General features: G+C 42.4%; 3 protein-coding genes and 1 non-coding gene across 8 annotated transcripts; 3 read left to right on the top strand and 1 right to left on the bottom strand.

The window, feature by feature from the left end:
* Positions 1 to 17,487: 17,487 nt before the first annotated feature.
* Positions 17,488 to 40,287, bottom strand: Btf3l4 (basic transcription factor 3 like 4). 5 transcript variants are annotated; one of them, XM_052715766.1, is made up of 7 exons: positions 39,297 to 39,396; positions 37,398 to 37,938; positions 36,213 to 36,279; positions 32,474 to 32,587; positions 21,945 to 22,146; positions 21,095 to 21,154; positions 17,488 to 19,134 (listed from the first exon to the last, which is right to left on the bottom strand). In XM_052715766.1, exons 3-7 carry the CDS (start codon positions 36,264 to 36,266, stop codon positions 19,088 to 19,090), a joined length of 477 nt encoding a protein of 158 aa, XP_052571726.1. In that variant the 5' UTR covers positions 36,267 to 36,279; positions 37,398 to 37,938; positions 39,297 to 39,396; the 3' UTR covers positions 17,488 to 19,087. The 5 variants fall into 5 exon arrangements, with proteins under 5 accessions (XP_052571726.1, XP_052571727.1, XP_052571724.1 ...); XM_052715767.1 differs by lacking the exons at positions 37,398 to 37,938; positions 39,297 to 39,396 and adding an exon at positions 39,574 to 40,287; XM_052715764.1 differs by lacking the exon at positions 37,398 to 37,938 and having other exon boundaries at positions 39,297 to 39,431.
* Positions 40,288 to 40,457: 170 nt separating this feature from the next.
* Txndc12 (thioredoxin domain containing 12) lies at positions 40,458 to 64,871 on the top strand. Its single transcript, XM_052715769.1, has 7 exons — positions 40,458 to 40,665; positions 49,894 to 49,954; positions 55,593 to 55,645; positions 59,117 to 59,190; positions 60,850 to 60,919; positions 61,813 to 61,896; positions 64,157 to 64,871. Exons 1-7 carry the CDS (start codon positions 40,575 to 40,577, stop codon positions 64,234 to 64,236), a joined length of 513 nt encoding a protein of 170 aa, XP_052571729.1. The 5' UTR covers positions 40,458 to 40,574; the 3' UTR covers positions 64,237 to 64,871.
* Positions 51,136 to 53,345, top strand: Kti12 (KTI12 chromatin associated homolog). The gene has a single exon (XM_052715762.1). It carries the CDS (start codon positions 51,839 to 51,841, stop codon positions 52,892 to 52,894), a length of 1,056 nt encoding a protein of 351 aa, XP_052571722.1. The 5' UTR covers positions 51,136 to 51,838; the 3' UTR covers positions 52,895 to 53,345.
* Positions 64,872 to 69,098: 4,227 nt separating the features above from the next.
* On the top strand, positions 69,099 to 69,205 carry LOC128097981 (U6 spliceosomal RNA). Its single transcript, XR_008214033.1, has one exon. It is a non-coding gene; the product is annotated as a U6 spliceosomal RNA (small nuclear RNA).
* Positions 69,206 to 71,196: the final 1,991 nt, after the last annotated feature.

Below are 71,196 nucleotides of genomic sequence, written 5' to 3'. Positions count from 1 at the left end.
TCTCATGTAGCCCAGGCTGGCATTGAACTCACTATGGAGCTGAAGCTGTCTGTTCTTGAAGTCCTAATCCTTCTGTCTGTGCTTCCAATGCAGGGATTCCAGGCATGCACCATTGCTTCTGGCTAAATATAGCCATTTTTAAAAGTTATAGTTTAAGAACATTAACTAAACTATATAAAGAAATATAACTGAATTATATGAAGAAAGGTAATAAATGCAGATAGTACTTGCTTTGCACAGTTCTGAAATGCATGAATTTTAGTTTCCACAGTTTACCTTAACACCAATCCTCCGCCAACATAATTCAGATTTCATTTCTCATAGTATATTAGTTAAAAGTAGCTGCAAAGGCATACACATTGCTGCTAGCTCTTTAGAATTCACCATGTAAGTCACAGAAGCACGTCGTGATTGGTTATGAGGCACCTCACTTTAGTCTGTCAGGGATCAATCACTGCACACCTGCTATTCAGTTCTTGCACAGACAGCAAAGCAGATCTTGTGTTTTCTCTTTTTCTATCAGTAGTATGCTATGCCATTTTACAAAAAGAATTGGCGAAAATTGAAAAGTGAAATGAAGCAAAGAAACAAAAAGTGATCAGGCTCCAAGTTAAACTTGAAGGTAAAAGCAGTTACAGGGCTGGAGAGATGGCTCAGAGGTTAAGAACACTGGCTGCTCTTCCAGAGGTCCTGAGTTCAAGTCCCAGCAACCACATGGTGGCTCACAACTATCTGTAATGAGATCTGGTGCCCTCTTCTGGCTTGCAGGCATACATGCAGGAACACTGTATACATAATAAACAAATAAATCTTTAAAAAGAAAATATCATTTAAAAAAAAAAAGCAATTACAGAAGAAATAGGAACTGACAGAATGGCCTATCAGGGAAAAGCCCAGAAAGCCTGATGACCTGAGGCCAATCCCTAGAACCCACATAAAGGTGAAAGGAGAGAACCAACTCTACAAAGTTGCTCTCTGACCTCCACACATGTGCTATAGCATGTGTGTGCGTGCACACACACATACACACACACATCATACACACATACAATAATAAAAATAACGCCAGGTGGTGGCACATGCCTTTAATCCCAGCATTTGGGAGACAGAGGCAGGCAGATCTCTTTGAGTTCGAGGCCAGCCTGGTCTACAGAGGGAGTTCCAGGACACACAGAGAAACTCTGCCTCAAAAATAAATAAATAAATAAATAAATAAATAAATAAATAAATAAATAAATACTTGAGTATAGGAACTTGGACATTACTTCCATTTGGGAGACTATGCATATGTAGCCAGAGGAACTTAGTGAAGACAAACTTACTTACCTAAGTGAAGAAATTGTGACCAAAAGAATGAATGTGTCCTAGAGAAAGAAACCAGAAAAAACAAAAGTTCCATCATAACAGTTCTAAGATTTACTTCATGTCATGACATTGAAAATACAAAGAACAAGATGTTGGAAATGGATCCAAGTTCAAAAACAGGCATACTCTTAGCAAGGAAGAGTTGCCCATTCGTGCTGTGTTACACAAAAACAAAGCAATCAATGCACAACTTACTGTCAATCATTTTTAAACAAAGAAAGTACTTCAGGTGTTTTGAATTGAGTATTTTCAATTACGGTGTCTGGTAAAAGTGGGAAAAGAACAGTCTTCTCAACAGTGGTTCCAGGACAACTGTGTTTCTACAGGCAAAACAGTCGGACATCCACCAAAAACAGACTCAAAATGCACCGAAGACTTCGATGTAAAAGCTGAAACTATAAAATTCCTAGAAGGAACATGCATATAAATCTTTTTTACCTTGAATTAGGCAACAGTTGTCTATGATAACGAAAGTATAGAGCAACCAAAAAAAAAAAAACTGTAAATGACTACCAAAATTTAAAACTGTGATGAAATTGGTAATAGCAGAAACTGGCTTGTTTTATTAATCGTCTAGACTTAAGATTAAGTGATAGAGTAAATGTTCATTATTTTGTGTTTACTGCTATTATATTATGAAAATCACATACAAAAAGAAGGTTCGGTGGTTAAAACACTTGTCACAAGCCTGATGGCCTGAAACCCATGTAAAGTCGGATGCAGTAGCTCAACCATCTGTGATTCCAGTGCATGCCTACAGGAAGATGAGATACGGAGATAGTCACCAGAAGCTGGTAGCCAACTAGCCCTTCCACAGCAGTGTGCAGCAGGAGAGACCTGTCTCAAGCCAAGATGCAAGGCGAGGACTGACTCCCGAGGTTGGTCTCTGACCTCTACATTCCCAAACCTTGGCCGACTTGCACCCATACTCAGCACGTACATCATACACATGCACACACTATCAAGTAAATAGTTTTACAGTATTTGGAAACAATCATTTTCAACACACCATTTGTATCGTTCATAGATCAATCAAGATTTCAATAGATGCCTTTGTTGTTTCATTTTATGTTACTTATACTAAAATATTGACCAACATTCATGTCAGAACTACACTAGGAAAGCCAGTAGTTAAGCATTTACCAGTAGCATACCACTAGCTGGAAATGGTAGTGAAGATGCCAGCATCTCTTTTCATTTTACATGTTTTATGCTTGATGCTTGCTGAGTCACAAGCAAATAAATGGGTGGTCATATCAGATCATGTGCTGTTCCTGTGTGCTTTAACACCACCTGCCTGGATAGTCAGGAAAATCTGTTTTCATGACATTCCTGAGTAAGGACAGGTAGTGAAGAGGTGTGGAGCCATTTGTTACCAGTTTAGCTAATAAAATGCTCTTCTCTCAGGGCTTCTAGTAAGTCTATATACCTGGCCTGGGAAGAAGAGCCAAGAGAACTAGGCCTAGGAAAAGACCTGCCAAGTCCTCCTCTATATGGGCAGACAGGAGAGCAGGCAAATAAGCTATGTCTTGTTTGGGGACTTTTCTCTCCTCTCTTTTACTCAACTCCCTGAGGCGTAGTGTTTAGCTGGGAATTAAACAGAGACTTGGGCCCATGAGAGTCAGGTCTGAACTTGACTTCCAGTCCAAAGCTGTCTCCTTGGCTTTAATCACTTGGAACATTACTTCAACCTTATCTTATTTATCCAGAGTCGTCTTGGGAGGTAAGCCAGGGATTAATAAAATAGTCCTTTACTTTTACATAAAGCCCTTTCCAACTTACAAGGCCTTGTCCATGCAAGATGCGTAAGCCCCCTGATGGCCTTGTATGGTGAGAAGGAAGGGAACAGTAAATCTATTTATTGATGAGGGAAATGAGGTTCAGAGACATGGAGCCTATTTCAGGGCTGGAACCCAAGATTTTGTTGTCTTCTGTGAAACAAAAGTATTATACCCTAGAACTAGAAGTACTCAGAATTATCATAGTTATTTGTAATAACAAGTGCTTCCCATACACTTTCATTGTACCTTCATATTGGGTTTTTGAAATTGATGTTAAACTATACATTAAATGAATAAGAAACCAAGCTCAGAAAATCTAAGGAAGTTGTCCTGGATCACACAGCAGGGTTTTAAGCGCAGATCTCAGTTCCCAATATCACACCCATAGCTCTTAAGATAAGTGAATAGCCCCCAACACATGAGACAATATTTCTGTTAGATACAAACTATTTCATTAGTAAAGGAAAGAGAAAGAAAAGAAAGTAACTGGTTAAGTTTCCACCATCCAGTTGTTAATAAATATTCCCTATGAGCCACATCTTCAGATTGTACTAGGTACAGAGTAAGACGATGTAAAACGAATTTGATCCCTATGCTTAAAAGTGCTTATATTTGTGTATGGGGTGGTAGTAGTGCATATAAATAATTAAGTATAAATTGTGTAAATCCTGGAATATTATGAGATCATTAGGAGAAGGAATAATGAGGACAGGGAAATCTTTGAGAGAAAATTACTCAGAAAAGTCTTTTTGAAGAAGTGGTATGTAAGTTGAGACCGGAATCCAAGTCATAATGAGGCAGAGAACAGTGTGTGCATGAGCAGAGAAAAATGGCAAGGGAGGAGGCCACAGGGAGGCAGGCAAGGGTCAGATCAGAAGGACCTGTGCCCATCCGGAGGGATTGGAGTTTTTCAGTGAGCAATCTTGAAGGGCTTTCAATCAAGGGAGAGATAGGAACTAATCTGTGTTCAAAATATCACTCTGGCTACTGAAAGGAATGAAATTGCAGAGGCAAGATTGGAAACATGGTAACAAGAAGTTGTTTTTTCAGAAGCCCAGGTGAGATGGAAGCCTAGACTAGGCCCAAAGCAATGTCAGTGAAAAGGGCAGACTGTAAGTGGTAAATTTGAAATATATACCAGGTATTATCCTGCGTATAATACAATTTCTTATTTGAACTCACAATCAAGGGATGTAGTTGTTTTATAGACGTTTATAGATGAGGAAGCTGAAACTGAGAGACTCAATGACCATATTTTATGTTTTTCCCTCCTCCAAATAATAGTGATCTCTTGGGTAGAAAAACTCATGTTCAAAACCCAGAGTAGGTGTCACAGTGATGTACAGGGAAAACCCCATGTGAAAACTGTCTACCCTCAGATGCTAGAGGTCGGTCTAACATCTGGGGTTAGAGATTAGTGTGGTAGAAAACTGTATTTGACCTAGCACACCATCAAGTTATCAGTTCCTCTGGATTCTAGGCAGGAGAAGCTTCTTATAGCTGAGCAGTCTTTAAAAAAAAAATCTAACTCGGGCCATAAAAAGATGTTGCTGTAGATTGCCTGAGCTGGAAAGATTTCTTCCAGATAACTGGACACAAATGTCTCATGTCACAGATGAGAAAACAAAATCTAAATTCCAAAGGGTCTGGGGGCTGCCAGAGTCACTTAAGTGACAGAGACAGAATGGGGGCTAACGCCAGGTCTTTTAACACCCAGCCATTGGTCCCCACAGCGCTGAGCTGTGTCATTTGATGAATCCAAACGTCCTTTTTCTGTATCAAACAAACCCTGGGTGAGGAACAAACCCTGCAGATCTCATTTCCGCTCCTGGGTGGTCTCTTGCAGAAATACAAGGTCTGCATCATTTACATAAAGAAGGTATAAATCCCCTCATGTAGCCAGCCTACTCCTGAAACGCTGGCTAGAGCTGTCTCCAGGATTTGAAGCCCCTTTTCCTGTACCTCTGTGAACTTCCTCTTCCATGTGCTCTCTGTACTTTGGGAAAAGATTTTTCTGTCCATCACTTTTACCATGGCATGAATTATAAAGAATCAAATCCTGGTAAGGCATAGACCCCAAATATTGCCATTTGCTGCTGTATGACCCCCAAGACAAATCTTTGCTCTGCCATAGGCCCGTCTCTTTATCTGTTTGATAAGGAAGTGGAATAACTTCCAAGGGGCTTACTATTTATGATTGTGTGGGATCGGAACTGTTAGTTGCACAGTTCCAGGTTCCTGGCACAGAGTGGATTCACCAGAACTCTTGGCTGCTGGGCTCTTCCAGAGTCTCAGCTGATGACCAGAGGTGCCCAGGATTCAGAATCACTTCATTCTTTGCATTCAAGGAAAGCTCCCTGGGCCCACCCTTGCTCTTCACATGCCACTGTTTGAGTATAATTTGAGAGGCACCTTCCTGTCCTAAAATGTCTTCTCCCCCCACTGGGAGGAAGGGGGGTGCTGATGAAGGAGCACGAACTCAGGGTAAACGGCTTGAGTTGGAACCTCTGCCCTGTCCAACAGTTTGTGTGTGTGTGTGTGTGTGTGTGTGTGTGTGTGTGTGTGTGTGTGTGAGAGAGAGAGAGAGAGAGAGAGAGAGAGAGAGAGAGAGAGAGAGAGGGAGGGAGAGAGGGAGAGGGAGAGAGAGAGGCTGTGTGTAATGTATGTGGGTGGGCACACATGCCATCGAGCTGGTGTGGAGGTCAGGGGACCACTGCAGGATTCCGTTTTGTCCATCCATCATGGGCTCTGGGATTGAACTCAGATCATGAGATGAGACTTGGACAGCAAACAGTTTGACCACTGAGCCATCTCACCACCCCCACAGTTTATTTTCTAAAAACCAAAATGCAATGTAAAAATCTTCCCACATACTTCATTGCAGCAGGCTTTCTTGGACTACCAGCCCCCAAAGCGTGATGCGGACACCTATTAGTAATGAATGTTTGACCTTAGCTTAGGCTTGGCCCACTAGGCCTTACAACTTTTTTTTTTTTTTTTTTTTTTTTTGGTTTTTCGAGACAGGGTTTCTCTGTGTAGCTTTGCGCCTTTTCTGGTACTCGCTTTGGAGACCAGGCTGGCCTCGAACTCACAGAGATCCACCTGCCTCTGCCTCCCGAGTGCTGGGATTAAAGGCGTGCGCCACCACCGCCCGGCTCTTATAACTTATTTTAACCAGTTTCTCTTTGTCTGTATTTCGCCTTGGGTCTTTTTACCTTTCTTTCATTCTGTATGGCCTACTTTCCTGCTTCTTTCATGTCTGTCTGTCTGGCAGCTGCCTGGCTGGCTGGACTCTGGAGTTTCCCTCTTTCTCCCTTATATCCTCTCTCCCTCCCCCCCCTCTCCCTCCCCCCTCTCTCCTCCCCCCTCTCTCCTCCCCCCTCTCTCCTCCCCCCTCTCCCCTCCCCCCTCCTAGATTCCTCTCCTACTTATTCTTTCTGTCCACCAGCCCCACCTATCCCTCTACTGCCTAGCTATTGGGCATTCAGCTTTGTATTAGACCAATCAGATGCCTTAGCCAGACAAGAAGAAACAAATGTAACACATCTTTACATAGTTAAACAAATGCAGCATAAATAAATGTAACACAGCTTTACATAGTTAAAGTAATTGTCCACAACATAAATGTAACACATCTTTACATCATTGAAGTAATATTCCACAACACTTCCTAAGTTAGTGTTCAGCACATCTTTGTTGTCGTTATAATTATACTCATTGTGAGCTGTGTGAATTAACTCAGCAGGTCTAAATTCTCTCAAAAATAAAACTCTGATTCTAAAGTCTCTCCAGCTGAAGGATCTTCCAGTGGCTTCCCAAAGTCTACACTGTATGAAACCCAAATGTAAGGCTGTAATTGAGGTTTTTTTTTTTTTTTTTTTTTTTGGTTTTTTGAAACAGGGTTTCTTTGTGTAGCTTTGGAGCCTGTCCTGGAACTCACTCTGTAGCCCAGGCTGGCCTCGAACTCACAGAGATCCGCCTCTGCCTCCCGAGTGCTGGGACTAAAGGCATGTGCCACCACTGCCTGGCATGTAATTGAGGGTTCTTAACTCTTAGGGCCCAGCGTACTTTTGCAGGCTGAAGTCTCTCGTACAGTTCTTTAAAATATGTAGAATTTAATGTCCCACTTCAGCCACTTACCTGATTTCTTCCTCTGTGACACTACAGTATTTCTACCTCACAGGTAACATAATAGCTTATGATAGCTTCTGATTATTGCAGTTACTAACTGCTGGTTAGTGTGTAAGAACTTGACACTTGAAAAACACTTGATCCTGACAAGAGCCCTGTGAAGTAGGTTTTATTTTAAGATAAAAAAAATTAAAGAGAGAAAAGTTAAATGAATGTCAAATGCAGCAGTTATCAAACACAACAGATTTAGCTCAGTCCACAGTGTTAACATTGTGCTATAAAGAGGGCAGATGTTCAAACGGACTTCGCACACACTAAAGGGCTGTAAACATTGGCTATTAATCACTGTCATCACCTCCTCTTCCTTAGATGCAAAGGTCTGATTACACAGCATCTTACCATTCTCAATGGCACTTCCATCGCTCTGCTTTGACCACATTGTTATTTTCTGTCTCTAGTGTTCTTTTTCCCCCGGTAAATGTGTATTTCTTTCTCAAGATCTGCCCAGTGAAGGTTCTGTAACACACTGCATGACCCTCACCTTCTCAAGGACAGGTGTGAGGACTTCTCTTGTCCGCTTGCTCCTCTCCACTTAGTTAATGCTTACTAGATAATGTTTGAACTCTTTTCTCCTAAATAATTTCCGTGAAACCAATCAACTGAGTCCTCTATTGTCCCAAGAGAAACTTTAACAGGATTATGTAGACACAAGACACAAATAGCAGTGTAATTCAAGTAATGTCCAGCAGGTGGCACAGCAGTCATGATTACAACAGCCCCAGAAGAGGTAGATATTAATACCTAATATTTGCACAATATTCACAAAGCCTATATATTATTCACAGGCATTCTTATCCACACTTTACAAATGAATGGAAATAGAAAAATTTTTCTTTCTTTCTTTTTTGTTTGTTTTTCAAGACAAGGTTTCTCTGGCTGCCCTGCAACTCACTTTGTAGACCAGGCTGGCCTCAAATTCACAGAGATCCACCTGCCTCTGCCTCTCAAGTGCTGAAATTCAAGGCATGTGCCACCACCACCCAGCTAATAGACTTTTTCAAGCTCCAGAATCTTTTCAGAACAGGGGAGGTAAACTGATTTCATGAGTCCAACAGAAAGGTCTTGGATTTTCCTTTAAATCAGCTCATTCCTTGCAAATGTGTGAACTGCGTCATTAGGGACTTCAATTCTTTAAAGCCTTCTAAATTTAAATATTTAGAGGGAGACATATGAAATATCTTATTTCATTTTACCTTAGTGTAAAAAGTTCCAAATGTGTTCTTTTGGAAGTGGGGGCTTTTGAAACAGTGGCTTATCATTTAGCCCAGGCTTGCCTATAACTTGCAATCCTCATTCCTCTTGCTGCTAGTTGCTGGGGTTACAGACATGGACCACTATGACAAGCCTCAGATATTTAAGACAAGGTCTTACTATGTAGCCCTGACTGGCCTGGAACTTGCTATGTAGACCAGGCTGGGCTCCAAGTCACAGAGATCTACTTGCCTGAGTGTTAAGATCAATGGTGTGTACCACCATGCCCAGTGATATATTTATTTTTGGTGTTTTCAGACAGGGTTTCATGTATCCCTATGTAGCCAAGGATGACCTTCAACTCCTGATCCTCCTCCAGTTCTCCAATGCTGAGATTACAGGTATGTGCCACTACACCCAATTCTTCATGGTGCTAGGGATGGAACCCAGGGCTCCATTCATACTAGACAAGCATTCAATAGAACTACATCTTCACCCCACTGCCAAATGTATATTCTTGAGGCCACTTGACCTTAACAGGCTTGATGGGCACAGTGAGAGTGCATGTGATCACTAGAGATCTGAAGAAGAGCCACAAAGATACCAGTGAAGAAAGGACAGAAGAACGGTAGGAGTTCCTTAGGAACAATCTGCTTCCCTGTGGCTTCAGGCCATTGCCAAGGGTCTCCATTTATCAAGAGATTGGCTATTCAAGGAATTTGAGAGTACAGTTTATGAGAGCATATAAAGCATTATGCTTGAGATATCCTCAACAAACTCCTAGCCAGGAGCTAGGAGATACAAAATTGAGAACTACATCTGTATAGGAATCCAAAAAAGGAATGAAATAATAAAATCTACAATTCCAAATTTGGTAACCAAAGTTCAGTATTAGAATCTCAGACTTTGGAGCCAGGTGTGGAGGTGCGCACCTTTAATCCCACAGAAGAGGTGGATCTCTGTGAGTTTGAGGCCAGCCTGGACTACATAGCAAGTTCTAGGATAGCCAGGGCTATGTAGAAAGACCCTGTCTCAAAATTCAATACTCAAAAAAAAGAAAAAAAAGTCTCAGACTTTAATGACAGGTTTGGTGGCACAGATCTTCAACCCCAGCACTCGAGAGGTTGAGGCAGGAGATCACCTGAGGGTGGGAGATTCAAGATCAACCTGGGAAACACAGTAAGACCCTGTCTCACAAACAAGCGCAGAATCTATATCTCAGATTAGTATGGGGGTGTTCCAAATGTAGAATCTTTGTTTACCATTATTGACATGCCTAAAGGAGAACCTCTGGTTCTGGTTGTTGAATTGACCAAGAGCTATCTTCCTAATATTAGAATTTCAAACTGCAGCTGACCTCTCATGTGAGGAAACTAACTCAGTGAGTTAAACCTGTGATCAGTGGGAGATTTTAGAGTTCACTAACAATCTCAGGCTTTGAATTTGGAACCTGGACTTCTCATCTCAATAGAATTTCAGGTTCTGAGAGCAAAACCTGGGAATCTGACAAGAGACTTTCAGTGTCACAGAAGAACCTGGAGTCGAGTTTGGAGTTACAAGACTAGACTTAGAATGTTCAAATTAGAACCCCTGCCTTTTGAGACTGGATCCTCAATTCTAAAAATACAGTATTACAGTTTGAATGCTTACCCTGAAATACAAGTACCGAATGGGATTCGGAGCACACAACTTGGAGTTCCAGAAAAGGCATTCGGGTTGTCATAGTGGATTCCTGAGACACAATATTAAATTATGCATACTAATACATAATTAGACTAATATTAAGCTTTGCCATCAGTAGCAATGATGCAAACCAGATATGGTGGTGCACACCTGTAATTCCTTCACTTGGGAGACTGAGGTTGGAGGATCAAAGTTCGAGCCCAGCTTTGGCTACATAGATAATTCAAGACAAGCTTGGGTGGTTGTGGCTCACGCCTTTAATCCCAGCACTTGGGAGGCAGAGGCAGGCAGATCTCTGAGTTCGAGGTCAACCTAGTCTACAGAGTGAGTTCTAGGACAGCCAGGGCTGCACAGAGAAACCCTGTCTCAGCAAAACAAAACGAAGCAAAATGGTAATGATGCTAGTCAGGCCTAATGGCACAGATCTGTAATCTGAGTTACTCAGGAGGATCACAAGTTCAAGGCTAGCCTGGGCAACACTGTCTCAAAAAGTAAAAAAGAGCCTTTGCAGTTTCAGGCTGCAGTACTGGGGTGGTGGGCATTAAAATACAGTAATTATGTCAAAACCTAACATTTCCTAAGTGCTTTCTCTGTGCCAGACATCATTTGAAATGCTTCACTTGCACTGTTATTACTACTACCTCAGGTGAATTCCATCATCAGCCCTATTTTATAGATGAGGACACTAAAGTACAGAGAGGTGAAGTAACTTCTCAAGAGTCATACATGTGAGAAGCAGAGGAATGGGACCCAACCATAAGCAGTCTGGTTCAGGAGCACAGGCTTTTAACCACCGTGATAAGTACTTCTTGATTCTTGGATTCCATTAGTAAATATGGACTGATCAAGTGAAAAAAATGGAATTACTATAAAACAAATGAAAACTCAGTAGCAGCATCTTTGGGTTTTGATTATGTAATTTGGATGTCCCATGAGAGAATGAGAAACTCACATAATAGGAACTGGAACCCTAAAAAAATTATTCATTTGTGAAATTAGAAAAGCTCAATTTAATCTCAATAATTACAATCCCAAGAGTCTATCACTAAGCTTCAGCCTCAACTCTGAAACTTCAGATCTAGTTCCAGTTGTGGAATTAATGTTTTCTAGAGTAGAACCTTGGGTTTTAATACTGGAATTCTGGGGAGTTTAAGGTTTTAACTGTTGAATCTGGAATCATTGACATCCTCAAGCCTCACAATTTAAAGTTAGTATTCCAATAATGAAATATGAGAACACAGTAGTAGAATGTAAACTCCAATAATAGGATCTTGGCTTCAGTGAGCACAGTGTGATGCTACAAAAGTAGAGTGGATCTGTGAGTCCAAGAACAGCACCTGGAGTGCTAACATTAGAACCATGAGCCTAATAATAGAACTGGAAGTTATTAGAAAGCTAAAATTCAGAGTGTAGGTTATCGAATCTTGTAGCACGAATCTTAAAAGGACTTATTAATAAAAACAAATCTGGAGCTGGGTATTGGGGTGAATGCTGGAAGATCAGAGAAGCAGAACAAGCCATAGCCACCTCGCCTTGCCAATTCCTCAGCTGATCCTGTTTCCTCAGCTGATCCTGTTTCCTCATACTGGAAGCCTCTGAGTCCTTATTCAAAATAAATCTCAGCTGAACTGCTTCTAAAAGCCTGAAAGCTTAACCAGCTAGTTCCTGGTTTTCACACCTTATATACCTTTCTGCTTTCTGCCATCACTTCCTGGGATTAAAGGCTGTTTCCAGTGTGGCTTTTAAACTCACAGAGATCCAGGCAGATCTCTGCCTCTGGAATGCTAGGATTAAAGACTTGTGTGCCACCATTTTCTGGCCTCTATATCTAGTGGCTGTTCTGTTCTCTGACCCCAGATAAGTTTATTGGGGTGCACAATATATCAACCACAAAATCTGGATTGGAGACAGGTGAGATGGTTAAGCAGGTAAAGAAAGGTCTTACTGCCAGGCATGATGACCTGAGTTTTATCCTTGGGTCCCACAGGGTGGAAGGAGAGCGAGCCAACTCCCAGGCACTTGTCCTCTGACCACATGAATGCTGTGGTTGAACTAGAATTTGGAATTATGGGTTGGCAAGGTAGTTCTACAGGTAGCCACCAAGCTTGACTACAAGAGTTTGATCCCTAGGTCCCACATGGTAGAAGAGGAAAACCAACTCCAAGTTGTCCTCTGACCTCCACACATGTGCACTTTGTCTGTCTGTCTGTCTTTCTCTCTCTTGTACTAATAAAATAATGTGTTTTTGTTGTTGTTGTTTTTAAAAAGAACTTGTAATAATGATGGTGGACTCTTGTTGTGGTTAGTTTTCTGTCTGTCCTGAGCTACTAGTGGATTTGTTGTGTCTCCTTATTACAAAACAAACAAAAACAAAAATAACAAAAAGAAAAAACATTCTGTTCAGTGAGGGAGGATTCTTACTCAGAGAGTAGGAGTGTACTGCCATGTTCAGAAATACGTAGAATCGAATGGAACCTTCCAATATTAGTGAAGGCTGATGAAAGAAGCCTTGCAATCCCTGAGCCCTGTGCTCAGGCCTGTTACATGCTGTGGTACTTCTCCAACAGAAGACCTGCCCTGGTCCTGAAAAGTTAGTCATGAGTAAAGCAATACAAGTTTGCCATAGTGAGGAATGTAGTCCAAGGCTAGAATGTGGTGTGTTATTCAGACAAGGAAGAAAGAGGTCTGTGTGGGCTGTATAGGGAGGATTCACAGAGGAGGAATTCTGAAGGATGGGGAGAATTTAAATAGAAAGTAGGGCATTGCTGATGGGAAAGTACTCAAATGAAAACATGGAAATAGGATCCAGCATTATGTGCACCAGCAGTTTCTTTCAGCAGAGAAACATATTGAGTGCCTACTATTCATGTGGGTCAAATGGCCCTTATAAACAAAAAACACAAATAGTAGTTTCTATCTCTGAGGAGAGACAGAAAAAAACAATTATGGGCTGAGAAAGGGAAGGCAGAGGATACAGAAGTCATAGGCTCAATGTATAAAATGCATGTGTGTGAAAATATCCTGACATAAGCACAATCTTATGTACATTTTTGTGGTTTTTTTTGTTTGAGACAGGGTTTCTTTGTGTAGTTGTCCTGGAACTGGCTGGCCTTGAACCCAGAGGTCTATCTGCCTCTGCCTTTGCCCCCCAAGTACTGGGATTAAAGGTGTGCACCACTACTGCCTAGTGAAAATCTTTATAGGTACATATTTCCAAAATTTATGATGACTTTGGAGTTATATAGATATGAGCTTGAAAAGTAGGCCCACTAAATACCCTTGTGACTAGGTAAGCTAGTCTATCTATAGGTATATCTTTGAGTTATTAGCCCCTCTTTATACACAGAGGCAAATAATACCTTCCTTAAAGAGTAATATGAGCATTCATGAGTGTGTGTGTGTGTCTGTAATAGATAATAGACTAGCATAGGAGATGGGATAATTAATCTTGATTTAAATTACATTTAGGTTATTTATTGTGTTTATGGGTGTGGAGGTCAAAGAACAACTTGTGGGAATTGTTCCCTATTCTCTACTTCCACTATACAATCCCAGGAAACACACTCAGGTCATCAGGTTTGGTGGCACACTCCTTTATCTGCTGAGTCATCTCCCTTGTCCATAATCATTAGTCTTGTCAACTTGATCTGATTGAAAAGCACCTAGGAGATTGATAAAGCACACCTCTGTGTGTCTGTGAAGGTGTTTCTGAGAGGATTAACTAAAGGGGGTGAGATTTGTCTTAAATGTGAACAGTGCCATCCAAATATGAGCTGAGGCCCCATGAGGTAAAGGGAAACAAGAGAAAGCCCAGGAGTGCAGCACCCACCCCCCTTCCTCCCCTCTGTCTGCTTCCTGGCCACCATGAGGTGAGCGGCTTTGTTCCCATCCTTCCCCCACTGTAATGGACCCATATATAACCTTGAGCCAAAACATACTTCCTTCCTGGTTTTTGCTCAGGACATTTTGCCATGACAACAAAAGCCTGACTAACACAGAGAGATAGTTTTGCTTGCATATAGCTTGTAAAAGTGTAGGGAAAGGTATTATATAAACCCATGACTAACAAGTCAGGGTTCCCTACCATGTTTCCCTCATCAAATTTTGTATATGTGTATGTTTATTTCACCTTCACTTGGCAACAAGATGTTTTAAAAGACTTAAATCAGGATTATGTGGAAAGAAAAGTAGAAAGGAAATGGCCCTAGAGAAGGTTCAAGTCCTACCTACCACAGGATGTGATTTTTGGCAGGTTAATTTGCCCCTCAGAGACTCAGTTTACAAAGCTACAGAGTGAAAATACCAACCCCTATTTTTCTTTTTTTTTTTTTTTTTTTTTTTTTCTTTTTTTTTTTTTTATTTTTTTTATTTTTTTTTTTTTCGTGTGTGTGTGTGTGTGTGTGTGTGTGTGCGCGCGTGCGTGCGTGCGTGCGTGCGTGCGTGCGTGCGTGCGTGTGTGTGTGTGTGTGTGTGTGTGTAGCTATCAAGTGCAAAGCGGACGTGTGTGTGGCAACCCCTATTTTTCAAGGGTCAAGATGAGCATGGTGATGCATGCTTTTAATCCTAGTACTCTAGAGGCAGAGGCAGGCTGATCTCAGTGAGTTGGAGGCCAGCCTGATCTACATAGTGAGTTCCAGGACAGACAGGGCTCCAAAATAAAGAGACCTTGTCTCAAGGGTTTTAGTTGAGGTTGTGGGAGTGTTAGGAAATTCACTTAAGTTATCATATTTATATCATAAATAACATAACTGTGGGACAAAGGAATATCACAGCTAAGCTTGGCTTGGCTGATCAGGAACTTCCAGACAGTGGCTTCAAGTGCCTACTAATGTAGTTTGGAAATTAAGCAGGTGGTATGGTATGCCATCCATACTTGCTCTGCCTAGTTAACAGAAATAACTTTCTGCCATGCTTTGGAAGATAATACACATTAATCATCTGCCTTCAACTTACTCAGGCAGATTCCGAGACCTCTACTTAAATCTTAAAATTCATTTTACAGAGGAAACAGAGGCTTAGAAAGTACTATGAACAGGGCATAATTCATATTGTAGTTTGAAAATGGTACCCTCTGAATACAGCAACATAAACCATGGCTCTTGGGGTTGTCCTCTACAGCAGCTCTGTGAAAGAATATCTTAAAACCTGTTACTTTCTTATTCTATCATACTATCTCTTGTTGTGTCTTTTTATGGGTATACAGCATACTTAGAGCTAAATACTGAATTGAAACAAAGCAATCAAGTATATTCTATATACAGCTTTTCTGCTAGAACCTGGTAGGCTTTTAAAAATGAATTTAATGGAATCCTGTAAGCACTCATTACTTAATAAATTAAGGTACTTGATTATTAAACCATCATGTGATAGAAAAAGATATAATAAAATAAGTATTAATGGTCCAACTATTTGAGTATCCCCCAAATAAATAAATGAGCTTAAAAATATCTATCTATACATATATATGTTTATGTACATTTATAAATATAACTAGTTCATACTTGTGCCAAGAACTACAGATTACTAAAGTTTCACCCATACTTTTACCTTTATTCTATGCCTGTCTACCCTGAAAACATAAATAGTTCCTTGTTGAACAGTTCAATTTATTTTTGTTCAGAAAAGGGAAAGTATAGAAAGAATAAATATTATTTAATTTTTTTCCAAGACAGTTTCCTGTGTAGCCCTGGCTGTCCTGGAACTCTCTTTGTAGACCAGGCTGGCCTCAAACTCACAGATCCTCCTGCTTCTGCCTCCCAAGTGCTGGGATTAAAGGCATGTGCCACTACTAAACTTTTAATTTTGAAGTGTGTGTATGTGTATACAAGTGCAGTTGCCAAGGAAGCCAGAAGAGTAAGTCAGATGTCCTGGAGCTGGAGTTGCAGGCAGTTATAAACCACCTGATGTGGGTGCTAGGAACTAAGTTCAAGTCCTCTACAAGAGCAGTACCCTTAACCACCGAGCCATCGCTCCAGCCACCAGAACAATGGTTCCTTATACAAAAGAAAGGCCATAATGGAGAGCTGCTGACACAGGATAAAAGGGGACATGGAACAGATTACTCAGAAGCAAAGGGAAATAAGTACATAAAGTTTATGAGTACTGGTAAAAAATAAAGACATCCCAGGGGCTTGAAAGATGGCTCTGGAGTTAAGAACACTGGCTGCTCTTCCAGAAGACCTGTGTTTGACTCCCAGCACCCACATGGTGGCTTACAAATGTCTCCAGTCCCAGAGTATCAGACCCTCTTCTGGCCTCTGTAGGTACCAAAAATGTGCATAGTACACAGACATACATGTGAGCAAACACTCATACACATAAAATAAAACAAATATTTTTTAAAATTAAATAAAGACACCCCTGTGGTGATATTATGTTCCCCAAAATATATCGTGCACCCTAATAAATTTATCTGGGGTCAGAGAGCAGAACAGCCACTAGACAGATATAGAGGCTAGAAAATGGTGGCACTCACACCTTTAATCCTAGCCTTCTGGAGGCAGAGATCCATCTGGATCTCTGTGAGTTTAAAGCCACACTGGAAACAGCCAGGCATGGTGACTCACGCCAGGAAGTGATGGCAGAAAGCAGAAAGGTATGTAAGGCGTGAGGACCAGAAACTAGCTGGTTAAGCTTTAAGGCTTTTGAGCAGCAGTTCAGCTGAGATTCATTCTGAATAAGGACTCAGAGGCTTCCAGTCTGAGGAAACAGGATCAGCTGAGGAACTGGCGAGGTGAGGAAGCTGTGGCTTGTTCTGCTTTTCTGATTTTCCAGCATTCACCCCAACACCTGGCTCCCGGGTTTGTTTTTATTAATAAGACCTATTAAGATTCGTGCTACACACTCCTGAACAGATGATAAAATCCCTTCTTAGAGAATTCCTAAAGTGAGATTCAGAGAACTGCAAAAGCAGAAGAAATGTTGCACTTAGAAATATCGTACTGGACTGATGATAAAATTTAGAGTAGTTTGGTGATGTGGGTGGACAAGGCCACGTCAGAATCTGGACCAGAACACAAATTTCCTCACTTCTGGATATACTCTCTTTTCACCCACTACACTGTCCAGTGTGTGTGCTCTGCTTCAGTGTGTGCCTTTGGACAGTCAGAGGAACAAAATTCTGGAGTAATTAGACCAGGTATAGACACTGACCTAACAATGGATGAGATTATTTTAAACAATAACGTGAGAAGTCATTTGAGTATGGCAAGTAGAGGAAAAATAGAAAAGAAGGAACTGTAGACAACAATTAACAGAAGCACTAGAGGAAATAGTCTCCTCTTTTGTATTGTGATTTTATTATTGTTATTTATTTTGTTAAGTCCATATATTATATAAAACATAACAGGAAAAAAATCAACAAATTTATAAAATAAATTGAAAATGTTTGGATGAAAAAACACAGGAGCATTGCCTTCGTGTCTATAGGTCTCTCAGTATGCTGTTGGTCTTGCATCTTAAGTATCAAGGAAAGATATCTAGCTTGAAACAAAAGTTGACATGCTGCAAGGTTAAGGAGCAGTTAGTTTGGTGATGGGTCAGGAAATAGTATTCTTTAAACCTTATCCTAAAATATTGGCTATAATAAATGCTGATATGCAAAACACAAGCTTTTATCAGACAGCAAGAGGAAAACCTGAGTGAATGAATATAACTTACCTCCAAGTCCTCTGAAAGGAGGTAAGTAAATAAATACTGTGTCTTACCACTGTTCCCCCCAAAGCATTATTCTAAACATGCAGGAGGGTGTTATGAGCAGCTACAATCAATCAGATCTACCCAGAGGTAAGCTCAAGGCCAAGAATAGGAGAGTGGCTGAAGAAATTCTCCTGGGGCCAGTACCATTTCAGAGAATGCCCATCTATGCTAGAAGATAAATCTACAGCCTATGTTCTTTTCATTCAAAAGGACAGTCCCAGTTTCAGCCTTGCTGAAAAGAGGCACTCTTGACCTGCTACTGACAACAGCTGGGAACAGGGTAAGCCTGGCATAACGTTACCTAGCAAGCACATGCTAGCTGTTCGGTTTGAAATCTACCAAACTGTAAATGTGAAGGGAAAGAAAGCATTGAAGACGGAGCAGTTCCTCAAGGTAAGGAACAAAAAGAGGGATTAGGCACTCTCTCAACTCTATATGGAGAACTTCTGTCTCAAGCTAGGCAGGAGATAAGAGTATTATCAAAGGCTGACCAGTCCATTTGATGACTAAAATAGGGGGGTGGGGGCAACAGGAAGAAAGTCAATAAAAGGAGTATTTCTAGGTCTGATTAGGAAGCGAGTCTAAGGCAGCCACACCAAAAGTACCCGACTTGTGACTCAGGCAGCAATCTGGTGGCAAAATATTTCAAGATATTTTCAATCCAGAGAAGTGTATAAAAAAATATTGTTAACTGAGCAAATTAAAACCAAACTTCCAACAGTAGGAAATCTCTTCAGATCTGAAATCAAAGACACTCACTTTTCATCAATTTTGTGCAGCATTAGGAAAAAAAAAGTAACAAATGTAAAGATTTGTTTTATTTCTACTAGGGGAAGGAAGAGGATAGATATAAGTTTTATCCAATTTGCTGTTCGCTGTGTACACACATACCCACACACATACATATACATACACACCAAAAGTTCCCCCCCAAAACCAAAAAACCACCCTCAAACTATACCAATACTTCATTTTGACCAAAAGAATAGATCCTGGGAAGAAGTGCAAAATGCAAAATCAAATGACCGAGAAATGCTGAACAAACAGCATTATTAATATACAAAATATTTATATTACTGAACTAGTAACAGGTGATGTTCTCCGTGTCTGTAAAACTTTGGAACAACAGAGCTGATTGTTAAATCTAGTCCATGCCAGCTTCCAGAACCCAGAGGATTTTAGTTAGCTTCATTTTTCGATGCTTCATCAAAATTTTCTACAAGATCTGGTAAAAAGAAGGAAGGAAAAAATAAATACAATGCAAATGAGTCAAAATAGTTGCAACTAGAGTTAGGCAAAAAAGGAAAGGCAGAAACGAACTAATGGCATTTTAGTAGTAATGACTTTAAAAACAGTAATCTTAAGGAAATGCCCTTCAAAAATGTATGGAAAACTCCTAGGGGCTGGAGAGATGGTTAAAAGACTGGGTGTTCTTTCCAGAGGTCCTGAGTTCCATTCCCAGCAACCACATGGTGGCTCACAACCATCTATAATGAGATCTGGCACCCTCTTCTGGTCTGCAGGTGTACATGCATACAGAATGCTGTATACATAATAAATAAATCTTTGCCAGGTGGTGGTGGCGGCGGTGCATGCCTTTAATCTCAGCACTCGGGAGGCAGAGGCAGGAGGATCCCTGTGAGTTCGAGGCCAGCCTGGTCTACAGAGTGAGAACAGGCACCAAAACTACACAGGTTTCTGTCTCAAAAAAACAAAACAAACAAACAAACAAAAAAAACCCAAAAAACTTCTAAGGTGTAGATTTTTTATGTCAGTTTAATGCCAACAATTTTTAAAAATTATTTTATTATTTTATGTGTATGGGTGTTTGCCTGAATGTATGTTTGTGTACCATGTGAGTGCAGTACCCAAGGAAGCCAAAAGAGGGTGTTGGATCCCCTGGAACTAGGGTAAGGCTGTGATTCACCATGTGAGTGCTGGGAATTGAACCCAGGTCCTCAGGAAGAGAGGCCAGTGCTCTTATTCGCTGAGCCATTTCTCCAGTCCTCCAACAAAAAAATTTCAACAATAACAATGTATACTGATAATAAGAGTGATTTCAATTTAATACATGCAGGCAATAGAGCTTTGTGGAATATTTTCTGATGCTAAGTTCTGAATGAGGGAACTTCTGTGTTCTTATTTACTCTATCCTATTGTTGGGGTATCAGTCTGGACTCTGGTCTTTGTGATCTCTGTCAAAGAAACAGCATAAAAGATAGGTAAATGCATTTATAATAAAGTAGAGTACACACTCAAGGGGTTAAGTGTGGACAAGGCTTAAGAGACCATTGACCCAGACTATATCTTAGGCAGGCGGTATATTATTCCTGAAGTCTCCAGAACAAACAGCTTTGGGGGTGGGGTGTGGGGGGGGTGTTAGTGGTTTTTTTTGTTTGTTTTTTGTTTTTCAAGACAGGGTTTCTTTCTGTAACAGCTCTGGCTGTCCTGGAATTCACTATGTAGACCAGGCTGGTCTCAAACTCATAAGAGATCCACCTGCCTCTGTTTCCTGAGTGCTGGGATTTAAAGTCATGTGCCACCACTGACCAGCTACAAACAGCTTTTCTTGAGGGACTTTGTTCTCTTTAGGTAAGTGACAGACCTGTTTGGTTGGACACTGATAGAAGGCAATAGTGTGTCTTTGTTCTTTATCAGATAGCCTTCTACTATACAGTAATCTTTTACCAAGTTTAGCCTTCTGGATAGTATTATATAATGGCAGTTCAGGATAACATGTCTCATCCCATGGCCAGAGATAGGGCTTAGGGGACATTTTTCTGACCTGAAGTTCCAGTTCTTGGTTTTACAGGCTGATGATATGAGGGAGGGGCCGCTCTCCAATGTCTTCCAAGCCAACTAATATCTAACTACAAACCTAACACTATCCATATCACTATAAATCAAATGAAATCCAGTCAAAAAATTCTCTAAGTCATCTATGCAATAAGTGAGAAGAGATAAATTAATTTTTTTGGTTTAAAAAATGACACTATTAATTTATGTGTGTGTATATGTGTGTGTGCATGCATAGGTCAGAGGACAACTTGTACAAGTTAGTCCTCTCCTTCCACCACGTGGGTCCCAGGGATGAAATTCAAGTTGTCAGGCTTGACATCAATCATCTTTCTAGAAGAGTCTTACTGGTCTGAGACAAATTTTAACACTAACAAAATGTCTTTTACCTGGAACATCATCATCCTCTTCATCAATGTCTTCTGGTTTTGGTGCTTTACTATCCAATACTACAAAAAGTTTATGTGAATATTAGTCACTGAGAACAAAGAGCTTCACAGAACACCTCTAATACTTATCTTCTCTCTGTCTAAATATCCTATGGCTATTAAATACAGTCAATCTAAAATTCACTTCTTTTTTTTTGCTTAAGTAACACAAAAAACTGATATTTTAAATTAAATACATATTAACCACACAGTAATTGCACTGTGCAGTAAAGGTGAAAGATACATGCTATGTACGCAGTGTGAGCACATGACCCCTGAAACAGGAGGCTTTCTGATGGTTAGAGACAAGATCTGCATGAAATCAAGACCAACTTGGAAATTCATAATTTATGATTACCATACTTTAAATGGTCATCATAGTACCTACCAATGGACAATATTGTATCTAAGTTGTCTATAATACACATTTCAGTAATTAAAAAAGCAAACTATAAGTTTTATGAAGCACACAAGTGGCGATATACAAAGTATAAGAATTATCTACTGAGGCAAACCCTCTCAGTTTAAGTAACACACTTTGCTTTTGAGACAGGGTCTCTGGCACAGGCTGGCCTCAGTTTCCCTAAATTGCTGAGGATAACCCTGAACTTCTGTTCCTTCTGTGGGAACTGCAAGCATGTGCCATCACACCCAGTTTTTTTACTGCTAGGGATCAAACCAAAACTTAAGCATAGTATGCTAGGACTCTGTCAGCTGAGCTCCACCCTCAGTTTCAGATGGGATGGTTTTAAAATCATTAGGTTTTTTAAAGCAGGGAAGAGGGAAAAAAATACTAAACTGAGATGCATACCTTGTCGTGGGAACTGTTCAGCTAACTTTCTAAGGCTTGTTAAGCTGTCAGCACCAAGCTGACTTAATATTCCAGGAAGCATTTCTGTGATTGGTTTGGCTTCTGCATGGCCAGTAATTGCAAAGGTGTTAGCGGAGAGGGAAGCTTGGACTTTGGGGTTGTTGAAATGAATAACTGTTCCATCATCTTTAATCATGTTCACCTGTATGGGCACAGAAAACAATGTATTTCACATGCAAGATTCAACTAAAAATATCTTTTAAAGAAGCAGTTTTATCATTATGGCAGTTGACACAGTAGCAATCTCATAGCAGTAATTAGCTCAGCCGTGAATATGGCAGACAAAGATCCTTGCAATGGAGTACAATGGCGGTGGATAGCAGAGATTAATAGAATTGTTAAGAAATAGTCACCCGGGCCTCAAGGTGGAGGCACTTCATGTCCACTTTTTTTTTTTGGTTTGGTTTTTTGAGACAGGGTTCTTTGTTGTAGCCCTGGCTGTCCTGTAACTCAAGAGATTTGCCTGCCTCTGCTGCTCAAGTGCTGGGATTAAAGGCGTGTGCCAACCACCACCTAGCTTCTTTTTTAAATTTTTAGTTATTATTTGTATTATTGTATAAGGGTATGATGGAGGGCAGGATGGCATGTGGAGGTCAGAGGCAATATTGTAGAGTCACTTCTCTCTCCTTCTACCTCTGTGTGGGTTCTTAGGATCTAACGCAGGTCATCAGGCTTCTGAAGAGCATCTTGACTACCCCTGATTATTTGTTTTTAAATCAGACACAAAGGTCTTGTGATGTTGTCCTCAAATGGCTGGGGCTACAGGTGTATTGCTAGTTTGTTTTGCATTCTCTGGGGTACTCTGGGGTATTCCAGGTGCTAAGCTAAGTCCATCCCCAGCTCTTTACTTTTTATTTTGTGATAGATTCTTACGAAGTTTCCAGGCTGACCTTGAATTTGTGATCCTCCTGCCTCAGCCTTCTAAGTACCTAGGACTACAGATCTGCACCTACAGGCCTGACAATTTTCTCTAATTTCTTAAATATACCTTCTCAACCACCTTCACTAATTTCTGTAAACAAAGCTCTCCCACTCACTCACTCACCCTCCAGGACGTGCTTTGTTAATAAGCAGGAGTCCTTTAACACCATCCTGCCATTATTTCTTTAGCTTTTACCAATTTGATCTGACTATTTCAGATTAATTTATTTCACTGTCTTGGGATTTACAGAAACATAAGAGTGAATACATGCTATTTAAGTTATTTCTCTCTCATGTATTTCCTTTCTACATTTTTTTGTTGTTGTTTTGGTTTGGTATGATCTCATTCCACCATGTGGTTAATTCCACTATAAAGGTCACCTTGGTAATAAGCGCTTATTATATGAAGGTCAGAAGAGTCACACTCACTACTTTAGAGGCACCAAAGGGTGCTTGTCATCACACAGGCGCCAAGTGCCCTCGTGTCAGTGGGAAGTGGGTTCCCTTCTTCAGAGGACAGTCACCACTGACAGCAAACGGAGGTGGAGATGAGAGAAAGGGGTTTTTTAAGCTTTTCCAGACAAGGTTTCTCTGTATAGCCTTGGCTGTCCTGGATCTCACTCTGTAGACCAGGCTGACCTCAAACTCACAGAGATCCACCTGCCTCTGCCTCCCAAGTGCTGGGATTAAAGACGTGCACTACCATGCCTCCTGGCTCAGACAATACTTTAAACAGAGTATATACAGATATATCCTTGGAAATTACAAAATAACCCTATAAATCATTTCTAATTTTTTTTTTTCAGAGACAGGGTTTTTCTGTAGCTTTGGAGCCTATCCTAGAACTCACTCTGTAGACCAGGCTGCCTCAAACTCACAGAGATCTGCCTGTCTCTGCCTCCGGAGTGCTGGGATTAAAGGTGTGTGCCAACACTGCCTGGCACTCATTTCTAATTTTGTGTGTGTGACAAAAATCACTATTTAGCTGGGTGGTGGCACACGCCTTTTATCCCAGCACTCAGAGCCAGAGGCAGGAGGATCTCTGTGAGTTCGAGGCTAGCCTTGGCCTACAGAGCTACAGAGTTCCAGGACAGCCAGGGCTACACAGAGATGCCCTATCTCTAAAAACAAACAAACAAAACAAAAACCACCGTTTGATTTTATGCCGTCCTTTTCTCAGCACTGCACTGGACTGTATTTAAGGACCTTTGTATGTTGTTCTGTTTGTTTTTAGACAGTTTCACTATGCAGCTCCGCCTGGCCCTGACTTACAGAGATCTACCAGTCTCTGCCTCCCAAGTGATGAGATGAAAATCATGTATCACAGCCGGGCGGTGGTGGCGCACGCCTTTAATCCCAGCACTCGGGAGGCAGAGCCAGGCGGATCTCTGTGAGTTCAAGGCCAGCCTGGTCTACAGAGTGAGTTCCAGGAAAGGCGCAAAGCTACACAGAGAAACCCTGTCTCGAAGAAAAAAAAAAAAAGAAAAAAGAAAAAAAAAATCATGTATCACCACGCCCAGTTTATTTTAGTTTTTTTTTAGTTTATCATATGCATGCAGCAAGCATTCGATACTGCTGCTTTAAACAAATGGCATCATAACTCAATTTATAGCAACTTTAGAAGATAAATTATATTTATTCTGAAGAAGACTGCAGCTTTGGTAGAAAAGTTAAATGTGAAAGTGGCGAAAAGCCTGGGAGACCTGGGAGGTAACAGTGGATGTGAAGGGAGCTGCCCTGAGTCTACTCTAGAGTCTATGATTTACTAAGAGACAAGAATAAAGGAAGAATGGTACAACAGTCTTTTTCAAATCACATGGTTCAATAAAGGATTTCTACAAACACTTCTGAACTGGAAAAATGGCAGTATTGGAATCTGAGACATTCTTGACTTGCAGACATTAAAGTCATAATTGATTTGAAATTCATATTGTTCTTTATGCTAAAGAAGTAAATACAGAGGACAGTGCTCTTGGTTAAACACTATACTCCAGGACAAACAGCTGGTTAAGTACGAACTAAGTACTTGAAATGAACTAGAGTTTCTCAACTTACTATTTGGTTTCCTTCCTACTAAGTCATCCTCATGCTTAAAACATCTGTTTATGCCGGGCGGTGGTGGCGCACGCCTTTAATCCCAGCACTCGGGAGGCAGAGCCAGGCGGATCTCTGTGAGTTCGAGGCCAGCCTGGGCTACCAAGTGAGTTCCAGGAGAGGCGCAAAGCTACACAGAGAAACCCTGTCTCGAAAAACCAAAAAAAAAAAAAAAACATCTGTTTATAAAACTCCAATTCTATGCAAGCTTGTCAAATATTTGTCTCAGAATATAGGTCAAATGGAAAAGAAAAACATTACAGATATGTGGAGAATATATATACACACATACATATACACACTGGATACAAAGAGGCTAACAGGATCAAAAACAACTCATTTATGGATTTTCTTTCTGTTCGGGCTTCTCTTCCAGAGGCTGGAGGTTGAGTCATACTGTACACCCTAATACACGTCTTTTCAGTGTAAAATGCTGTTTGTCTCACTTGAGTGTGACAAGTAAGATGAACGCCATTTCAGACTGTGGGTAAATTTATTCACGATTGTTTTAAATGGGTGGTGTAAAGGATGCAGCTGCATGAATAGGAAGGTGCAGAAGAGTGGAAAGTTAATCTTAGAATATAGAGAATGCAATAGTAGGAATTAAAAAGGCTAGAGTACTTCATTTCTGTTGCAATTTCCCTCCATCTTACTAAGCAAATGGCAGTTACGTAAGGCTCCTGGGCACAAGCTGTGAGAAGCAACCAAGGGATGAATTACAGGGCTAAGCAAGCTCAGTTCTCCAGCTTTTTTAGGCAGGAGAATTCACAAAGCAAGCTGTACACATTTCATATGTGTGTAAGTCATGAAATGTATATATAGACAAAGGACAGCCATCTCGCTGGCCTCAAACTTGTAATTAATGAATTTCCCTTATTCTAAGACATATCTAGACGATCCCATCAGTGTTTCTGAAAATCATTATATAACTTGTTTTGTTCAAGTCAAGGTGTCACTATGTAGATTGGCTAGCCTGGAACTTACTATGTATACCAGGCTGGCCTCAAACTCACAAAGACCCACCTACCTCTGCCTCGCACATGCCCAGATTAAAGGCAAGGGCCACCACGACTGGCCATTACATGTTTTCATGCATGCATGTAATGCCATAGAGCTTCTTTTTCCCCCCCTCACAAGAAGCTGTAATTAACCCAAAAGTACATGAATAAGTCATGATATATATAGTATGCTACATGATCCTAAACAAAAATATTTTAAATCTGCAAAAGTTATGTAAGTAAATGTTTTGCTACTGAAAAAAAATCAACCTAGAGAAAAAAAGTAAAACTTTTTCATCTTATTGATTCAAATAACTGAAAACTTTGGAGTTGCTACTTTGTAACATTAATTACTTGTAAACGTATATTTTCCTATATATATAGTCTTTGAAGACTGGAAAATAATATGCTGGAAATGGATAGGAAGTGGTAAGAGCATGCATGTGCCTATTATAACAGGCATCACTAATTCTCTGTGTAGTTCTAGGGGCTGTGACTCCTCAAAAAATTAGGACTAAGTGGGAGTGGTGGTGTATGGTTTTAATCTCAATTTAACACTCGGGAAGCTAGGCAGGACGATTATGAATTTGAGGACAACCTGGTCTACATAGCATGACCTTGTATTTTAAAAAAAAGTTAAAGTGACAGTATCAACAAAAGGAATTAACAACACAGTTTAATAGATGTTATAATAAAAAGTATGTAAGAGCTAAGAGTTACTCAGTGATAGAATACTTAACTGGCATACACAAAGTACTGAGTTTGATTCCTAGCAATACACATGCATGCACACGCATGTGCGCACACACTCACACAGGGGAGGGGGAAGGAGGGAGGCAGAAAGAGAGAGAATATCTAACTTTTCTTTCTATAAATGTTTGATTGCTACCAGAAGGCTTCTTTGAAGCAATCACTTCTACATAAAGATTTGAAAGAATAAGAAATGGCAGGTCTGGAGAGTTGGCTCAGCGGTTAAGAGCATTGGCTGCTCTTCCAGAGGACCCGGGTTCGATTCTCAGCACCTACATGGCAGCTCACAACTGTCTGTAACTCCAGAATCCAACACCCTCACACAGACACACATGCAGGCAAAGGACCAATGCACATAAAATAAAAAAAAAAAAAAAAAAGCCGGGCGGTGGTGGCGCACGCCTTTAATCCCAGCACTCGGGAGGCAGAGGCAGGAGGATCTCTGTGAGTTCGAGGCCAGCCTGGACTACCAAGTGAGTTCCAGGAAAGGCGCAAAGCTACACAGAGAAACCCTGTCTCGAAAAACCAAAAAAAAAAAAAAAAAAAAAAAAGAAAGAAATAGCAATATCCTTGGAAATATTAATAGGGATTTATTTTATCCATAATGTCACTAATACTGAATTATGCATGGTAGGTGCTGTATCACCCAGGCCATAAGATGGGTTTTTTTGGGGGGAGGGCAAGTAACATGGAAGGGACAAAAGGACAGGAAAAGGCTGAAAATAAGAAAGTACAACTGAAAAGATCACAAGGGAGCTAACTTAGCATAGCATCAACTTTGGTTTTTAACACTTCTTAGTTCAAATCTAGAATTCCAGTCCTTATTATCTGTGACACCACAGGCTGGTGAAACTCTGCAAGCATTACCCTTTTCATTTGTAACTAATAACTCATCGGATGCTATGAAGCTGAAATGGAGTAATACATATTTATATGGCTAGCTGTCTAATAGCTTCCCACAAGATTGTAAGTTAGAAATGACAGAGGCTATGGAAAATACTTTCTGCATCACCTTTGACAAAATGGTTGGTATATAGTAGATATGCAGTTAAGTGTTGACTATCAATAAGCCCTTTAGTGTGACAATTTCAGTTACAACAGACCTATGACCTCAGCACAGTTTGATAGTCTTTTGAAGAGATACACGGTTACTAACTAGGGCTGAAGATACAGCTCAGTAATAGAGTGCTTGCCTAGCCCTGGGTTGAATTTCCAATACCTCGAAAAAAATTACTGTGTTATTTCACTATGAAGCAATTATTTTTAAAAACTGTAATTTGAAGGGCCACAGGAGCTGGAAAAGATATTTAGGTAAGTAAGACTACTTGCTATGCAAGCATAAAGACCTGAGTTCAAATCCCCAAAACCCATATAAAAAGCTGGGAGTGACTCCCCCGTGACTGTAACCCTAACACTTGGAGAAAAGAGGGAGACAGGAGGATTGCTAGGGTTTGCTGGCTGCCAGGCTAGCTCCAGGTTCATTAAGATATGCTGTCTCAAAGGAGTAAGGTGGAGAATGATACAGGAGGATGGCTTCCATGAAGCATGCCATACTGGTGGTTCTGTGTGTCACCTTGACACAAGCTAGAGTCATCAGAGAGGAAAGAGCCTCAGTTGAGGAAATGCCTTCATGAGATCCAACTGTAAGACATTTTCTCAATTAGTGATCAATGAGGGAGGGTTCAGCTCATTGTAGGTGGTGCCATCCGTGGGCTGGTGGTCCTGGGTTCTAGAAGAAAGCAGGCTGAGCAAGCCACGAGGAGCAAGCCAGTAAGCAGCACTCCTCCATGGCCTCTGCATCAGCTCCTGCTTCTAGAATCCTGCCATGAGTTCCTGTCCTGACTTTCTTCAGTGACGAACAGCAATGTGGAAGTGTAAGCTGAATAAACCCTCTCCTCCTCAACTTGTTTTTGGTCATGGTGTTTCATCACAGCAATAGAAACCCTAACTGAGACACATGCATACAAGCATGAACCTCCACATATATGTACACATACTACACACACAGCACTCTTGAACTGAGGCAAGACAAATAGCCATAAAACCTTCTAAATTTGAACAAAAACAAGCATTTATAAATACATATTCGTGGAAATACTACATAGATAAAGTCAACACCACAAAACGGGGTGTGATGGTCTACACTTATAATCCCAGCTCTCAGAAGGCTGAGGTAGGATTATTGAAAGCTTAAGGCTAGCCTGGGCTACATAATGAGCCCCTGTCTCAAAAAACAAAATACAAATTAATCTATACTACAAAGGAAATATACTTTTTAATCTCTCTATATAAATGTTTCTCAACCAAGGGTGACTTTTCTTTCTTCCAAAGGACCATCTGACAATATTTAGAAAGAATTTTTTTATTGTGGCACTGGCTGTTTTTGAGACAGGGTCTTTCTGTATTATATAGTCAAAGCTGGCCTGAACTTGTACTGGGGTGTGCTGTGGAATAATCCTTCTGTACACTGTGAAAACACTCTCATTGTTAATGAAAAGCTGATTGGCCAATAGCCAGGCAGGATTTTCAGGGCAGAGAGAATGCTGGGAAGAAGGGCTGAGTCTGAGGAGTCACCAACCACAAAGGGAACAGGATGTGTACAAAATGAGGTAACAAACCATGAGCCACAGAGCAGCACATAGATGAATAGAAATGGGTTAATTTAAGTTGTAAGAGCTAGCTGGAGATGAGCCTAAGCTATCAGCCAAGCATTTATGATTAATAATGAATCTCTGAATGGTTATTTGGGAGCAGCTGCCAAGACACAGGAGAAAACTGCCTACAGGAGTGCAAACGCCCAAGTGCTGGGAGTACAGGAGTGGACCAAGACAGCCAGCTCAGACAGTTTTGACTGTTACCAATGAGGTGGTGGTGGGGTGTTATAAGTGATTAGTGGGCAGAGGCCAGGGACGCCATTAAACATCCCAAGAAGCACAAGAGAACTGACAACAAAGAATTATCTGCTCCAAATTATCAATAGGGATGAGATTAGATGTATGAATGGGTTGGAGAAAAGTAGTAGAGCTATAAATTATGTAAACATTTTCAATTATGTTAGGTTTGGTATTATTATAGTTTGTGTCTGCTATAACTTACTACTAAGTTTTGGATCTTATGAATTTATTTTTGGTGTTGTTAGGATTAAACCCAAGGACTCAGGCATGCTGGCAAGTACTTTATCATTGAGATATATCCTCAAAGAGAAGTCTAAAGGAACTTAGCTTTGGGGGTATCTTTGTTCTCTAATATATCCATGATTGAGAATATCTGTCTGAATTTTTTTTTCTTTTTTTCTGAGACAGGGCTTCTCTGTATAGTCCTGGCTATCCTGATACTTGCTCTGTAGACCAGGTGGGCTTCCAAACTCAGGGATCTGTTTGTCTCTGCCCTCCCCAACCCCACCCAGTGCTGAGATTAAAGAAGCGTGTCACCAGACTTGGTCTGTCTGAAATTTTAGTTCAGTGCAGATATATAAAAGCTTTGGGGGCCAGTGAGATGGCTAAGCAGGTAAAGGTGCTTGCTGCTAAGCCTTATGTGATGGTCTGAGTAAGACTCCTGGGTCCCACACAGTAGATGATAACCAACTTTCAAAAATGTTCCTTTGATCTCCACACAACACCAGCCCCCACCATGAATAAATAAATATTTAAAAAGACAATATATAAAACCTTTCAACAGCTCAGAAAAAAATTGAAATTAGACATGCAAATCACAGCCTAATCTTTACCTAAGTAAGAATTCTGTCACCTCAAGCTGAAAGGAGAAAAAAAATGCATGTCTTATATTTTCTATGATTTTATCAGTACTGATTGTGAAAGTAGATTTAAAGGAGGTTAATTTTGCTCATTTGCATGTGTATGCATGGTGAAGCACTCTGCCATTTCATGTCTTTTCTCTGGGATTCTTCTTATATTATCAGTATTTATCCATTAAGAACCTCAGTGTACTGGGCAGTGGTGGCACACGCCTTTAATCCATCACCCAGAGGCAGAGACAGGTGGGTCTCTGTGAGTTCGAGGCCAACCTGGTCTGCAAAGTGAGTTCCAGGACAGGCTCCAAAGCTACAGAGAAACCCTATCTCAAAAAAACAAAACAACAAAACAAAAAAACAGAAAGAAAAGAAAAGAGAGAGAAAGAATGGACCTCAGTGACTCAGTGATAGCCAGGTGGAGTGGCACATGCCTTTAATTCCAGCACTTGGGAGGCAGAGACAGAGAAATCTCTGAGTTCAAAACCAGCCTGGCCTACATAGTGAGTTCCAGGCCAGCCAGGGCTACACAGTGAAACCCTGTCTCAAAAACAAAGAAAGCAAGCAGGACAACACTTCACTTCTCTCTGTTTCCCAGCTGGATCCCAGCTCCCTCACGTTCCTGTCAGACCTTCACCATCAGGATAAACAACACGCTCAGACTGGGAGCCAAGATGCTCCCAGATCCCTCAAGATGCTTCTGTCAAGTAGTTTATCATAGCAGTGAAAAAATAATTAATATACTAGACTTTTAGAAGTTACCATTTTTGAAAGATCCCTAATAAATCCAATCAGCTGAGTATAATCAGCTAACCAGTGAGAGAATACTTTAAAAAAATAAAACTGGGCTGGAGAGATGGCTCAGAGGTTAAGAGCACTGGCTGTTCTTCCAGAGGTCCTGAGTTCAATTCCCAGCAACCACATGGTGGCTCACAACCATCTGTAATGAAATCTGGTGCCCTCTTCTGGCCTGAAGGGATATATGCAAGCAGAATACTGTATACATAATAAATAAATAAATTAAAAAAAAAAAAAGCTGTGAAAAAAAAAATAAAACTAAGGGCTGGAGAGATGACTCAGTGGTTGAGAGCACTGGCTGCTCTTCCAGAGGACCTGAGTTCAATTCCTAGCACCCACATGGCAGCTCACAACTATCTGTAATTCTAGTTCCAGGGGATCCAACATCCTTACACAGATGCACCAATGCAAATAAATAAATCATTAAATAAATAAAAATAAGCCAGGTATAGCAGCACACACCCTTAATCCCAGCACTTGGGAGGCAGAAGCAGAATTTCTGAGTTCAAGGCCAGTCTGGTCTAGTAGTGAGTCCCAGGACAGCCAGGACTACACAGATAAAGCCTGTATGGAATATACCAAAATAAGTAAATAATAAAAGTAAAAATGAAGAAAGAAAGGGAGGGAATCAAATCCGTATAAAGCTACTGCTAGTAGAAGTTTCTGGATGATGTAATAGAGACTTTGTAGTACAGAAAAGTGAATTTAGGGCACAAGCAAAAGTCTCATTTGAAAAAATATTGGGTTTTACTTCTACATCATTAGAAAAAAATAACTTGCTTGGCATCGGGGCACATACTTTTAAACGCCAATAAAGGAGGCAAGATCACAAGTTAGAGGCCAGTCCCAGGATGCAGTGACCCACAGAAAAAAAATAAAACAAAACAGAAAAAGAAACCTTTTTTTACATTAAAGTTCAAGAGCAGTTTCATAATTGTCATACATGCAAATACCTTAAGTCTGAAAAGTCTGAAGAAAATCCCTAACTGCCTACTGAAATCATTTTATCCCCAAAGCAAATTTAACAACTACGTTTTTTCAAAGATATGTGCATGAAATATTAAAGATTCTTCTAAGCTAGCATTTTAATTTGAAAGGTCAAAAGAACTGTGCATGTGCCATTTTATTTCCTATAATTTGGGCTTTCGAAGCATTCATACCTCTTCAATACCAGCTATATTGTTCACAGCCAGTTTCTTTAGAGAACTCTGAAGCTTTTTGTCATCAGCAGTAGCTGTCCTATGTACCACCTTCTTCTTTCTGCGAGCTGTACCCTGGAAAATAATCAGACAGAGGTGTCAATATACATAGCAACTGGCAACAGAATCACATCCTCCTGGTCACAATCTAAAATCCACATTGGAAAAACTAACCGAACAGTAGTGATAAACGAGACCATGGAGCTGTGATATTTCCGCCAACACCTGAAGGGCACTTGTAGTCAGCTGTTATTTCATCATTTCAATACATTATGTTTCTAAATATTACTTGTTAGTAGAACACAATTTATAACTCTGAAGACCATCCAGTGTGCTTTATAAACATTTTATGCTTTCACAGAATTCCTGTCAGCCCCTGCCAATAAAGTCTAAATATGATCCCAAATCTTAGGAACTATTATATATTGAGAATTAAATCCCTACCATGTGAGTACTCCAGAGTCAGAGAATCCAGGAATGGGGGAGGGGGACGACAAGATTTTACTTAAATTCTTATATTGCAATAAAAGGGAAGTGTCAGTAAGTACTTAAACCAATTAGATCACTTCCAACAGGGTAAGGGTATAACAAAACAAAACTAGAATGGTTAAAGAGCAAAGCACAATTGTACTAGAAATGAGACCCATGACCAGGCAGGAGTGATCCAAGCAGAATGAAACAAGACTGAACTTGTCTTCTAGACAGAGAGGGAGCCAGTGTGGCTGGAGCAGAGTGAACAAGGAAGAAGGAAGAGGTAAATGAGTCAGACAGACACACAAGGGCCACACCATGTCGATTAGAATCTCATGGGCAGGTGCTCGACTTTATTCTAATTGCAATAGGAAGCTATTACCAGAGACCTCATCTGACCTGTTTATTCTCATTTAAGGTTGCTACAGGAAACTGGACCTAGAAGCTATGAGACCAGTCAGGGGGCTGGTGCACAAGTGTGGTGAGAGATGAGAGATGGCCACAGGTCAGACTGTCACAAGAGACAAAGTGACTTCTGATGGTTTAGATGTGGGATATGATGATAAGTCTTAGAAAAGGTTTATTTCTCTATTGATAATTAGAAATACAGGGGTGGAGATATGGCTTGGTGGTTAAGTGCACTTGTTACTCTTCTAGAGGATGGTAGTTCAAATCCTAGCACCCATGTCAGGCAACTCATAACTGCCTGTAACTCTAGCTTCAGGAGATCCAATTCCCTCTCCTGGCTCCTGATGACATCGGCAGACACAGAGACACATATACACAAATAAAATTTAAAAAAGAATAAATATATTTTTTCCATTAAAAACTATTTAAATAATAGGTTAAATTTCTGGGCCAATTTTTAAAAAAATGTAACCAATATCAGAGCTGAAACACTACCAAAAGCATAAGTTCTGAGGTAAGCTCTTTCTGAAATAAGGAGTGATAGACAAATGGGATGTTTAGTCTCTTAGTAGCCCCTGCAGTAGTCCTCAGGAACTCAGCCTTACAGAAGAAAGGCTGTGGTTTGTTTCACAATCCCAGTGGGAAAAAAAAGCTCTGGTTGCAAAGGTTATGATGACATCCAGTTGCTAACAGAACCCTTTACATAGATGGTCATTTATCTTCGAAGTATTCCTAATTCAGGAATAGTTTAGTTGCTTGCTCTGTATTTTTGTTTTGAGACAGGGTCTTGCTATCTAGTGAGGCAATCCTGCTTCAGCCTCCCCTGTGCTGTGATTACAGTGTGCCATTAGTCAGAGCTACTCTACTGAAAGGTCTTCAGGTACTTCGACTAAGCTACTATGTAAGTAGTTTGTACACACCTATAATCCCAGCATTCAAAAAGAGAGACAGGAGGATTGCTTAAAAGTTTAAGGCCAGTCTAATCAACATACGAAATTCCTGGGCAACCTGGACTTCAGAGTGAGACTCTGTCTCAAAAAACAAAAACAAAAAATGCAACATGTCTACAGACTTATCAGTCCACTAATGTTCCTTCATCTCCTAGATTTTATAGCTGGTAAAAACCACAGACCCACATTCTAAAATCAAAGCCTGGGGAACACCCTCAATTCTTCTCTCTGCCCTTTATCTCCCCACATCCCATCTGTCATTAAATCATGTCAACCCAACCTCTAAATTTGTGTCCCATGTTGTACAATAGCTCCAGACTGTTCTCCATTTGATCCCATTTTCCACACTGCCACCAGTTCTAAAACAGCTATCATTTCCTCCTTTTTTGTTGTGTTTTGTTTTTTCAAGACAGGGTTTCTCTGCATAGCCCTGGCTGTCCTGGAACTGGCTCTGTAGACCAGGTTGGCCTTGAACTCACAGAGATTTGCCTCCCTCTGCCTCCCAAGGGCTGGGATTAAAGGCATGCGCTGGGCCGCTGCCACCGCCACCACCACCACCACCCTACCTTTTTGTTGTACTTTCAAGACAGGATCTCACTATATGGTTCTGGCTATGTAGACCAGGCTGGTCTTGAACTCACAGAGATCCATCAGGCTTTGCCTCCCAGGTGCTGGAATTAAAAGCCTGGGCCATCACACCTGGCCATTGCCTTCTTAAAAGCCTTTAATAGTTGTCCACTGTGGATGGATAAAATCCTAAGCTCCTTAGAATAGTATATAAAAAGTATGATGGAGCCCAAACTACTTGGTCATCCCATCCCTACCATTTTCTATCCATTGTATACTCTAAACTAGCTGTCCCAAACTAAAGCCAGCCATTATTAAGGTCCATATTTTCTCAGCACCCTGTGGGGCTTTGCACATATGCAAATAGCAATCCCCATTTTAGCCTACCCCCCACTAACCCTTCCACCTGCTGGTCTAGTGATAAATTCTTATTTATCTTTTAAATCCCAGCATGACTCTCCTAGGTAAAATACTTTGTTCTTCATTACAATACTTGTTCTTCATTGAAATTGTGAGCATGACTTTCTTCCATGCTGAGCTATGTCAATGTCAAAAGCAAGAAATCTTGTTTATTTACTATGCCTGTTACAAATTAAGTTAACAGTAGATAAATTAATGCATGTACCAGCCACTACATTAAAAATACATAATTATGGGGCTGGGGATATGACTCAGTTGGTCAAGTGCTTGTGTCAAATATAAGGAACTGAGTATGGACAACCAAAATAAAAACTGGGGATGGCCAGTGTAACTCCTGGAAGGTAGAAACAGGGAGATTCTGGAGGCTCACTGGCCAGCCAGTCTAGCTGAATCAGCAAGCTTCAGGTTTAGTGAGAAACCATTATCTCAAAAAATACAGTGGGGCTGGTAGGATGGCTCAGTAGCTTAAAGTGTTTATGACCAAACCTAATAACCTTAGTCAATCTCCAGAACCCACGTGGTAGGAGGGAACTGACTCCTGCAAGTTGTCCTCGGATTTCCATGTGTGTGGTACACATTTGCAGGCATGCATGTATGCACATGCACATATGTGTATGAAGAGGCCTAACTTAACATTAGTTCAGCCATGACAGGCTGCAAACAATACTAGAACTAGGCCTCACCTACAAAGGTGTCTATTTTCATTGCCATCAGAGAGAAAGTCTTCTAATTACCTGTTTTAGATCTAGACAAATTATTATCAAATAGGAATGTGGTCTGATTTTAATCATTGAAGAGATTTTGGACTCAACGACCACAAATACAAAGTAGTAATACTATCTTACAATCATACGTGCTCCTACCAGTTTGTCTTACACACTCACCTTGCCCCCTATCCGGACCTGAGCTTGAAGTTTGGCTAACTTTTCTTGATTCATGCTGTTGGTAAATCTAGGGGGGAAAATAGATTTGTTAAATTGACTGTTTTATCAAAGTTAAAAACTTATTTATACAAACAATACCTTTTGCTTCACTGAGCATTACCGTCAAGATCTTATCAATACTGTCTATATTCGTAATAGTGATAACCTGTTCTAGCTTCACGAATCAATTTTTTAAAAAAAATTAAATATCACATGGGAGTCAAATATACAAACAGCAAATGAATGGGATTCAAAGTTGCCTATTTAAAGATCCTTTTTTAAAACATGACTCAGTTCTCTGGCATTCAGAAAAACCTAACCAATTATGAAATCCCTGTAGGCAAGCAGGCTTTTTCTTCCAAAGACTTTCAAAGCAGAGAACAATTACCAAATGTTATTAGCAAAACCTTCAAGTAGATTGTTTTCTCTGGAATCACATTCTGTATTTCTTATAAAGGATAAATATGACACAAAGGAAAAAAGGCTAGGTAAAGAAGAAATGGAACAATAAGCTGTCAGGCTGTCAAAATACAAGCGAGTCACGTCCTCTATTCAAGGTCAGATGTGTTAATAATGGGAAACTACCAGATTTCCAAACACTCCCTGATTCAGCAGCACCCGAGTTCATTCTAGACCTTGCACTGATAGAATACGTCACACTTAACAAGATATTGCTGCATAGAGGGTAAAATGTTTCACTGCACAATTTGACAAAGATGTATCTTGGCTACATTAACATTAAGTTGGTGCGGGGGAGAAAAAAACAAGCTTTTATAGCAAATCTTGGCTTTTGAAGATTCTAAGGACATTATAAAATCATGAATTCTAGTCTGGTCAGTGACACTCTTGGTAAGGAGAACAACATTCCTCGATCTAGAAACAAATAAAAGCTAATTCCAACATTCTTGTTTGACTTGTTCTGTGGCTCACCAGATCATTACTGAGATGTGAAGGAGGAAGTAAGGGACTAGGTTATTATTAAACTTTTTTTTTCTAATTCTCTAACCTTGTAATTGCATCATTCAGATGAGAAGGATACAGTTTTTCACATTTGGGGGCGGGGGGGGGGGGGGGGGGGGGGGGAGAACCAAAGATCATGTAAATTACTAACCATTCTGAACTGGCATTGAAACTTAGGAAACTGACCTGTATATATCATTGCTGTAAGGCTGAATCCATTTCCCAAATAAAAATTAGAACCTATGGCTTCTCAATTTGTTCAACATTCTATCACGATGGTCATGCAGCTACAACTCTTGTACGGGAGGAGTTGTGTGTAGAATCCAAATCGTCTTAGATGTGTGCCAATCTTAGCTGTGCCACAGACTTAAACTTGCTGATATAAACCTCAATCTTGTATTCAGATATTCACAAAAAAAAACTAATGTTCGTTTTCCTCAAAGGATTACAGCCACGGAGGTATAGTGAAATAACAAAGCACTTAAGGAATTTCTCGCAAAAAGGAAGTCAAGAGAAAATATTAGAACTAAACACAGCACAAGCCCTTTGGGACTATTCCGCATTTTGAGTAACAATCCCAAAGAAGAGAGATGGAGGTTGGAAAGACAAGACAAAGCATCCAGACTTGTTTGAAGCAGAAGCAAAACCAAAATTCTTTCTTATGTTATAGATGAAAGAATGATTCCATTCCAGGTGGCCAGGATAACAGAATTAAGAATTCTTATTCCTAAGGAGTACCTCGGAAAAAGAAGGAAAGTTTAGGGAGCCTGGGAACTTAAAGCAGCAGGGGAGGGAGAGATGTGGGCTGTCTCTCAGCTGTTGGGCTGTGTAGGATTCAATTAGGAAAGAGATTTAGACTCAGAGACCCCAACAATCACCTGGTTTACTCTCTACTTGATATCTTCAATGTACCTGTCATTCTTGTTTTATATGTGAGGTCATCTCAGATACCTGTTAGTGCAGCAGGGCATAAATTACAAACAAAACAGCCTTCTTCCTAGTTTAACAGAAAATGAAGGCCTGGAAAGTTCCTTTCTGTGTCCCAGAGGGAGAAGTGACTTCCCAGGGCCACATGATCACTGAGTTGAGTCTCCAAGAATCCTTTTTTTGCACTTTTCTCAAGGACTTCCGAAAGAGTATGAGATGAATCAATATTTATTGAATGCTCAAGTTCTAAGCACCCAGGTACTTTCACATACATCATGTTTACACAAGATAAAAATAATTTGAACTTTCAGCCCGAACTTTTTATGTGAGGTGTCTCTAATAGTAGCAAAAGCTGTGGAATCAGAAAACCCAAGGTTTTACCACTTAGGGCTTTGGAAAGGTATTTAACTTCTTTGAACTCACTTGTTTCTCTGCATTAAGAGAAGTATACCACCACACACTTTACTGAGTTAAAGGATGAAAGCTTAGATTATCAAGTTAATGTAAGATACTTAATAGTTGGTAACTATTGTTACCACTCTTCCAGAGGACCACTGATGGTATAATGAAAGAACGTGGGAACGGAAGTTGAAACCGCCATTCACCAACTGTGTAACACTGTGCCCTGGCGATCAATCATCAATGTGATGAGGTTATAAGGATGGGCTGTCTCAAAACCAAGGTAGACTTGTAAACAAACACTGCCATTAAAAAGTGAAGAGCGCCAGCAACCTAGTTCCGGCCCAAGAGGTTGGGGTCCGGGTGCTAACCTCAGTTTCCCTATCCGTAGACTGGGAGGAGCCAATGAGATGACAACAGATAAGCTGTACAAAGCTCAAAGCGTCTGACACTGTTGTTGTGAATAATGAGTGACGGGACGTGGAGGGTTCTACCCTCCTGGGACTGGATCTGCGAGGCCAGAGCCCGGGCCCCGTTCCTCCACAGCGGGCGGTGGTGCTGGGGACCTTCCCTCAGGTGCCGACCCCCAGCTGCGCCGCCCGTAACCGACAGGCCGGGCCGGCCGCCTCCGCCCCCACTCGCCGCGCCACGGCGGAAGTGGCAGCCCGAGCGGACGGCGGGTGTCGGAAGGGGAGGGCGGGGGGAGACCGTGCGCAGCGGCCGGAGGCCGTGGGGTGGCGGGCCCGCCGGGGGTCTCACCTGCAGCGGGGAGGGTCCTCCAACACCAGCACGCGGCAAGAGCAAGATGGCTGCCTCAGCGGAGACAGAGAAAGACCGCGGCGGCGGCGGCGGGAGCGGCCCACGTGACGCACGGCCCCGCCTCGCCCGCGGGAGGCGGGGGTGGGGGGGGGCATGGCAGCCGCGCGCCTCCCAACTACAAAGCCCAGCCTGCCTCGCGAACCCCAATATTCTGATTGGCGGCGGGTGCATCCTGGAGGTGGCGGTCCCCTCGGCGTCCCATTGTGTCTGCGCTTACCTTTTGTCTTGGACCTAACAGAAGGGCGGCCTGGGATTTAGTCCGAGTTGTATACTTTGTGTGGATGTCGTTCACTGAGCCTTAAGCTCTGATAGACTCTACTAACACCAGGAGGGAAAGTCGAGAAAGGTTGACTTGTTAGGTAGTAGAAGGGAAAGACATCCTTGACCCAAGACAAACCAACAGATTTAACGGGAAAAAAGCTTTACACTTTAAGTGATTGTAGTGACTTATGTCCCGGTTCCCTCGGTCCACTTCGTCAGTTGTGCAATAAGAAGCCCCAAGCATTTTTTTTTTTTTTGGAGGTTGCGTCAGTTGATTGCATCATGCCCGAGTGAAATACGTGCGGGATGCACGGGGAAGGAAAGGTCCAGAGCTTCTCCAAAGTGCATGCCTGCAAGACACAGACTCGTGCAGAGCAAAACGGGCTTACTGGATCTCTTCGGAATGCCGAGCAGAAGTCAAACAATGAAATGCTATAGTCTAGTCTTTTTAATTTGTACAGGGGGACGGGAAATTCCAAGCCAACGGGTGACAGGTCCTCAGTCGTGAGACGCAGAATTCACAGATAATTTGCATTTTGAATAAATTCAATGCAGTGGTCCCTGGGAGGGAGGGGCTAGGCTGGAGCTCAGACGCAATTAACAACGGTTTTCCCGAACCTCTCCCCAGCCCCTACCATCTCGGCCCACCTTATCGGGCTGTGTTCCTAGGCTTGGACAAACAGGATTTAGGGAAAGCAAACTCGAGATGTACTCCCCTATCCTTCTACGTGATCTGCACCTTTAAACTTACTCCATTCCAAAGCGGACCCCGGAGGCACCGCCCACATCCGTCTAACATCACTTCCTTCAGTGTTTGGTGGGGGGGAAAGAAAAAAAAGGAAAGAAATCTGGGAACCGGAGGGGTTGGGCTGAGCGGCGATTGGAGACTGGAGCGGACCCTCTGCTAGGAAGCCTGTGTTCCCTCAGTCCGGTGGCCCTGCAGCTACCACCGTGGAGATGTCGCTTCGTTTCGGGGCCACCTGTTTGCTGTGCTTCAGTTTCCTGGTCCTCATCACTTCTTCAGACGGACGCACTGGACTTGGAAAGGGTCAGACCTCGTTCTTATCGTAATCTTTACCGACCCGGGGTCCCCTTCTTGTCCTAACACTTTTCTTCTCTCGCTGTATCTTAGGCCACACCAGATTCCTTTTTATCGTCCTCAACTGCTCCGGGGGATTTCTCGGGGTAGGGAGTACCAGGTCGGGAGAGAATTTAAGAGAGGGAAGTTGTACTTGAGGGCGCTCTTAATTCCTGTGTTTGGGAAGATATGGCTCTTAAATTGGGATGTTTTAAAGAGTCCAACTTTGTAGTGTTGAGTGTTTGGGAAGCCTTTAGGAACCATCACCTTTCCGCCCGAAGAAATAGGGTCGCTGGTGACCTGTGTTTCAGAGATAACCGCTTGGGTCTGAAGGTTCCTCACCATTTCCAAGACCCCGCTCCTGATTACCCAGGAGATGCAGAAGAAAGAGCCAAATGAAGGCTAGGTCTTCTGCTAGGTCACCAACAGTTGTCTTTGGTGTAGCTCAGCTAGTGTGTTGGAAGAAACTGATTTTTTAGATCAAGGGATCAGTGATTATGAATGAAGGTTAGGAAGTGTGAACACCGTACTCCATGTTATTACCTACATCTTTTAAACTTTTAAACCTTCTCATCAGTTCTTTTTTGAAAGCTGAAATTGACTAACTGGGTGAGTTATAAATGGATCCTAACCCTGCTTTGAGTATTTTTGTGTATTGACCTTACTGTATGGGTTCCTTCTGCTGCTGCTGCTGGGGGTGTGTGTGGGGGGGTGTATATGTCTGTATGTGTTAAGTGTGGTATCTGCCCACGTGTTTGCTGGTGCATGGCACACCTGACTAGGCCAGAAGAGGATGCTGGGTGTTTTCCTCTGCTGCTTGTACTCCACTTTATGAGACAGGGTGTCTCATTGAACCTGAGCTCACCACCATTTAAGCTGGAGGGACTGGCCAGTGAGCTCCTGGGATCCCATCCCCAATGTTGGGAGTTACATAAATGAGTTGCCATGCCAGATTTTTATATGACTAGTTAAGATTTGAACTCAGACCCACTTGTCTTCACAATTATTCTTATCTGCTGAGCCGTCTCCAGGCCCAATCATGCTGTTTTTAATTTTAAAGGATTTATTTTTTGTGTGTATGCATGTGTGTATGTGCAAATATGTGGCCCAAGTAGGTCAGAAGAGGGTGTCAGCTCCCCAGGAGCTGGAGGTACAGGCTCTTGTGAACTGCCTGACATGGGTGCTGGGAACCAAACTCTGGAAGAGCAGCGAGTTCTCTTAACTATTGAGCCATCTCTCCAGCCTGTTTATTTGTTGTTGTTGTTGTTGTTGGTTTGGTTTGGTTTTGGCTTTGGTTTTTCGAGATAGGGTTTCTCTGTGTAGCCCTGGCTGTCCTGGAACTCGCTCTGTAGACCACACTGGCCTCCAACTCAGAGACTCACCTGCTTCTGTCTCCTGAGTGCTGGGATTAAAGGAGTGTGCCACCACTGCCCAGTGGTTGTTTGTTTTTAATGTTCCTTATTTTTGCATTCCTTGCTGGGCAATTCAACTGAGTGGAAGTTTAGTGGACCTGAACGCAGTCACCTATGTTAGCATTGATTTTTGGTCACCAATCGTATTTTGGTCATTGGCTTGGGTACTAGAGACATGGCATTAAAGAGAACAGACAAAATTCTTGCTTTTATTGGATGTATATTCAAGTCAGAAAGAGGGTGAGAATAGGATAGATTCATGACAGATTAATAGGAGAATTCACCTTTTATCATATAATGCTGTATATGTAGAGTAGGAAGTAAAAAAGCTGAGGAGGACAAGGGAGCTGCCATTTACTTGAGTTAGGAAGGTGAGAAAAAGCTTTTCTAAAGTGATGTGTAGATTTCCACTATGAAGGAAGTGATAAACTGCACAGTGAGCCCTATTAGGTTACAATGTCTCAAGTACTGATAATCCTATTGTAAAACAGACTGATTTATATATTGCTTACATATAGATTCTGTGGACATAGGAGTATATGATACTCACCTCACCTCAAAAGAGAAAAAAAGTGCTACCCGAGGCAGGAATTCCCAAGATTTTGGATGAATATTCTCTCTTCCAGGATGTTTAAATAGCTCCAGCTCTTGGTAGAAGATACCTTGGCGGTTTGCAGAGAGGAAGGACTGAGTGACCTTTCCTACCCTTCCCCAGCAGTTTTCATTGTGAAGCGCAAGCCCAGCAGTTTGGGAGTGTGAACTATACTGGAATTATTAGGCCTAGATTTTAATCTTGGTCAGGCTGTTTAGCCAGTTCTGGTCTTCGAGAGGGTTGGATTAGAAATGTGTCCTGAGGGCCTTGCAGCTCTAACATCTCAGTGTCTGAAAACACTCGCTGTTCTCTATAGACTAGAAATCTAAAATACATCACCCGTGAAGAGAAGCATAGTGACTAACATTTACTTTTTGTATGCTAGCTTCCAGGCACTGATCTGTGCAGTTTTTCATACAGTGACTAATTTAATCTCATAGTAACACTATGAGATGGGTAATATTTCCCTTGTCATCCCCATTTCACAGATGAAGAATCTAAAATGAGGCATTAGGAGTTAACTAGTAAGTGGACAGCAGGAAGATGAATCCCAGAGCCCGTGTCCTTAACCAGTACACCACTCTGGCCTCCAGTGCAAGGGAAGAAATGAACCATTCCTGTGCTCATCCCGCCTGTAATAGAAATAGATGACTTCAATCTCCGGAATTAAAAGTGGGCACAGTACCACTCCATGCCCTGTTTACAGGCACAGTCACTCCATGAGACGTGTTTTTGTTAGCTGTATTTAGCACTGTGCAAACGATAGAAGAGCTGAACTCAGATTCCAGCTCAGCTTTCTGACTGCAGACATCACTTGGCCACACCGTCACTCTACCTTTCAGGTACAGTGTCCCTATCTCAGGCCTGGCTGCCGCTCTGACACTCGACCTTTCGTTCGTGGGCTGATGCTTTTCTAATGTCTTTAAAACAATTTTTCGGACCAAGAACTTGGACACTGACATAAATACTGTGTTTGGCAATGGCTTTTCCTGATTTAAACATCATCTTGGGGGAAAAAAAAGAGCTGCTGACACAGGAGCCTTTAGCTTCCTTTGCAGATGACTGGCAGAAACTGTCTTGCAGGTGACACCTTAGGAAACTGGAGTGTCTGCAGAGGTGTTGCCGTGGCCAGGAGTATGGGTGCTTAGGACTGTGCCTGTATAAGTTCTTTTTCAAGGGGAAAACAAAGGCAAGCAAACCCAACCCGCCAGCCCCCCCACCCCACCCCACCCCCACCCCGTATTCCATAGCTGAAGTTGGTGTTCCCAAGGTGCATTTCTTCCTTCCTTCCTTCTTTAACCTTAGTAAGCCAGGAAGTGTAGTGAATAGCTCTAACTAGAGATGCAACCACCTATACTCCAGTTCCAGTGCTGCCTCTCACAGGCATGGAGCCCTGGGCATGCTCTTTAACCTCGGTTTCCTTCTCTGTGAGAAGAAAGGAAGGAGTCAGCACCTCACAAGGTTATTCTGAGGAAAGATAAATTAATACCTGTAAACACATTTTAAGAACCACTGTGCTTAAAAAATACACTATCAAGATTGTTTTTGTTATCCTGAGTTCTTACATTTTTCATCTCCTTGCGTCTGTGCTGCATTCAGGAGAGCTGGTTACCTCCCCGCCTGTCTCTAGGTTGCTATTTTAACCTATCCATTGAAGTTTTTAAAAATTGAGCAAACAAAAGAGGGGCCTGAGAGAGAGTTCAGCAAAAGCACTTGCTGTACAAGTGTGTTAACTTATGTTTCATTCCTGGAACCAACTCCAAAGTGAAAGTAGAGAATTCGCTCCATAAAGTTTTCCTCTGACCTCTACACATGTGCCATGGCATGCACTCCCACGTGCACATACGCACACATACTTGCACACACATTAAAAAGGAAAAAGGAAAGATATAGCAGAAAATACAGAGTCTACATATAGGCCCTTTCTCTTTCCCACTTCCTATATTAGCACTGACACATTTGCTAATGAAGATCTCCAGTTTATATTACATTGAACTATTAGTGTGAATTTTGTGCATTTTGACAAATGTAATGACACTATTAGTTTGCTAGGGCTGCTATGAGTACTATAGATTAAGTGGGGCTCTATTTATCTCTGTTCATGTATGTGTGTGTTCATGCATGTGGAGGCCGGAGGTCAGCCTCGGGTATTGTTTTTCAGGTGTCCATCCACATTGTTTTTGAGACAGAATCACTCTTTGGGACCAGGGCTGGCTAGCTGGCTAGTGAACTCCAGGGATCCTGGAGTCTTTTCGTCCCCAGCACTGGAATTACATATGCAGACCATCAGGCCCAGCTTTTTACATGGATTCAGAACTGAAGTGGGTCTTCCTCCTTGTGTAGCAAGTGCTTTACAGACTGAGCACTAAATTCGATGGTTTAAACAACAGAAATTTATGTGTTTATGATTCTATTTATTATAAGCACCAGAGATGGTTGAGAGCCACCATGTGGTTGCTGGGAGTTGAACTCAGGACCTTCAGTGCTCTTAACCACTGAGCCATCTCTCCAGCCCCGGCGTGTTTATGATTCTAAAGGCTTGAAAGCAAGATCAAGATGTTGGCAGCATTGGTTTCTGCTTGTTCTGGCTCTTTTCTTTCTCTATTAACGTGGTTTTCCCTCTGTGTATTTAATCTCTTCTTTCAAGATGTAGGACCAACTTCATTACCTCTTTAAAGACTGTGTCCTCAAACAGTTTCATATTATAAAGTACCAAGGATCAGAACTTCAGCACCTCTTGAATGCTGGGATTGCAAATGTATGCCACCTTTTCCTGGTTTAGATTTGACAGTTTATTTTATGAGTCCATGAGTTATTTCTCTAAACACTTCATATGTAGTTTTTGTTCTGTTTTGTTTTTAATGTCTGTGGTACCTAAAGCCCTCATAGCCTAACTCTGTTGCTTCTGATGAGTTTTTGCTCTCTCTCTCTCTCTCTCTCTCTCTCTCTCTCTCTCTCTCTCTCTTTCACACACACACACACACACACACACACACACACACACACACACACACACATATATCCAATTTGTGGATCTATGGTGGTGAACTCACAATAGTTGTTCATCGTTAACTTCCTTAGAGTCCTAATGTGGAGTATGTTTCCTTCCAGAAAGGTTTGATATTTACTGAGGCTGGGGGCAGGTGGGGATGAACTGGGTTTCAGACCTGGAATCCCTCTAGTTTTTTTTTGTGGTTTAATAGGAGAGTCTCAGGCTCATCTCCAGCTTGCCATATCATAGTAGATGTTTGCTTTGGGGGTGGGTGGCCTCACCTTTGCTTGTTCTTCTGACTTTGGCTTACTCTGTGTTTGTGGAGGGATTTCCATTGTTGCAGTTGAATCCGTCCTGAAAGTCTGTTTTATCTAGGATGTCATTGTTTTGTGGGTGGGTATCCCTGCAGGCTCTTCAGTCAGGCATGTTGCCAAAGCAGGATCCAATTGTCCAGGTTTGAGGCTTGTGAGTAGAGTGATGACGAACATCTTCAGCACCTTCCAGTTCTGGGCATCTTCCCAAATTCACTCTCAGTGATTCACTCTTCACCATCAAACTTGGGGCCTTAGGCAAGTGACACTTCCCCTCCCCCTTGGCCAGCAGCCCATACTGTTGAGATGGAAAAATGATGGTGGTCAGTTTGGATATTGCTCCTGTGTGTTAACAGGAGTGAGCTTTTGTTTCCCTGTGGTAGAACGCTGATAACAATTAGACTGTAATTCATTTGGGGGAAATAAATTTCTGAAAGACGAATGTCCTCACCGAAAAGGCACAAGGCTGGATGTTAAATCTCAGGTTGGTTGTTTAGCAGTGAGATAACCTAGTATAATTTACTGGCTTCTCCGAGTCTCAGCTGTAAAGAAAAGCAAAAGCTACTCCATACTGATGTTCACACTCTGTTAACATTTTTATAATTTTGTTTGCTATTCAGAAATAACCTTATGAGAGACAATGATCATACCTATCCGAATCCGAAGAAAACTGAGATCTAGAGAGGGGAAATAGTGAATGATTGTTAAGGTAGCATGAGTTGGCTTGTATAATGTGCTGTCCACATATGAGGTGGTTAATAATAGCAGATACAGGGAACATCACAGAAGAGAGGCCAAAAGAGTAAAAGCCAGAGGATGGGAAGGAACGCTGTGAAATGCTGCCCTCCGGACAGGACATGGCTGTGGCACCACAAACTCACAGCAGCTGTGGCTGCCTGCACAGGGTCTCACAAGCCCCACTCCCCTGGGAGGAGCGATAGGCGACACGGAACACACCCACAGAGGAGATTTGCCCCAGAGGGACAAAGGGCAGGGAATAAGAGACAAAGACAGGACATAGAGGACAGAGGAGAAGAGAAAAGGGGCTAGGATGGCGTGGGGGAGGTGTTTGCCCTGGAGGGACAAAGGACTGCCTCTGGGTAGAGAGGAGACAGATGTGGCACATAGGAAAATGACAGTTTTAAGAATTTAATAATTCGGGCTGGAGAGATGGCTCAGAGGTTAAGAGCACTGGCTGCTCTTCCAGAGGTCCTGAGTTCAATTCCCAGCAACCACATGGTGGCTCACTGCCATCTATAGTGAGATCTGGTGCCCTCTCCTGGCCTGCAGAACACATGCAGGCAGAATGTTGTATACATAATAAATAAATAAATCTTTAAAAAAAAAAAGAATTTAATAATTCTCTGATAGAGCCAAAAGAGAGGTTTTGATTGCTGGACTTCAGTACTTTGAGAGTTGGACCTTGGTGGTCAGCCTCAGGAGGAGGAAATGGCCAAATAAGGGAATAGACCTTGGTGGCTTCAGGAATGTAGTCTATGGTTTGGCAAGGGGGAGAAAGGTGTTAGCCCAGATCGCAGGGACCCTCAAAAGACCACCACGGAGACTGAATCCCAAATGTAAAAGCAAAGAGCCTTTATTTCAAGCTCCGGAGCTTGGTCCCTCTGTCTGTCCAACACAGAGGTGAGAGCAGAGAGCCCTAAGCTCAGGTGGGGCAGAGTTTTTATCATAGCAGAGGCTGGGGTGAGGGGATTTCCAGGGTCCAGGACCCTGATTGGCTGACAATTGTCTAGGGGTATCTGTAAAACAAAAAATAGGTGTGTGCTAGACCCAGGGGCATCTGGCCACCTTATCTAATGGTTGGAAATTTTGGGATGTCAGGTACTTCCTCATCCCTGGGTGGATCCCTGGGTGATATCAGCTTAAGGCTTTTCCTGGATCTGGGTGTTGCCTGCCAGTAAGCCTGTCACAGAAGCTGTGTCTAGGCCCCTAAGCCTGTCATGGCTGCTGTTTAGTCAAGCTATTTTGGGGCCCCTTCACAAAAGGTGAATGACGAAACCTGTCTGAGCCGTGTTTGCCGTGGGCTTGCTAGAGCCCTTCCAGTAGGTTTGTAACCTAATGGTTGCTGGAGGAGTCGTTCCTCAACGGTGTAGCCATTAGTAAGTTGCCCTTGCTCAAGTAGGTGAGCTCCCACACAGGCTCATGAGTGCAATCCTAATTAAATGGACACACACACACAAATAGGAGGGGAACTTAGGAAGAAGGGCTTTAGTGAGAGGGAAGGATAAAAGAGGATAATATATAAAGGCAATTTTGAAAGAATAAATCAATTCAAATAAATAGCGTCTAACATGATCACTAGTGTTTTCTGGATATAACAAGATTTTTCAAGAACTCTTTTATGGAGTACTTGCAACAGTCGTGTGTAGTGCTAAGTGCTAGGGAAACAGGAAAAGATACAAGAAGTTTGGTCCCAGCATTTAGGGAATTCCCTTTGGAATAAGGGAAATGGACACACAAATGTTTAAAGATTCTGTCTGGGAAATGTAGTGGGACAAGAGTTGGGTGGTTTGTGAGTGCGTCCTATCAAAAGGAAATGCCTTAAACCTCAGTGCTGAGTTGGAGGCAAGGGTGGGGAGGAAAGGCAGAGGTAGACAGATTATGAAAAAGCCTGGAGGGGAGGGAATACACACAGTGCTGCATGTAAAGAGGCGGAAATACATACTTCCGTGTCTTGGGTTTTGAGAAGAGTGTAGAGTGAGGTTGCAAGAGTGAGTAGGGTGCTTTTACTTGCTCTTAAGACAAAGTCTTTCATGTAGCTTTAGCTGTCCTGGAACTGTATGTAAACCAGGCTGGCCTTGGAACTCAGAGATCCACCTGCCTGCTCTTCTTCCTGAGTGCTGGGACTAAGGGTGTACGCCACCACACCCAGCCAGGTGTTTTGTTTTGTTTTGTTTGGGTTTTTCAAGACAGGGTTTCTCTGTGAGCCCTGGCTGTCCTGGAACTCACTCTGTAGACCAGGCTGGCCTCAAACTCTTACAGATCCACCTGGCTCTGCCTCCCCAGTGCTGGGATTAAAGGCGTGCACCACCACTGCCTAGCCAAGTCTTATTTTCTTGTTGAAGCCTTCGTAAGCAGTCCTTCGAGAGTTGACCTTTTACTTGGAACATTAGATATCCTCCGAAATGTTTCTTACTAAGCAATGATGTCATTGAAAAAGATCATGGGGGCCAGGGAGGTGCGTCAGTGGGTAAAGGCGATTAACACAAATGTTGCCAACCTGAGCTCAGTCCCTGGGACCCACATGGTGGAAAGAGAGGGCCAACTTTTGAAGGTTGTCCTCTGACTTCCACACGAAGGCTGTGGCATGTGTATTCCCACATAAAAAAGTAAACAAATGTAGTTTTAAAAAGAAAAAAAACCATTCTGGCTGAGTTGTGGGAATAATGACAGTTAATGCACCTGACCTCATTTTTTAGTTCCTTATACCAATATTCAGAGGTAGAAATTAGTGTCTTGATTTTATAGATGGTGACATTGGGGCTTAAATGGCTTCATTCAAAACCCCACATACTTCATGTGAAGAAGAGTTACAGATCCATGTCTTCATGACTAAGCTGCACCGGGTGTCACTTCAGGGATACGATTTCTGGTTACAGTGCAGGACATTCTCATTCGCTCTTACAGTATTGTTGGCATAGGTGTGGTACTTCACATCATTATTTAATCTCCCTAGCAATTATTAATTGGATGGTATTATCTCCATTGAGAGGCATGAAAACAGTGAGCTGGGTGTTGAACGCCAGGCTCTTAGCTTTGTTTGTTCGTTTTTTTCCTTCCTGTTTGTGGCTCTCTGATAAACATCTCTCACTTCCTTCTGTGTCTATGATCTTTGTTCATTGTGTGGATGTTTATAAGGCTCTTTCCTTCCAGGTTTTGGAGATCATATCCACTGGAGGACTTTAGAAGATGGGAAGAAAGAAGCAGCGGCAAGGTATAAAGCATGGTGTCATGACATTTATAGTAACAAAACTTTCTATTACTTCATAGAATCGTTAACTTAGCATTGTTTTCAGGTGAAGGGCCATGTCAAGGCCCCATAAGAACTAAAGTTTTGTTACCGATAACAAAAACTCAGCACTTACTGGGTTAAATAATCTGAATTAACTCATTTAGTTTTCACATTTCTATGAAGTATTGTTACTTTCTTGTCTAGCAACGAGAAATTAAGGCACTCAACAGTTAATTTGCCCAAGATCCCAAGTTGGTATATAGCAGAGCTGAGCTTCCAACACCTCTTTAGGTTCTTTAACTAAAGAGCCTATGCTCTAAACCCGAAAGTTAAACTGCCTACCAGCCTAAAGCTAAAATACTGTCATATTTCAGGCTTATGTACAATAACCCAGAGCTTAAGGGCTGGGGGAGGAGGCAGAGGCCAGGAACTGCCCATTGTACATGGATTGGTTTCTTTAGTCTTCACAACCTCTGAGATTGGTATAGCTATGAAATAACTTACAGTTTATAGAAAAGAAACCGAAATACAGAAAAGTGAAATTACCTTGCAGTATTTCAACTGCTATTAAGTAGCAGAGCCAGGACTTTGATTTCTCTCCTGTACTGTATTGGAGACTCTACCCCAACATATGTGTCCTGTATGATACCACACTACTGGCACAGACATGTTCACACTTAACTTCTGCACCTACCAAACTACTACTTGCTGTTCCAGAACAGAGCCTACAGTCTCATGACACTGATGTCTCAAATTTTCTGCAGTAGAATTGCCAGATTTAATAATAGAAATAAAAGATGCCCAGCTAAATTTAAATTTTACACAAAGGAAAATAGAGTATGTCCATGCAGCTTAATGCAATTTTTAAAAATCTTAAATTCAGATTTAATTGGAAAATCTACATTGTATTTGACAACCCTATTCAAGATGAAAATTCCCATTAGTCTTTCAAGTTAAAAATTAAGTAATTTGCCGGGGCGGTGGTGGTGGTGGTGGTGGTGGTGGTGGTGGTGGTGGTGGTGGTGGTGGTGGTGGTGGTGCACGCCTTTAATCCCAGCACTTGGGAGGCAGAGCCGGGTAGATCTCTGTGAGTTCGAGGCCAGCCTGGGCCACCGAGTGAGTTCCAGGAAAGGCGCAAAGCTACACAGAGAAACCCTGTCTGGAAAACAAAAACAAATTAAATAATTCGACCCGAGGATGTAGCTCAGTGGTAGTGCCTGCATGAGGCCCTAGACCAGCACCCCTCTCCCAAACAAATAGAAACAAATTAAAATATCAATCAAGGTCCTCAATGAGTTTTCTGGGTAGTTCTCCACTTCTGTTCTTCACACTAATGTACAGCTACCCATAGCATTTTTTTACTGTGTGTGGATACTTAATTCTTCCAGTTAAGACCCTTGATTTCCTTAGGGGAACAGTTTTATGTTCATATCATACCATGGAAAGATGTTGACAATTGAAGTAGTTGTTATGAGTGTTATGAGTAAACATTTACTAAGAGCTACGCGGTGTAAGAGAAGTCCTGAATAGAGAAGCATCATTTGTAAATTGCTTTCCGTATGCTAAATCGGGTGCTAGTAATCTTGTAGAATGCCCATTAAATCCTAATTAATAAATAGGCATTATCTTTGACGGCAGGGCAATTATTCTCTTAGGCCTATAACATTTGGTGTAAATAACCGATGCCATTCTAATCTTCGCGTCTCCTTTCAGAGAATTTCGGTCCTTGAACTAGTTGGTTTAGCGTTCCCGTTTCCATAGAAACAAAAGCTCGTAGCCGTGGGGGGGGAACTGGACGTCCGGGCTTCACTTCCGGTTCATGCCGGAAGTTGACGCAACGTCCGCACATGGGTGGCCCTAGCGAATATGCCGCTCGTGGTGTTTTGCGGGCTGCCGTCGACCGGCAAGAGCCAGCGTACGGAAGAGCTACGCCGGGCACTGGTCAGCGAGGGCCACACGGTGCACGTGGTGGACGATGCTTCGGTGCTGGGCAATCAGAACGCGGCGGTGTACGGCGACTCTGCCCGGGAGAAGACGCTGCGCGCCGCGCTGCGGGCCGCGGTGGAGCGGCGCCTGAGCCGGCAGGACGTGGTCATCCTGGACTCCATGAACTACATCAAGGGCTTCCGCTACGAGCTGTACTGCCTCGCGCGGGCTGCGCGCACGCAGCTCTGCTTAGTTTACTGCATACGCCCGTTCTGGCCGAGCCGCAGCCCTCAGGTGGCTGACGCCACGGGTGACCGCGGCCCGGCTGTCAGTGTGAGCTGGAGGTCGCGCGCCGAGGAGGGTGAGAATCCTCCGGTGACCGGCGCTGCCGGGGAACAGCGCGCCGCCAGCCCGGTTGCAAATGGGGACGTCCTGCCCACTGTCCCCAGGGAACTGGATCCAGAGGAAATCCCGCCCTCAAATCTTGCAGCCGTAGTCACTCAGGAGTCGGACCAATCTGCAGAGCCTGCGTCCAGTGCCTTTCCTCCCGAACTTTTGGAGTCCTTAGCGCAGCGCTTTGAGTCTCCCGACTCTCGGAACCGCTGGGATCGACCTTTGTTCACCGTGGTGGGTTTAGAAGAGCCATTGCCGCTGGCTGAGATCCGGGCTGCTCTGTTTGAGAACCGAGCCCCCCCACCCCATCAGTCTACGCAGTCCCAGCCCCTAGCCTCTGGAAACTTTCTGTACCAGTTGGACCAGGCTACGAGCCAGGTGTTGACTGCTCTGATGGAAGCACAGAAGAGCGCTGTACCTGGAGACGTGTTAACACTTCCTGGCACCACACAGCATCTCCAGTTTACCCGGCCCTTGACCTTGGCGGAACTGAGTCGCCACCGTCGCCAGTTTATTTCATACACAAAAATGCATCCCAACAACGAGAACCTGCCTCAACTGGCCAACATGTTTCTTCAGTATCTGAGCCAAAGTTTGGACTAATAGCGGTAGTGGGAGGCGGCGATGGCTCCTGTCTTTATTCCACTGTACTTTGTCTAGGAAGAATGATCTGAAGGTCTACAGAGCGTACTGTAGTACTAGGATTGCTAAGTTTGACTGCCTCTGTGCATGTCACATCTGAGTGTATAGCATAAGCTGAGGCATAGGTGCTCCAGAAATCTCAGGTGGGCAGAGTTTTTCTTTGGTTGGGCTCTGCTTGGGGATACTAACTACATCGGGATGGAGGAGAATTATTTTAAATCAACTGTGAGTAGAAAACGAAGACGATACAGTTTTGTATGGCCCTTCTTTCATACGACAAGTATTTTTGAGTGCAGTACTTCTTGCTATCTATCCTGGAGCTTCGAACACAGGTGCATCTTTTGTTCTGGGAAACTGATATTTGTGTAAGACAACCATTAGATATTTCCTCTAATAAAATCTTTTAAAGTTGTCTGTTGGATTCTTAATTTAATGTTATCCCTGCAACCTAATACTTTATATATACATGTGTCGTGGCATGTCTTTGGCTGATAGTATTTTTATATGAGAGGCTCAGTTGTTTGGCCTATACGTTGTGATACCTCCCATAACGATTGTGTTTCATCGTGTATTTCAAGGCAAACAACATCGTCATCTTAATTTTGTTGGTAACGAACGGTAAGTACTGGATCCCTGTTATCTGTATGATTTTTTTCAGACTTGTCTTTTGCCATGAGAAATTGTTTGTGTGGAATGCACACATGCTCAATAGGATGAAGGGTAGCCATCACAGAACCTGTGGAGGATTAACTAGCTGCTGGGAGAAGGTGCTTTTGGAAGACTGTAAAAAAAGTTAGTATTTGAAATACCGCTGTAGAAAAATGGTCAGCAAACATGTATTATCTAGATGGCTCTTCTAAATGAAGGACACTATAATGAACATTGGTTTTGGAATCAGTCTTTTTGTTAGCTTATAAATGGTAGAACTTAAATTTTATGCGGTCTGTTAGTTAATCTCTTGGGAGTCTTGATCTTTCTGGGTGGGACTGGGGATTGAACCCAGAACCTTGTACATGCTGGGCATGTGCTTTATCTACCATTGAGCTACATCACAGATTAATTTTCTCCTTTCTATGAGACCATTAATAGTATCCACCCTAGATGAGTATGTTGGCATATGCTTGTAATCCTAGCACTCAGGAGGCTGAGGCAGGGTTTTGCCATGGGTTTTAGCCCAGTGTAGGTTACGTAGAGACCCTGAATCAAAAGTACAAGGACAGATGAGATGGCAGGTCATGCAAGAGTGCTCGCCTCCAAGCCTAACAGTCCAAGTTCAATCCCCAGGACTTAGACCGTGAAAGGAGAAGACCTGTGATCTCCAGTGTATATGCTGTCTCCCTTGCTAGGTCTCCCAGGAGCATGCATGGATGCACATACACTCAAATAAATATAATTATTACGCCAGGCGGTGGTGGCAGATGTGTGTAATCCCAGCACTCAAGGAGGGAGAGGCAGGCAAATCTCTTGAGTTCCAGGGCAGTCAGAACTACACAGAGAAACCTTGTATTGAAAACCAATAATAAATAAGTACAATTATTTTTCACACTCAAGTAAATGTAATTATTCATTGGAGTGCAGGGTCTCACTATGTAGCCTTGGCTGGCCTACAACTCACTATTTAGACCAAGCTAACCTCAGATTAAGAGATCAGCCTCCAGACTGCTGACATTAAAGCCATGTATCACAATGCCTGGCCCATAATTACAAGTTTTTAAAAAGTTTCTACCCTAGTGATATTTGTGGGGCTATGTAGTTGAATATGTTTTAGTTATGGTCACCTGCATCCTGCCATCTCCTTACCCTTGTCCTTGTGTGGTTTATAAGCCTTTGCAAATATCAAAGGCCCAAGTCAGTCCGTTCAGATTCTTAGTAAGTCTAAGGTGAGGTAGCTAAACAGTTCACCTAACACTTACTAAATGAGCTAATCATGTAGACTAGCACTGGCGTAGAGTGAATGCTGTGTGTTTGAGATCAATAACAATGTATGTGGTGGACATAGTGGATGTAAAGACGCTGACAGTACCTTGTCTGAGACATTCTAAGTGTCATGGAGAAGGTGACGGAAGAGGTGCTGGACACCTCAACTCAAGCTGTCACGCTTACACAGCAAGCATTTTACCCACTGGTCCTGTTGATAATTTCTCTCCTAATTTTTTACTTAGCATGCTAATGGAAGGTTTTTATTTGCATTTTCAGTTGTGTAATAATCACTTAGAGATACAGTAACATCTAAAATACTATAATTCGATGTTTTTCTTCTATTCCACTTTTTTCTCCCTACTTTTGGTTTTTCAAGGCAGGGTTTCTCTGTGTAGCTTTGCGCCTTTCCTGGAACTCACTTGGTAGCCCAGGCTGGCCTGGAACTCACAGAGATTCGCCTGGCTCTGCCTCCCGAGTGCTGGGATTAAAGGCGTGCGCCACCACCGCCCGGCTCTCTCCCTACTTTTAAAGCCAAATTTGAACTAATGGAAACAGAATTTACAATAGTTTTTCTGATAATAATCTGGTAGTGAAATAGTTGGATTGTTTTACAGTTTCCCAACTGAATCCATTCAGCAGGAACATTTATATGCAATACTCTGGACTCAATGAACTGGTTGTTATTTTGTTAGCGTACTTTTGAAGGATTTCACTAGAATATAATTTCTTTGTTTTTAAGTGGCTTGCCCCTGATGGTGATCATCCATAAGTCTTGGTGTGGAGCTTGCAAAGGTAAGTACAAGTGTTTCACTCTGACATCAGGCTTGCTGGCAGAGCACTGCTGATTTCCTTGAACAATACCAAATAAATTCAACACATTCTCTCCCTTCATGAAATTTGCAGTTATTTTTGCAGGAGGCTTGAGGGGGGATGGGACGATTAAGATACAGTTCATATGGTGTATGGAGTTATGTGGTGGTATTTTACTTGTACTGAAATGTGATTCTAATTGTATGTTAATAAATAAAGTTGTCTGGGGGTCAGAGCTATCAGAGCCATAGCAAGTGTGTGGCGGCGGTGGCGCACGCCTTTAAGGACCTGGAGGGCGGTACATTCAGGCAGTGACGAGGCAGTCACATGTTTGGGTTTACAACCAATGAGAAGGCAGAACAGGAAGACTTTAAAAAGACATTCACACAGGAAGTAGGTCTTTTTCGGAGAGCTCTCTTGGATGAAGAGGATCCCTGAATCAGGAAGGGTGAGGCTCTTAGCTCTGACCTCTTGACTTTCTTCTCTGAATCGGCTCTGTGTTTCTTATTTAATAAGACCGTTGGTTACATCTACAGAGTTAAGTATTTTAATGTCATAGACAGTACATCTAAGCAGAATCTGGAATTCTGTACAGAGGGACATTAATGGTTTAGGGAAGGAGAGAATCAGTCAGAACCAGAGGATATTTGACTGTGGTGTGTATTCTTTCTGCCTGCGATGCTACCAGGCAGGTTTTATCTTTCACTGATACACTACAACTAGTAAAATCCTAGTTGGAAAGAAGTATAGCTGAGCACGGCAGCTGCCTGTAATCCCAGCACTCAGGAAGCTGAGACAAGCATTGGTGCAGGTTCGAGGTCACCCTGGACAACAGAGTGAGTCCTTGTCTCAGAAATAAGATCAATAAGAGGAATGTAAAAGCCAAGTACTATAGTGCATGTCTGTAATCCCAGCACTTGGGAGCCTGAGGCAGGAGGATCAGAAGTTCAAGGACAGCATGAGTTCCATCGAGAGACCCTGCTTTTTCTTTAACTTTTTAAATTTTAGTTAGTTTTTCTTTAGTACACATTTGTTTATATTTCATTTTATTTATGAGTGTTTTTTGCCTGCATGTATGTATGTGTACCACACTTAGGCTTGGTGCCTTCAGAGGGCAGAAGAGGGTAGGTAGATCCCCTAGAACTAAAGTTACAGAGGATGGTAAACTACCCTGTGGGTCCTGGGAATCAAACTCAGGTCCTCTGCAAGAGCAGTAAGTGTTCTTAACCACTGACCCGTTGCTCCAGCCCAGCATTTTATTTATATTTATTGTATGGGTGTTTTGTGTTGTTATGTTTTGAGACAGGGTCTCATGTAGCCTAGGCTAACTGTGAACTCACTGTGTAGTGAAAGATGACCTCAAACTTCAGATCTTCCTGTCTCCCCCAGTCCTGGAATTACAAGTGTGTGCCACTATACCTGGGTACTGGGGATCTAAGCCAGGGCACTGCATGCTGAACACTTTCCTAACTGAGCTACACCCCCAGCCCAAGAGACCCCATTATTTCAAAATCAAACCAAACAAAACAGCAAAAACAAAACAAACCCCAGAGGTGGTGTTGGGACTCCTTATCCCAGCACTTGGGAGACTGGGGCATGAGAACTCCAGTGAGGTCTAGGACAGCCTGAGTCATAGTGTGAGGGTCAACACCGCCCCCCTCATCAACTACTAACATTGTGGCTCCCTTTTCAGTAGAAATTAAATTGAAATATAACTATAAAAAGCGAACTGCAGAGGCCAGTGAGATGGCTTACTGAGTAGAGACACTTGCTACACAAGTCTGGCATCATGAATTTGATTCTTGGAACACATGTAAAGATGGAAGGAGAGAACAAACTCCACATAGTTGTCTTCTGACGTCCATGTGTGCTATATAGCACATGCATACACACACACACACACACACACACACACACACACACATTTACAGTGTGGAGGTCAGAGGACAACTTGTGGGAGTCCACTCTTTTGCCATGTAGGTTAAAGGGATTGAACTCAGGTCATCAGGAGTGGCAGCGGGCATCCTTACCCACTGAGCCATCTCTTCTGCCCATAAATAATCTTTTTGTTTTTTGGGGGGCAGGGTCTCACTATGTAGCCCTGGCTGTGCCAGAACTCACTACATAGACCAGGCTGTCCTCAACCTAACAGAGGTCCTCCTGTTATGTCCTTGATTAAAGACTTGTGCTACCACACCCAGCTCCCCATTGTCCTTATTTCATAAATGAATCCCAGTTGCGGTCACATCACAATGCAAGTGTTACAAGCAGGGTGAGAATCTAGGTGCCCAGTTCTTATGATTGTATTTTTTAAAACATTCTTGTCCTTATTACTTGTTACTGTTGTTTGAGACAGGTCTCATTGTGTGGTCCTGGCTGGCCTGGAACCCACTTTGTAGTCAGGGCTAGCCTGGAACTCAGAGAGATCCACCTGTCTCTGAGTCCAGAACTCTGGGAGTAAAAGTGTGCTACACCATGCCTGGCTTTTTTTTTTTTTTTTTTTTTTTTTTTTTTTTAATTGGGACAGGTCTTGCTATGTTGCACAGGTTGGTCTTAAACTCAAGTAGTTCAAGTTACCTTCTGCCTCTATCTCCCCAATAGCTGGGTCTACAACTGTGTACCATCGTGTATTCTGGAGTTTTTTTGTTTTAACTGTACATGTTGAGGACATGTACATTTGTGTGCATGTGGAGGCTGGAGATCAACCTTGAATATCTTTTCCAATTGGTTTCCATGTTTTTAATTTTATTTATTAATATTGTGTATGTCCTCACATGATATGTGGGTAAATACCAGAGGACAACTTTGTGTATCGGTTTTCTCCTTCTACCTTTTCATAGATTCTGGGGATCAAATTCAGGTTGCCAGGCTTGCATGGCAATTGCTTTTACCTGCTGAGCCATATTGCTAGTCCCTATTTAGTTTTTTGAGGCAAGGCCTCTCACTGGAACCTGGAGCTACCAGATTAGGTAAGGCTGACTAGCAAGCCAGTCAGTCCCTGGGATCCTCCTGGATGCTGCAATCACAAGTGTATGCTACCATACCCAGCTTTTTTGGTGAGTGCTGGGGGTTGAACTTAGGCCCTCAGGCTTGCATGCAGCACTTTACAGACTAGACCATCTTCCCAGCCCTTAATTCTAGTTTTTTAGACTTAAAAGTTTCAGTTATGCCGGGCGGTGGTGGTGCACGCCTTTAATCCCAGCACTCGGGAGGCAGAGCCAGGCGGATCTCTGTGAGTTCAGGCCAGCCTGGACTACCAAGTGAGTTCCAGGAAAGGCGCAAAGCTACACAGAGAAACCCTGTCTCGAAAAACCAAAAAAAAAGTTTCAGTTATATGAGTTAGTTTAGCAAATACCTGACCCATCAATGAGAATTAGTGATGTTTATACTCACTAGTGTTTAAGTTTGATAATATTTCTGTCATTGTAAAATGTTTTCTTTTTTTCTCCCTAGCTTTAAAACCCAAATTTGCAGAATCTACAGAAATTTCAGAACTGTCCCATAATTTTGTTATGGTAAATCTGGAGGTAAGACTTCAAGAGTTCCCCACACACACACACCAACCTCTGTGATTTTAAGGTATTAAAATTTTAGATTTAATATAAAGTGATACTGGGCAAAACTGGCTACTTGTATATATTGTTTTTCTCTTGACCTCTAATACTAAGGTTTACACGAGAGCTGTATTAGAAAGCCATCCAGCATTTAGAGAGGAAGTAAAAATGGTGAATTTGACTAGGTGCCTAAAATGTGGAGACTTCATCTTTACTTCTAATTATGGTAGATTTTACATTTTCATAGAGCTGTTCTGTAGACAGTCATATATAGAAGCTACAACATCCTGCAAATTGTGATTCAGTTGAGCACCTACTAGATGCTTGACTGTGTTAGCCTTTTATGTGCAGCCTTCCTGTGTCCTCGTGGAGCATCTCTCAGGGACTTCATACAGAATTCAGGTCTTGGGATTCTGAATCTTAGAATATCAAGTCTTAGAAGGGATTTTTTTTAGGTCATTGGTATTGTTCCCATTTCATAGACAGGTCTGAAGTCAAGTATGTGATTCTGTCAAAATCCTAAGAACCTAAAAAGAGAGAAAATACTGTGACCAAGGTGTGCTCCCTTCCAGGCCGTATTCTTCAAGTGTGGTACCATGGAGTACTTTACAATGATGCCTCTAGACATTAGGTTTCTTTAAAGAGATTGTTTGCTTAAACATAGGTCCAAGAATCTTTGAAATGTGTAAACAGTCAACATTAAAGCATCAAGCGTGTATAGCCCAGTGCTAATTAAAGCAGTGTAAATAAATGACCATATTTTTTAAATACATAATTTATTTTTGTTTTATGTTCATTGGTGATTTCCTATATGTATGTCTGAGTGAGGGTGTCAGAAGCCTTGGAACTGGAGTTCCAGACAGGTGTGAACTGCCATGTGGGTGCTGCCGGGTCCTCTGGAAGAGCAGCCAGTTCTGTCTCCAGCCCTCGTAATGGCCCTATTTAATCCCTGTAAATGCCACAAGCTATAACATTACTGTTCATTTCCCGTGAACACTATCTCATTACTTTCTGGGGTACACTGGGATTTCTCATTCAAAGAGGACAAGATGTCTCCAGTGAATATTCTCCAACTTCAGAAAATGTAGTAACAATGTCAGTCTTACTCATTCAGGAAATACTGTGTGCGAGTCAGTGGTACAGGATTGGGAGTGCAACAGTGAACAAAATTCCCTCACTGAAGTAACAGTCTAACATGGGAAAACCAATAAAATGAAATACATCAGGTGGTGGTTAATGCTATGGCTGAAAGTTAACGGTGAAGGAGATAAGATTACTAACAATTTAAAATAGGCAGTTAGGAAAGAAAACTCTATTTGATCAAAAATCAGAAGCAGAAAAGGGAGTGAACCCAGTGGGTGGTGGGGAAGCGTGTCCAGGCAGAGCAAGTCCAGAGGCCCAAGTTGTGCGTGTATCTGGTTTGTTGAATGGCGATAACAATAAGTACAATTGTTAACGTGGCTAACGATGCCTAAACAAGGTAGAACATGAAGTTTAAGCTGTGCTGGGGGGGGGGGGAGCATGAGCAGCTCATAGAGAGCCTCCTGGCCTGAGCAAGCTTGGAATCCTCTGCAAGTCTCTGAGAAGAGGAGGAATATGTTCTTATCTAAGGTTTATATTTAATCTTAACAGGATGAAGAGGAACCCAAAGATGAAGATTTCAGCCCTGATGGGGGTTATATTCCACGCATCCTTTTCTTGGGTAAGGCAAAAGAACCTGTTGGGTGACCCAGGATAAGATGTTGGTAGAGACAAATGAATGATAAGCATTGGAATTATACTGGTGACAAACTGAAGTGTCCAAAAACCAAGCAGTCAAGAATGAGGGACCTGGGGCAAGGTGCTGCGTGCCTATAATTCTAGCGTTGGAGGATTATGTGTTTGAGGCTGGCCTAGGCTACAGAGAGCTCTTGAGGTAGTGATGGTGAGAAGAATATGAGTGAGAATGAGCAAGCTTTCCCCATTAAATAACTGCTGTTATAGGGAAGCATAAAGAGTGTGACCTTCCGTTGAGTCACTCATAGTCATTCGGACATCACCCATGTATCAAACACGGTGGTAGACACTACTAGGAATAGATAAGTAGTTCCCACTCCTGGGTCTGTATGCAGCTAAACCAACGGAATAGCATAACCAGGCATGTGTCTCTCAACATTTTTTTGTTTGTTTTGTTTTTTTAAAGACAGGGTTTCGAGTTAGGGATTTAGCTCAGTGGTAGATAAATAAATTAATGTTTGGGGCCATCCTAAGAATACATGAAATCCTTTCTCCAAAAACACAAACAAACAAAAAAAACCCAAAAATTAATATACAGAAAAATTTTTGCCAGATTTAATGGGTGATACAAATAAGAAAATGTATAATTCTATCATTATCAAGCAGAAAGGGAATAGCATTTGCCAAGGTATAGGCGGAAATGATAAGCTATGTTCAAGGAAATACATGGAATTTTTTACGATTATAGCATGAAATTCCAGTGTGGTGACATGAGCTGCAGAGAAGGGTCTCCTCTCCTGAGGGCCTGTCTACCAAATGGTGCTCAAAGTACCTTTCTGTTGTAATTACGGCAGTCCTCACACCGTTTGTCTTCAATAGATCCCAGTGGCAAGGTGCGGCCTGAGATCATCAATGAGAGTGGAAACCCCAGCTACAAATATTTCTACGTCAGTGCTGAGCAAGGTACAGTCCTGACAGAAAGGAGGCAGAGTGGTTGATCCCAGCAAGGTCTGTGACCTACCTCTATGAGCCTGTTGGCGGAACATCTCCCACTTGACTAGATTTTGGCTAGATTCTATATCAGATACAATTGGAAGATAAAACTGAGCCAGTGGAAAGTTAGTGACTGGTTAAAAGCTGAAGTGGTTGGTATGTAAAATAAATAAAAAATTTCTTAATTAAAAAAAAAAAAAAAAACGCTGAAGGATTGGAGCTTATGGAGGTGGTTGCTGGCTTCTGGCCTCAGTTTTCCCATTGCATCTGTACTGTTCTTAGAAGGATCCAGAGGAAGAGGAATGTGAACTGTTAGCTGAGCAAGGCAAAGCAGTTTCCTAGATAGTAAACTAAATGGACAAGCAATCTAAGAATTTGTCTCTGGCTCTGGCAAGATGGCTCAGTGGGTAAAGGCACCTGCTGCTAAACGGGACGACATAAGTTCATGTCCCAGAACCGGTAGAAAGAGAGAACTGACTCCTGCTAGCTGTCCACTGACCTCTACACAGGTGCTGTTGTATATTAGTGCTATTGCACACACACGCTCAAAATAAATAAGAAATGTAATACAAAATAATAATGTGTCCCTAGAAAGACACGAAGACAATTCGAACTATGAAAATGAGCGTGTGGGGGGGGCTAAGACTTGCTAGAAACATGTATGTAGCTTGAGTCCGAAAAGTGAGTTGTAGTCAGCTGAAAAGGGAAAGCACATTGCAGGCAGAGGGGATGGCATGGCACAGAGGGTGAAGGGAGGCTGAAGTATCTGCCTCACTTTTCGGTCTCTTGGGTCTGAAGTGGTCTCTTGGGTCTGAAGCGCTGTCATTTTAGAGGCAGGAGGCGGAGGCAGGGGGCGGGGTCACTGCATCCTCCCACCCCCAGCCTTTAAAGGATAGCCAGGTAGTTGCTTGCTAAATTGCCACATACCACTTATTGTTAGACTGCCCAGTCACTGGTCACTTTGTAGTTGTTCATGGAACTCTTATTCCTAGATGGGAAAGGGGAAGAGATAGAGAGGTGTTATGTCTCTGTCCTCTGGGTAAGGAGGATGCACACACCTTAACCAGTGCGAGTACCTGGAAATGGCATCAGATGCAGACTTCCCACACAGAGGTAGGCAGTGGGGCTTTCGGCCCTAAGACTCTGCAATTGCTCTCGTGGTCCCCACACTACCACAGTCCAAAGGGAAGCACAAGGCTTTCCCAGAGTTCTCACAGCTTAGTTGGCATGAGACTGGAAACACTGAAACCTGGCTTTACCAAGAGCATAAGTAAAACATAAAGGAAAAAACTAACTATATTAGCTGCTTTTATGTGCAAGATTCCCAAGACAGACTGGCTCGGCCCAGCTCCCACCATGCCATTGTAGAGCCACCACTCATAGGCCTGCACGGCCCTCGCTGCCCCCCTGGAAGTACAGACGGGTACATAGGAGGGATTCCTGAGACGCAGGAAACATTCGACTGCCCCGGTCTTTCCCCAAGCTTCTCTTTTTTCCCTGAGAACTTGACTTTTTCCATTCTATTATTCATAGTAGAAATGACAAGCCCTTCAGGAAAGGTCATTTCCTCTCGTGGTGTGCACGTGCTTGCGTGTATACTCACACCATTACCATCTCTACAGGGAATGAGGTAAACGCAGCAAAGGCCAGAGGGGGCGGCAGGAAGGTGTTCCCTCTTCCCGAGTGACAGCTGAGCATGTGCAGTCATGATAGGTATCAACAAGAAGGCTACAGGGTTAACCAAAGTAACAATTAGGATTTCTATAGGTCTTAATAGTTTATGAAACACTTATTATCCGTGCTCTTTGCTTAATTTTCCTAACAGTCTGATATAAGTGGCATTCTCTCGCTTTATAGACTGGGAGGGAAGAGAGATCCATGACCCGATAGGGCTGAAATCCAGAAGTAGATCTTGAGTTCGGGTCTCTTCTTTTTTTTTTTTTTTTTTTTTTTTTTTTTTTTTTTTTTTTTTTGGTTTTTCGAGACAGGGTTTCTCTGTGTAGCTTTGCGCCTTTCCTGGAACTCACTTGGTAGTCCAGGCTGGCCTCGAACTCACAGAGATCCGCCTGGCTCTGCCTCCCGAGTGCTGGGATTAAAGGCGTGCGCCACCACCGCCCGGCTCGGGTCTCTTCTTAAATCTCTCCTAAAACATTTAAAGTCTCTGCTTGTTGTCAGATGCCAGCTGCTAAAGATGGCCCATGCTTACCCCACCCCTTTACCTCTATTCCAGTTGTTCAGGGGATGAAGGAAGCTCAGGAGAGGCTGACAGGTGATGCCTTCAGAGAGAAACACCTTCAAGACGAGCTGTGACGTGAAGGAGTGTTCTGGAAGCAAAGCAGCAGGGAGGGAATCCCGAGGAATCACCCAGAACAGTTAAACACCAGGAGACCAAGCTTCTCCCTACACTGGAAGGAGTTCTCACTGTGGAAGAGGCATGCTGACGAAGCTGGTCTGTGCATCCAGCAGCATGGCCAACCGTCTTCTGCTCCCTCTCCTGAAATATCCATTCCTTTGAATGTAAAGGATGAAACTCTGATACAAACCTTGAGCCACTTACTCCGTGTCAGTATTTGAGTCTTTACCCACACCCTGCTGTATTCATGCCGAAGTGAACGGAGATGGGAAGTATCTTTTCTATAGTGTTTTTTAAGAAGACATTCTCCTTTTCTCTTGGTGATAATCCCGGGCTTCTTCCTGAATTCCTGTGCCCTTCCTTCTCTGCTCAGGCCTCCCTGTTCGCATGAATGTGTGTCAAGAATGGCCATGTGCTGGGACTCAGCCCAGCTGGAAGCATGCTTTCCCTGTTGCTGTTAGAGACACTCAATCCTTCAAGCCCTATGTGAGCCATTTTGTCAATTCATCAACTGTATTTTTGTACTGGGGTTAAAACAAAAACAAGAGATATTAATTATTTCATTAAGCTTTAATAAAACTTTAAACAGAAAGATGCTGTGGTGGCCTTTCATTATTAGAAAGGGAAGAAGGGCTAGCTAGCTACAGTGGAGGATGAGGAAGAAAACTGGCCTCTACTAAGAGTTCTAGCCTAGGACCCCTGCTTCTCCACCTACATGCAGGTGAACACCAGGGCATTTCTTTTGTTATTGTTATGGTAGGGTCTTACGTTGCTCCGGTGTTCTCAAACTCTGGCTCAAGTGATTGCCCCATATCAGCCTCCTGAGCTCTTGGAATATGGATGAGAGCCACCTCTGCACTTTGAAAGCATGAATTCCCTCTGCCTGTCTGAAATAGTGCAGGTCTTTTCTCTTTCCTGGGCTTATGGTGACAGCCCTGTAACTTGCCTACTTGCCTGTGATACTCTTTCCTGTAGCCCATCTTCCTTGCCTTCTCCAGAGTAATCTTTTCAGAACACTAATCCATGTCATTCCCCTGCTAAAAACCTTTCCTACTACCTTCAAGATTATGTTACTCCCTTAAAAATGTTGGGAGCTTCGGGCTGCCAGGCATCTCCTAATTGCTTACAAATTGCTCCTGACAGCCCTGAGGAAGGTACTATTGTAGCCTTTATTCTACAGAATACTTGTGGTTTTTGTGTATGTGTGTGCAGGTGCTTATGGAGGCAGAAGGGAACATCAGAATTCCATGAGCTAGAGTCACAGGCAGTTGTGAGTCTTAGGACATGGGTGCTGGGAACTGGACTCTGGTCCTCTGGAAGAGCAGCAAGTGCTTTTTGTTTTGTTTTTTGTTGTTGTTTGGTTTTTTGTTTGTTTGTTTTCAAGACAGAGTTTCTCTGTGTAGTTTTGGGCCTGTCCTGGAACTCGCTCTGTAGAACAGGCTGGCCTCAAACTCACAGAGATCTGCCTGCCTCTGCCTCTGAGTGCTGGGATTAAAGGCAGCAAGTGCTCTTAACCACCAAGCCACCTCTCCAGCCCTAATTTTTTTTTTTTTTAACTTTTAAAGACAGGGTTTCACCATATCATCCTGGCTGGTTTGAAACTCATAGAAATCCCCTTCTGCCCACGTACTGTGATTAAAGGTGTGCTCTACCATGCCTAGCAGGTAGGTTCCTTTCATCCATTCTCTTTAAACACCATCAACCAGTCTCATTTACACAAAAGGGAATGTCAGGGGATGGAGTGATCAGTCCTTAGGTCCTAGACCACACAAACACTGGCTTCTAACCACCAGGATCTGATGCAGACTCCTGCTCCCCCTCCGTGTTACCTCTACATTCTGAGGTGACTTTGAAACAGTTGGTTTCAATCTGGGGCATAGTAGGACTTTATAAAGGATACATGGGCATGGAGAGGCTTAGTGAATCAATTTCTATATCTTTATGCTCTGAAAAAAACATTTCCCCCAAAAAATGAATTGTAGAATTACCACATGAGCCAGCAAATCCCCTTAAGGGAATGTAACAAAAAGATTTAAAAATAGAATCTTGAGTGGATATGTGTACACCCATTTTCAAAGCAGTATTATTTACAGTAGCCTGAAAATGGAAGCAGCTTATGCCTGTTGATGAGTAGATGAATTAAAAAAAAGGGCAGGTGGGATAGATCCATGAGTAAAGGTGCTGAGTCCCATCTCCAGGCTCCACGTGGTGGGAGGTTCTCTGACCTCTGTCATGACTGTAGCTCCTGCTTCTCAGTGGAGCAGGCCTGGACCTCCAGAACCTGAAAGAGAAAACACTAGTGAAGGCTCTCAGCGTCCCCTCTGTCTGCCAGGTCTTCAGCTGGGTCCTAGGAACACCCCATACTACCGAGTTACAGATCTCTGCTAAGCAAATAACAAACACCATGACCACTGGAGAGAAAAAAAAGTTACAAACAGTGGCTAAGAGTGCTCATTGCTCTTCCAGAGAACCCAAGTTTAGTTTCCAGTAGTCAAATCGGGGGGCTCACAACCAGGGGATCTGATGATGCTTTTGCCCTCCAGGTATCTGAACTCATGAACACACACACACACACACACACACACACACACACACACACACACACACACACACACACACATACTACTACTACTACTACTACTACTACTACTACTACTACTACTACAACACATAATTAAAAATAAGATAAATATTTAAAGTTACACCAGGGAGCCTGCATGGGACTGACCTAGGCACTCCACATATATGTTACAGTTGTATAGCTTGGTCCTCTTGTGGGACTCCTAACAGTGGGAACGGGCTGTGTCCGACCGACTGTTATTGGCTTTTGGGACCCTACTCCTCATACTGGGTCACCTTGCCCAGCGTTTAAAACATGGGGAGGTGCTCAGTCTTACTGCAACTTGATACGCCATGTTTTATTGATACTCATGGGAGACCTGCCCTTTGCTGGATGGAGACAGAAGAGGAGGGAATTGAGAAGGTGGAAGCATTTCAAACAATCCATTTGGTGTATTTCAAAGGGTGTAATGTGTCTTCATTTATCAACAAAAGAGGTTAGAAATTCCTGCCCACCCCAAAGCAGCAAATACAAACATTTCCTTGAGAGTCACCAGCACACATAGGTACATCCTAGAAAAGAGAAGGGTGAGGCAGCTCCGCCCACTTTTATCAGCTTCATCCAAAGAGACTGGATCTCCTAGCGGGTGGAGAGAAAAGCACCTTCCAAAGGGACTATATTCAATAAGGCATTTCCACACGCCTTCCTGAGAACACCAGGTGGAGAGCACATTTGCTAGATGATCCGGGGATTGGAATGTAGCCTCCACCCCAACAGCTGCTGAATGGTTAATGAGTTAGCGTAAATAAATAAATGACAAACTTAACTCCCCACCCCTTCAAAGACTGTAGTGGTTGGAAGGGAATACTCGATTATCCCAGAACCAGGGAGCAGCTTTAACAGTTGGAATTAACCAAGCCTTGTTTTTAAACCATTAAGTCTTTTTCTTTCAGAAAAGGAAAAACTAGTACTGTTAACTTTTTTGAAAACACAATTACTTAGAATTGCCCAGCACAGGGAGAGCAAAGGGAGGCCGCATACCCAGGCCTTGTTCTCACAGAAGTGCATCACGTAGGTTCGGGACATTCGTTATTGTAACAGGAATGAATTTTAATTGTTAACCTTTCGTTTGAGTTAGACGGTGCTTTTCGTACGATGTCAACACCAGCTGTGCAGAAAGGGCTCTGTAGAGAGGTTCACAGAGGTCCACTCCTGCAGCTCTTGGCTCCTAGAGGCTTCAGGGAGGCACAGAAGGGTTTGTCGGACACGTTCTCCAGGCTTTTCCAGAGGGCCACATACTGACAGCCAGCTCGGCAGCAGTTTCTTCTGCTGATTCTTGGCAAGTTTCTCAACAGTGAAGAGGCTCTTCTCCTGATCAGTTTGAGTCCCCACAAGCAAGAAAGAAGTTTTCGGATAGTTGTGAGTTTTCTCAAGGTACCTATTTTTTCTTTTTCCTTTCAAATGAGGGCAGAGAGACCGCTGACCTGAACAGACCAGCAGTACATCTGTTTGTAGATACATTGGTGGTCATAATTACCTTAAACATCAAAAAATCCCAGAGTATATAGCTCTCTACCAATCATAACTGTGGCTACATGGTTGCTGAAAAAAACTGGTAGATGTTCCAATAGAAATTAGTTCCATGGGATATCAGCATTGTTCTTCTTTACAATGTGGAAATAGTTCTGTCTACTTTTTTGTTTTGTTGTTTTGTTTTATTTGCTTTGAGATGGAATCTCCCTATGTAGCCCAGGCTGCCCCTGCTTCAAGACAATCTTCATGCTTGGGCTTCCTAAGTGCTAGATTACGGGTGTGAACTACCATGCCTAACTCTGTATCTACTTTAAATACTTCATGTTTGGTATTGACTTCTGGTTCTCAGCCAGGGCATCCTCAGTTACTAGATAGGGCATGAATCTCTGACAGTGTTTTCGTGGTTTTGATGTTGGAAATTGAACCATGTACTTCAAGCATGCCAAGCATGAGCTCTATCATGGAGCCACACACACCTCCTCAATAAATCTACAGTTATCATGTGAGTGTAGACATGTTAACTATACAGCCATATAGATTATTTGAAACATAGATACACATATATCATCTGGTAAAAAGAACATTCATGACTCAAAGAAGCTGAAATAAAATATCAACAAATGGAGAAATTGTGGTGTATTCATTACAAAAGGTACTACACACAGTAAAAAAGAAGGAACTGCTGTTTTTTGTAACATGAATGAATCTTAAAAACACAAAGAGTGTATGCTCGCTTCAGCAGCACATATACTAAAATTGGAACGATACAGAGAAGATTAGCATGGCCCCTGCGCAAGGATGACACGCAAATTCGTGAAGCGTTCCATATTTTATAAGTAAAAAAAAGAAAAAAACACAAAGAGTGAAAAGACAAACTCAAGCCAGAACTTCTTTGTGAAACTTAGGGCACTTAGAATTATATACACTGGGAAGCAGATCGGTGGTTACCTGGCACTGGAGTTGGGGGTGAGTAGGAAGCAACTGAAAAGGCCATGAGTGAGAATTGTGTGGCGGTAGAAGTGTTGATTGTGGAGCTGGGCGTGGTGGTGCACATCTTTAATCCCAGCACTCAGGAGGCAGAGGCAGGGACATCAGAAGTTCCAAGTCATCTTTGACTACATAGCAAGTTCAAGGGCTTGGGTGATGTGAAACCTTGTCACAAAACAAATAAATAAAATTCTGTTTCACAGGGACATCAAGCAAGTGGGTTACAACAAAGGGGCAGATCTATGCTATGGGTCTCAGACATTATCTGATGACATTCTTAGCTTTTGACTTCATTTTGTTTTGTTTTTTAGTTTTTTTTGTTTTGTTTTGTTTTTTTCAAGACAGGGTTTCTCTCTGTAGCCTTGGTTGTCCTGGAACTCAACCTGTAGACCAGGCTGGCCTCGAACTCATAGAGATCTGCCTGCCTCTGCCTCCTGAGTGCTGAGATTAAAAGCATGTGCCACCACCGCCCGGCTCATTCTTAGCGTTTGAGTCAGCAGAAGTTAGTGATCTGTTAGGACAGTACATTCCAAAGGATAGTCCTCAAGACATCCAGTCAGACACAGAAGTGGACGATGCATGGCTGTTCAGGCGATAAAGATAAGAGATAATTTGGTTTTGCGTCTGGATCATTCCGGCTCTCACTCTTCTAGTACTGATCAGTCATCCTCACAGAATCCTTAACATGGGTGTGGCTTTTTTCTAGGAACTTTTCTAGGTGTGGTTATACAGGTGTGCACATCGGTCAACACTGAAACCAAAACATGAACATTTTGTCACGTGTAACTTGTACCTTCATATATTTAACTTAAACACATTTATCTCAATTCTCCAAAGTAAAATCTTTCTGAAAGTCCAGTTTGGCTGACTGACTTAACAGTGACTGCTGTGTGGGCTGATGAGGTAATAATAAAGCCTTCTAATAAAGTGATTTGAAACCAAGGGTTTGATTAAAATACACTTAAGACACATGATAGGCTACATTAATTGTATCAAGTCATACTATGTTGTTAAAGATTTTCTTACCACCTTCTAAGGTAATTACCTTCCTGTGTAATGCCAGGAAGGAGTCATGTCACCTCTGCCTGCAGTAAAAATGTTATGGAAGATCTGACAAGCTAAACTGAAGCACAAATAGGTGGCCAGAAAACAGATTTTTGAATTCAAGAATTCAGATGCAGAACAATTTGAGTGACCAGGTGAAACCATTTGAGTGAGTGGCTGAGATACTCTGACCTCTTCAAGACCAGGGGATCTAATAACGTTTCAATGATAAATCCACTGGTAATCAAATTCGGTTCTTCAAAGATGAGGTAAGCAGATGAAAAGTACTTTTAAGGTACATGAGAAAGTCCAACATTTAGTTACTAAGTAATAAGTCTTTGTTGGTATACCTGCCAGACATTGAGAAAGGGAGTAACTAATCAACAGATAACAAATTCTTTTTTTTTTTTTTTTTTTTTTGTTTTTCGAGACAGGGTTTCTCTGTGTAGCTTTGCGCCTTTCCTGGGACTCACTTGGTAGCCCAGGCTGGCCTCGAACTCACAGAGATCCGCCTGGCTCTGCCTCCCGAGTGCTGGGATTAAAGGCGTGCGCCACCACCGCCCGGCTAACAAATTCTTTAGTAAATGAGATAGTTTCTCATGTGATATTTTGGATTAAGAGTCTGTGAAGTGAAATCTTTGCTTTACTGGGACAATCAATGCTGGTTAGCTGGGGCCACCCCTGAGCAGGTGTTTCTGGGTTGTCTAAGAAGAGGCTAGGTAACAAGGAGGGCCCAAAGGGGGACAGGCAGGGAGGGATGCATGGATTTCCCTGGGAAGGGAAAATAGAAGAG

The sequence above is a fragment of the Peromyscus californicus genome, unplaced genomic scaffold (genome assembly GCF_007827085.1).
Source record: "Peromyscus californicus insignis strain IS unplaced genomic scaffold, ASM782708v3 Scaffold_5__1_contigs__length_169319896, whole genome shotgun sequence".
Classification (NCBI taxonomy): Eukaryota; Metazoa; Chordata; class Mammalia; order Rodentia; family Cricetidae; genus Peromyscus; species Peromyscus californicus.
This window is presented reverse-complemented; position numbering and strand designations above follow the sequence as displayed.

Bases quoted from the DNA above. Each gene is read 5' to 3' on its own strand.
- Kti12 (XM_052715762.1), top strand. From the start codon at position 51,839: ATGCCGCTCGTGGTGTTTTGCGGGCTGCCGTCGACCGGCAAGAGCCAG.
- Btf3l4 (XM_052715767.1), bottom strand. From the start codon at position 36,266: ATGAATCAAGAAAAGTTAGCCAAACTTCAAGCTCAGGTCCGGATAGGG. The intron at 32,588-36,212 runs GTGAGTGTGTAA...ATTATTTTCCAG, and splicing joins AGGTCCGGATAGGGGGCAAG to GGTACAGCTCGCAGAAAGAA. The intron at 21,155-21,944 runs GTATGCATCTCA...AACTTTTTGTAG, and splicing joins TGAACAGTTCCCACGACAAG to TATTGGATAGTAAAGCACCA.
- Txndc12 (XM_052715769.1), top strand. From the start codon at position 40,575: ATGTCGCTTCGTTTCGGGGCCACCTGTTTGCTGTGCTTCAGTTTCCTG. The intron at 55,646-59,116 runs GTAAGTACAAGT...TTTTCTCCCTAG, and splicing joins TTGGTGTGGAGCTTGCAAAG to CTTTAAAACCCAAATTTGCA. The intron at 61,897-64,156 runs GTACAGTCCTGA...CCTCTATTCCAG, and splicing joins CTACGTCAGTGCTGAGCAAG to TTGTTCAGGGGATGAAGGAA.